This window comes from Nematostella vectensis, chromosome 13, assembly GCF_932526225.1.
Source record: "Nematostella vectensis chromosome 13, jaNemVect1.1, whole genome shotgun sequence".
Classification (NCBI taxonomy): Eukaryota; Metazoa; Cnidaria; class Anthozoa; order Actiniaria; family Edwardsiidae; genus Nematostella; species Nematostella vectensis.
The window spans coordinates 1,218-71,706 of NC_064046.1; the positions used below are offsets into that span (position 1 = coordinate 1,218).

The window sequence follows — 70,489 nt, forward strand, 5'->3', positions numbered from 1 at the left end:
ACGAAGTGTCAAATCAGGTTTCTTGGTCTAACTTGTCTCGGTTTGGGGGCAGTTATTTGGTATGCACAATCCAGGAGTCCAGGATACGTATAAAGCCATAATTTATCTATGCAATGCAAACCTGTATACACCCTGAATACATCTTTTTATGGTTTCCGCTTTATATAATATTATAAAGTGCTTATGTTCCAAATATAAACAAAACGTTTTAATGCTATAAGCGCTCATTCTCCATCATCAAAATCCTCGCTCATATCTGATTTGCTGTCTTCCCAGCTCTCTTTCGTTTCTCGAGCTGCGCTTTTCTTGCAAGAAAGAGATCGAAAAGCCTTTTTGCTTTTTTTACGTGATCTAAGCATCAACCATTATCAGGTTGCAACCTGGAGTTAGTCGCATCTTTGAGAAATTGAAAGTCTTCACTTTTTTCTGAATTAATGTTTTTTAGCCAATTTATTCCCATTCACTTTCTGTCCAGCTTGCAGCAGCATTACTAAAAAGCGGAACTGGCGGGCGGAACCAACATATTTTGAATGCGAAGGGGGTAGGGGTAGGGATGTTATACAATGACTACGATTTATTTTTTAAATAATTTATAGAAAAATGCTTTTGTTTGTTTCTCAGTTCTAGCTTTTCAGAAGATAAAGGCGAATATTGACAACTCATTCCGTTGTGACTTGCTGAAACAACATCACAAAGCGCAAATGTTATTTCACGCACATTTGACACTCTGTCATATGCAATTTGTAAAAAAAAATTCCGTTGAAAGTTCCAAATAAGTAACAAAAAACATACTGTAAAACAAGCGCTCGCATTTTTTGCTCGCTCAGACGCCGCATTTACGGTGAGGATAAATTGTTAAGAACAGGACTTTTTCAAGTTTAAACAATTAGCGTAGTAGTCATTTGCTCTTGGGTTGACTTATTCGATATTTCGTTATTGAATAAAAAAAAACATCGCTATCCCTTTATCTCCCTTCCGCTTTTTAGTAATGCCAAGCTTGCAGCTAATCTCTTGTTGCGTTCCTTTGACATTGTCATTGCCATCCCTTCCTTTGCTCCTTCTTTCTTCGATAGTCGGGAGGAAAGGGGGGCATAAATATGGGGGAAGCGTAAGGGGGGGGGGGGGGGCATGAAAATTTTGTTCCTCCTGAAGGGGGGGTCAACTAATTTTAGCCCTTACTTTTATCAAAATCCTCACGCCCCCCTCCCCCCACCCCCCTCGGGATAATAAATGAACTTCCCCTTATGGGTGATATGTTGTTGTCGAGCTTAAAGCAAGAGATATACGCATCAACAACGAATTACGATGTGAATAATAAGATAGCCTAAACTGGAGTGATTAATTGATCAACAACTCGGTTCTAAACACGCCTTTATGCCGCCAGCGGAAAGAGTGCTCTCTTTGACTGGAACACTCGGAAGTGAGAAAAGCAATTCGTAGAGCTTGGTGTGGCTCGTTTTGCCCTTACGTAAAGAGTGCGGAGAAGCTTCACCTGCTCACAAATGTCTCAAATATTGTTGTAGTTACAAGAAAAAAATATACATATTATATTACATCAGTTCTATGTTTGAGTGTCGAACTCAGTTGTTGTTTTTTCCCGGTTATTGAGAAAGCGTACAGGGACAGATATACTTTTATTGTTGAAAAAAGGGGCGTGCAAAACCCACAGGGCAGCGTTATCGATAGTTTGAAAAGACATCTCTTCACAGAAACACACTAGGGGCCTAGTTTGACAATTCCCTTCATGCAAACACGATAGACGAGCCTTGGGAAGTAAGTGGAGACGAAGCAGGCAGCGGAAACGTCAAATGCTTAGTGTGAAAATTAGTGTCGAAATTGGTGCGAAGGGGACACAAGAGGAGAAAGATCGGTTTCTTTGCTTGTCCTTCTCCTCTTACGCCTTCTTCGTGCTGACCTCGACACGCGCGCTCACCTCGTCGTGCAAAAGCAGACGTGTCCCTGATGAGGCCCCACCATAAAAACGAATATTTAAATCATAACTCCAGGCTAGAAGCTTTGTTTTCTCATATTATCTTCTGGTATTTATACTCTGTCTGGGAGTTCTTAATTTTGGATTATAAAAAGGCACTAAATATTACAAAAGAAAAAAGAAAAAAAAATGGATGGATGTTATTCGCTTGACAGGATAATTGAAATGTTAAAATTGTTCCTACGAGTTTGTAATCACCACATTGCAATTCACCATAAACGTTTTTAAACGCCAATTAGTCCCGTGACTAAAAAGAGTTCATCAATTAATGTATTTTTTATGAACAGAAATGAAAAGTACTAAGACATTATCAGTAATAACCGAACAAGAACTCAATATTCTACAGTCATTTTATTCCTTTATAATAACAGTTTTACTCATCAGGGAAAAAATTACACTACATGACTTCAACACAACAGGATGAACACCTAGCTCGATTTCCAGCTCGTTTCTGTGAGCCTGCAGTACAATTGAGCCAAGATGAACAACATGTACAATATATTGAGGAATGATACCTCCTGTCTAGAACATGGCAGAAATGTACAAATAATCTCTAGAACATTTCGGAAATGTACAAAAATATCTAGAACATGCCAGAAATGTAAAATAATCTCTAGAACATGGCAGAAATGTACAATAATCTCTAGAACATGGCAGAAACAACACGGCAGAAATGTACAATAATCTCTAGAACATGCCGGATATGTCCTGTCTAGAACATGCCAGATATGTCTTGCCTAGAACTTACCAGAAATGTCTAGAACATACCAGAAATATATACAGTAGTCTGCTAGAAAATGGCAGATACTGCATGTCTTGTCTAGAACATGTCAGGCACATTTTGCATCTCATCAATGACAGCCTTCTCAACAAGACTCATGTATGAGGTATCCATTTGAAGATTGTAACTAACAAATATTTGTTTCTTTGTCCTTTTAGCTAAAAAAACAAAATGACACTTTTAAACGATAAGAATTTTATTTCAAGTAAAATACCTTTTGTGAATTTTATCTTTGAAAGTAGAAAAGGTAGATTATTTCAAAACATATTAGATGAAAAATAAGCTCTGGACACTTTACCTAGTTTTTGAGCGAGGGTGCTTGAGGTTACATCCGCAATAGTCCCAAGTAAACAAGATGTTGCTGGCATATCCTCCTGTATGTAGGGAAGAGGTTTAGAATTATACAGTTAAATAATTTAATTAATAAATAAAGATTATAGTAGAACTTGAGCAAGTGGGAATCATAAGGGATATTTGCAAACACGAGACTTTGTCTTCAACTCTCATATACAGTAGAATGACCTCACATATTGAAAACTTTTTTAAACAGGATTATAGGCTATAACAAGCTACTGGTGTAAGGTCTCGGTATCAAATAACCTCATACAAGACTGATCGACTTGCCATGGACCTTGTCTACTGTCCATGGATCAAAACAGATAAAGTAAAATGCACTAATTGACTGAAACTTGCCAATGGAGTAAGAATTCCATCACCTTTCAATGGAAACATTGCATCGTTATTCATCCATGTCTAATCAATAGTTCGGGGGTATAAACTCCTTAAGCCCTCTTGGGCTGCCAGGGGAAAGTTTTATCAGGGAGGACAGACAAATTTTAAACCATATCAAAATGAAGCCAAATTTATACCAATCTTACAGAAGACAAAATAATTGGTGGTTTAACTTTGAGAATCAACCACGATTTGATAAAATTATCACTTTTTTAAAAATATCAGAGTGATTTAAATTTTTTAGACAGAGGGCTTTCATAAAACAATGAGGAAAGTTTTTGCAAATGGCACAACGCAGAATTTGAGGTGAATTAATACAACAAAGCGTGTGTCAAAACACATGCCATAATACAACCTGCAAAAATTACAACAAAAACCAGCACTTTTCTTTTATCTTCCAAAATTCATCCAGAAATATTCTTTGATAATCGAAGTTTAATTTGAGAAAGAGAACTAAGCATTAAATTTTCATTTGCCATGGATTATTCAACATCAAAGTTTCATCTCAATAAAAAGTTGCCTTTCCAGGATTGGGGGGCTTAGTTCTCTAGCTCAAATGGAAGCTCATTTACACCTCTGCTGATTTGTCACTATGGCAATCAAATTAGAAGTGATGCCCTAAGCACTTTCTGGGGGGGTACTCCAGAGAAATTTTGGTGCTGCTGCCATCTTGAATGTGAATATGAGTGTGCGACACAAACTTAGGCAATAAAAAAAGCCAAAAAATATTTTTTTATCGCTTCATCATATGAGAACAACAATATCATTTCTATAATTGTTTCTTATTACATCCCATCAAATTAATTATTTGCTGTATTTTAATCGACTCACCAACTTTGGATTCAAGCATATTTTTTATTCAGCCAATTGACCCCCCATTTCCATGTGTCCTGAGTTTGCCTCGCTAGTTTTATGTGCAAAAATGCATACTGTTATCTTGGGTGGACACCCCTATTTACTGAGAATGGAGGAGGGAAGCCCAGGGAGGGCATAAAAAAGTATTTTATTCATGTATACACTCTAAGTAGAGCAAATTTTATCAATGAAATAGCCTTCTCAGATAGCATTATGTGTCTGTGCGAGTCACAAAGCCAAACGTATCAGAAAAAAATGGTTTAAATAGACAGACTACAGATAAGCTGTAGAATAACTAGGTGGTATAACTAGTCAAAATATAGACAAACTTTAGAATAACTAGATGGTATGACTAGAAAGACTACAGATAAGATGTAGAAAAACTAGGTAGTTTTATATAGGTAGAAAGACTACAGACCAGATGTAGAAAAACTAGGTAGTTTTATATAGGTAGAAAGACTACAGACAAGATGTAGAAAAACTAGGTAGTTTTATATAGGTAGAAAGACTACAAACAAGATGTAGAAAAACTAGGTAGTTTTATATAGGTAGAAAGACTACAGACAAGATGTAGAAAAACTAGGTGGTCTGTGTAGGCATGATGTAGACAAGCTATAAATCAACACAAGTTTGAAATGGTATGTTTTACATCTCTGTGAAATGGAGAAAGTGCGCTGACGCTTTGAGTGTTAGCCCTCCCGGCGTAATTAATCGATGAAAATCGATCCTCGTTTGCTAATCGATAAATCGATATTAATCGATGAAATCAGCCAATTAATATCGATTGATATTGGTAATCGATGATTAAGCTATAGTCACACGAAGATATTCCTTAATTTCATCGGTGCGAGCCTTCCGTTGTAAGTCGTTAGCAAATAACGTACATGTAACCATCGGCAAAAGAGCAGGAATCTTTGATTTCCAAAGTCGGTAAAACGCATAGACATCTACTAAGCTTCCAGTGGGGTTTTTTTAACCACCATAGAAAAAATAATGTATATTATTTGATACGTCACATTTTATTTCTTTTGGAAACACTTGGCTGTCATATAGAAAGTTTTACCTATTTGTACTGTGTCCGCACTCTGGAGTTTCTTTTAGTAGAGTGTATTACAAAACTGATTTTGGAAGCAGCGTTTTTAGTAAGTATGTTGCTTTACCCGATAAGTCTAATAGTGGCCACTTACACCATAGCAAACACAAGTCGAGTATTTTTAGAACAACTTAACCAGCATCTGTTGTTAAGTTACTAGCTAGCATTGAATTTTGGGGTGTGGTGAGACAAAGAAAATATGTTTTTGTGTGCGCCATATAACGTTTTGAGGTATGAGCTATTTTGAAAAGGATTATAACTCTGTTGCTGCCCGTTTCAAAGAGGTATCATTAAGGGCCTTTAACAATGAACGTATACTAAATAAATGATACATTTGTACTCTTTTATGTTCTTTGCGATCATTCAGAGCATAATAAATGAAAATAGTATAAAATCAATATTAATCGATCATGGTACCATCATCGATTACTAACCGATGAAAGGTCACAAAATTGCAGATCGTCGATTTCCAATATTAATCGATTGATTAGCATCGATTGATTTCGATTGATATCGATTTTCATCGATTAATTACGCCGGGTCGCCCTTCGTCGGAGCAAAAGATGGAAAAAAGTTTATACTGTCTCCCAATTGTCATTGAGTCAACCCTCCCTTCGGCAAAAAGCTAGATCGGCCACTGATTGGATAACAAAATAACTGATTGATTAAAGAGCATGTTCCATTCATTGACCGAGAAAGTTGTAAGTACATACGTATTTAGTTTGCATGGCAACACACAGGTTCGACAAGCTCGCAGAGGTGCCAATCCAGAAGTACAAACTGCCAGACATCTTCAATACCTGAAAGTGCACGACTTTATCCACTAGCTCTCGGGAAAAGCTATGAATGGAAAGCTTTGTTTCAACAGGAGTGCATTTTAACGGTGATTTGTCTTCACGCGCGGTATTCGCAGTTTTGTCCGCCATATTGAATAATTCCCAGAATACATTGCGAGCCTATTAGTACCAGGCTTCTTTCTAGCGGTTTCGGTACAGGGTGACCAATAAAAACACTTTTTAGTAACAGCAAACTGAAAGATTAGAAATTGTGTATATTCCCAGCGTTGTCACACTTAACGAGTTTGCTTTGTAGTTCTCTTGCAATGTTTAAATTTCCAGTTTGCTTGGCAACAAATATTTTTTTTTAAATTGAAATTTACTGTTTAGATAGAGCCCAAAATTGGGTGCGAGTACTCATTTTACGAGAGCGTGCTTAGGCGCAATTTTTCAAAAAATATCTTGGCGGCCAGGTGGGATGGTAGCTTTCATGTAGAAAATCGGGTTTGGAGTGACCATGCTTAATGTTGGCACCCGCCGCCATTTGCAGAATGCTTTCCACACAGCCCGTTTAAGAAAAGTGAATAATAACACCTAATTTTTGAAATTCCGATAATAATTCCACATCATACTCTTATAGACTTTTCGAAGTTTTACAAAATGTTCTGGTTGAGTCTGTTTTTATGGTCGGTGGCGTGTTTACTTCAGTGCGTGGCTAATTAATGTCAATTTCTGTATCTAGCTCTTTTCTATTACAAACTGTCAATTAGAGAGCAATAGCAGGCCTCGAAATATGGAGGGGGACGTAGTGGCGGATTCAGAATTAAAAGGGGGCTGATTCTTTACAGTTTCAGTCGCGATGTGTTAAATGTCTAAAGAATTATGTATAATTGATGTTAATAGGGAAACGCGGCATCGCGATACACCGAATTCGGCTGTAACAATTTGCGTTACGCTTTATTTTATTGCTGTCAAAATGCTGTTTTGGGCCCGAAAAGGACATGTCACCCCTCTTTCCACCCTGGACCCGCCTCTGCAAGGAGGCAATAAGATTATTAGGGAAGGGGGGAAAAGGGGCAGTGAAGCAAGGATCGCCAAACTGTTATAATGCGATCGCGCGCATCACATAACCAGCTTCTGCACACTGCGACGCAAAAAGTACAGACCCAATGGAGCCGGTTTATAACGTGGCATATTTTTGAGCCGCGGGGTTATCGAGTTTAAAATTGTGAGAAGGGATACTTTGGACGAGGTTGCGAGAATGGGTGTTTCGCAATCGCAATTCAAGAACTTCCTGCGAGTATAGTGTTTTTTTTATTAAATTGTGTATTTGTTTACCTCGTGAACATTAAAGTAAACAAATCAGTAAGCAACTTTCTGAACTCGAGTGAAACCCAACTTAGTTTGTTAAGCTGCTCCATAACAGTGGAAACGACCAACATTTATGACCAGCGGTCCAGCCGCCTGAAAAGAAAGACCTTCAGTCAACAAGTACAAACCTTCGCACTTGACACCTTCGCACTTGACACCTTCGCACTTGACACCTTCGCACTTGACACCTTCGCACTTGACACCTTCGCACTTGACACCTTCGCACTTGACACCTTCGCACTTGACACATTCGCACTTGACACATTCGCACTTGACACCTTTGTGACGATTCTGTAGTAAGGTCAGTGTATGTATGGGGAGGTTACAATCGGGAAAAGAAAAGGTTACACCCGGGAAAAAGAGGTATATCCATCTATCTATCGCGCACTATGCTCTGCGTTATAATCTAAGAAATCAAGTTATCAAAGAAATCTAGTTATTTTCTTGTGTGCATAAAATAAAAACAGGATACCTAACAAAGCATGAACACATCAAAGATGCTGAGAGTACATAAAAATATCCTTATACCTTTTTTTTTCATTTCAATATCATGACACACCAAGAACAGTATAATTAATTATGAAAATTATAAAAAAAATTAAAGAAAAAAAAATTGTGCTTTCAGTGGGAACCCGAGTCGCTGCGGTCGGAGTCAAGTGTCCGCACAGCTAAGCTAACGTGGCATTGCTGAGGCGACTTGTAACTAAAATGACTTTAAAAACTATTGGTATCGGAAACTATCCCAAGCAAAGTCACCATCTGCCTTTTTGCGTACTATGCCAACTCGTCGAATCTACAATAAAATATCGAAGATGCAATTTGTAAGTTACATTCGGGAAAAAAAAATCAGGGTTACATTCGGGAAAAAAAATCAGGGTTACATTCGGGAAAAAAAATCAGGGTTACATTCGGGAAAAAAAAATCAGGGTTACATTCGGGAAAAAAAAATCAAGGTTACATTCGGGAAAAAAAATCAGGGTTACATTCGGGAAATTTTTCCCGAGAGTAACCTCCAAAATTTGTTGTTTGGTTTGGTTTTAGTTTGAATATTAGAATCTAAAGTCATCACATTTTTATACATCTTTATCCATTTCTATTTTATTTATTTCTATATTTCCACCACCTATAAACAATAACAGGAAAAGGAGATGAAAAAAATACAATTATCACGAGAAAAAATTCAAAAGCCTACACACAATGGTGTCAGGCAGGAACAATACCAGTGATAATACAACTCAGATACAAGGAAAGTAAAGCGGTGCCTCTGCAATGACCTTTGGGACTGTGCTGAGCAGCATTTTAGAAGGAAAAAAAGTACTCTAGACTACCTCTGAATTTGTTTTTGTCCCCTTTGATATCTATCATAGACTTAGTTTAAAACAATCATTTAATTTTATGGCCACTAAAACAACAAACACTCTAGTAATATGGTGACTGCCTTACATGGGTGGTTTAATAACAACTAAAACTGATTATCCAGATCTTATATCGAGAGCTATTTGCCAAAGACACAACAGCATTAGAGACCGTGTCAGGGAAGCGTGGTTACATAGCTTGCGCGGGCAGGCAGGCAGGCAGGTAGGCAGGCGAGGCAGAACCACAGGGCTCCCGCGCGATGACCAAAAACACTCAGTCGCATAGTTATATACAATTTTTCTATACCTATGGGGCTCCCCGCGCGGCCTACGGCCGCGCTGGCTCCGCTATAACGACGTCACACTTAAATGCAATGACGTCGCACTTGACAATAATTACGTCGCACTTTTTTCTCATGGACGTCGCTTTTTACTATGACGTCACACTTGACCAAAAATTACACTTGACTATAATGACGTCACACTTCTTTATAGTGACGTAGCTCTTGACTATGACGTCACATGTATATTGTGCTTATTTTGCAGACGCGTTTGCCTACAAGGTGCAGAAGGTTCTAAACGTTTTCCATCCCGACACTGACGTCAGAATTTGATGAGCGCCCGTGTTGGTTTCACTATCTAAGAACAGTTTAGCTATCAAAACATGAAAGGTTGATGTCCATTTATTCCATTAGCGCGGGAAAAATGCCCAAACGAAATATAAACTCTACGCAATCATAAATGCACCGTGTTTTATTCACTATTCTCGCTCTCACGCCTTTCTCATTTTTAAAGCGAGCGTCGCCAAATGAATAAAAACAGGTCTGGGAACGTTGTGGCCCCGGAGGTCAAAGGAAATCATGCCACAAAATAAAGCAAGACGATATATCTGGAAAATCATTTTGAAAAAAGCAAACCCTGACTAAAATAATAAACATCTCCGTGAAAGAAATGGGAGCGACCAAAAAGACCGCAAAGATATGTCGTGCAGAAAGATCTCCCTTATTTGAAAAAGTCAGTGCCTTTCAACTTTTCTACAGCAACCTAGAATGGGTACATGTTTTACTGTAGGGGAGCCACACCCATACCCACACAGGGGGAGGGGGCACCAACTGAAGGCCACACTTATACCTACAATAGGGGGAAGGAGCCATGAGTGAGAGTCACACCCATACAGGGGAAGAGGGGCACTGACCGAGAGCTTCACCAATACCTAACAAGTGGGGAGGAGCCATGAGTGAGAGCCATACTCACACAAGGGAAGGGGGGCACCGATTAAGAGTCCCACCCATACCTACACAAGGGGGGAGGAGCCATGAGTCACACCCATACCTCACACGGGAAGAGGAGCCCTGAAAGCAAGCCACAACCATATCACAAAACAAAATAACAAGAGCAAACATTTGGACTTTTCATGCAATGATCATCTTTACTTCTATATGAAATCATCTATACGCACGATATACTTATCACTGCTTCGTACGCTGACAAGTGAGAGGTCTTATTTTTACTACGATTCTTTATCATACAGATTTTCAATCAATTTACATTTATAATGCTATAAATTACAATAATCTTCATGCAGTGCTGAAAATAAATATCAAGTAGCAAATCAATTTACGTTTACTTTAATTATATCTAACAAATTCCGATGTGCAAACATAATTGCGTATTATTAAATGACCAGGCAATTGTCCGCCATGTATGTAATCTTTTACCAACAAGCTACAGTTGCATGTCCATTTGGAATGAATAAAATTAATTAGTGAATAACAACAGCATTTGCTTGAAATTCAACTTAAAATCTTAACGCTTTTTTTTTAAAGCATTAAAAATGCTATTATGTATTGTGTTCTCCTAGGAAAAATCCTTCCTCTATTGGTTATGGAATTTCTATCAATGGAAATGTCTCCAATCGTTCATGTCCTTAAAAACCCTTGATAATATCCTACACAAAAACAAACCTGATAAAACGTTATGACAACACTATCTATGGCAGCTCTTTGTGTTGTGTTTCACTTATCAGCAGTGTACACCAATCCACCATGTGCATCCACCGCTCGACGTTTTCTGATTGAAGAATTATCAAATCTTAGACTGCATAATCCTGACTATGCTCACAGCAAGCCTGGATTTTGCTGTTTGTTCTTTCTAGTTTCCAAGGTTACTGTAAGCTCTCAATCCTCATCTGCTAAAGCGATGTTGAACAACTTTTGGGATCCATAAGTGAAGGATTCTGAAGAGGAGAGCACATAGTTAATTGACAATATTAGTAATAATAATTCACACACACACACACACGCCCCGTCATGCTATTTTATTTTTAAAAGCATATATAAGTAATAGTAATAATAATAGCAATAACAGTAGCAATCGCAATAACAATAGCAATAGTAATTAGCAATAGCAAAAACAATAACAGTAGCAATTGCAATAACAATAGCATAGCAATAGCAATAACAATAACAGGAGCAATAGCAATAACAATAGCAAGAACAATAACAATAGCAATAGCAATAACAGTAGCAATAACAATCACAGTAGCAATCGCAATAGCAATAATGATGATGATGATATGATGGGGGTGAATAAAAAGCTTGGTCTGGGCAGCGGGTTCTCTTTGTACTGACAAAAACCTTCTTGAACAGAGTTTTTTATTGGACATTTGAACCATCTCGTAAAAAAGCCCCCTTCTTTTATAGCAAGTTTTAATTGGTCATCACCTTAAAATAGTTCAAGTAAATTGATTGGTATTACTCACCAAAGTACCGTCTAAACCACTTTGGGACATAGGGCGACTTGAAGAAGAAATAGAATGGCAGACCGGCAAGGATAATCAGACAGGCAATAGTTGAACCGATAGGCTTGGCCACGAATGGTGCGATACACAGATACATGGACGCAAGCAGCATGAAGATTGGGATAACGATAGGCACCTGCCAACAGAGAAAGAAAAGATTTTAAGATCCACATTATTGTACATTAGGTACAGTGTTTTGCAGGTAACACTGCTGATTTATTACTCTGTTACTTTTCCTCTGGGTTCTCACTAGGACACAAGCGCAAGAGCAAATGCAAGTGCACCACAAGCAAGAATCGGTCAAACACAAGTGCAAGAAATTCAAGCAGATGCATTTTCTTACACTTGCTGTTAAGTTCCAGTGAGAATTGGAAAATTATGGGCACTTTGCTTGTGTCCTAGTGTGAACCGGCCTTGTTGATTGTCTACTAACCCTATAAGGGCGAGGCATTTCCGGTTTCTTGTACCTCAACCACAGCAAAGCTGCAAATGAACCACCATAGAACAACCAGGCAGCAAAACTGAAGAATCCCACAAGACTCATGAAATTACTGCCAGGTGGCAATAACATGCAGATGGCAATAGTGCTCTGGAACGATAATTGATGCAAATATTATTAGGAAAGGTTCTATAACCACTACTTATAAGTCCTCAAGTATGTAACCACTAGGGTAATGACACAGCTCATCGAGCCTTAGCCTTACCGTGAGAAGCATGGAGGGAAGAGGAGTCAAGCGCTTCACTTGAATCATGGCAAGCATGGACGGTAATAGGCCATCACGGGCAGCGGTATATGTCAACCTGGGTAGCAAAATTAGAGAACAAGAGAAATCAGTGTATGGAGAATTCTGTGTCACAACTCGAACCACTTGTATTTTGCTGATGTATTTCACAGGTATGTACACATAAAGGCATTGACTTCTTTCAAAAAGCCAGGGGAGGGGGTGGCTGGTTGGGGGCACCCCACTAGACTGGGGGATTTGTTCAAATAAAGAAAAATTAGAACCACTGCAAGCTAGGACAAGATATTTAGAACAAAATGGTCTGCTAATTGGGTAAGCAAACCTCCCACTCAAAACCCTGGCAACAGGAAACACTTGGAAAGGGTGAGTTGTCCTCTTAAGACAATTGTACAGGAAAGGGGTCTTTCCCCAAATACAAGGATTAAGACATGTACAGGAAAAGGTCTTTCCCCAAATACAAGAATTAAGACATGTGTACAGGAAAAAGGTCTTTCCCCAAATACAAGGATTAAGACATGTGTACAGGAAAAAGGTCTTTCCCCAAATACAAGGATTAAGACATGTGTACAGGAAAAAGGTCTTTCCCCAAATACAAGGATTAAGACATGTGTACAGGAAAAAGGTCTTTCCCCAAATACAAGGATTAAGACATGTGTACAGGAAAAAGGTCTTTCCCCAAATACAAGGATTAAGACAATTGTACAGGAAAGGGGTCTTTCCCCAAATACAAGGATTAAGACATGTACAGGAAAAGGTCTTTCCCCAAATACAAGAATTAAGACATGTGTACAGGAAAAAGGTATTTCCCCAAATACAAGGATTAAGACATGTGTACAGGAAAAAGGTCTTTCCCCAAATACAAGGATTAAGACATGTGTACAGGAAAAAGGTCTTTCCCCAAATACAAGGATTAAGACATGTGTACAGGAAAAAGGTCTTTCCCCAAATACAAGGATTAAGACATGTGTACAGGAAAAAGGTCTTTCCCCAAATACAAGGATTAAGACAATTGTACAGGAAAGGGGTCTTTCCCCAAATACAAGGATTAAGACAATTGTACAGGAAAGGGGTCTTTCCCCAAATACAAGGATTAAGACAATTGTACAGGAAAGGGGTCTTTCCCCAAATACAAGGATTAAGACAATTGTACAGGAAAGGGGTCTTTCCCCAAATACAAGGATTAAGACAATTGTACAGGAAAGGGGTCTTTCCCCAAATACAAGGATTAAGACATGTACAGGAAAAAGGTCTTTCCCCAAATACAAGGATTAAGACATGTGTACAGGAAAAAGGTCTTTCCCCAAATACAAGGATTAAGACATGTGTACAGGAAAAAGGTCTTTCCCCAAATACAAGGATTAAGACAATTGTACAGGAAAGGGGTCTTTCCCCAAATACAAGGATTAAGACAATTGTACAGGAAAGGGGTCTTTCCCCAAATACAAGGATTAAGACAATTGTACAGGAAAGGGGTCTTTCCCCAAATACAAGGATTAAGACATGTACAGGAAAAAGGTCTTTCCCCAAATACAAGGATTAAGACATGTGTACAGGAAAAAGGTCTTTCCCCAAATACAAGGATTAAGACATGTGTACAGGAAAAAGGTCTTTCCCCAAATACAAGGATTAAGACAATTGTACAGGAAAGGGGTCTTTCCCCAAATACAAGGATTAAGACATGTGTACAGGAAAAAGGTCTTTCCCCAAATACAAGGATTAAGACATGTGTACAGGAAAAAGGTCTTTCCCCAAATACAAGGATTAAGACAATTGTACAGGAAAGAGGTCTTCCCCCAAATACAAGGATTAAGACATGTACAGGAAAAGGTCTTTCCCCAAATACAAGAATTAAGACATGTGTACAGGAAAAAGGTCTTTCCCCAAATACAAGGATTAAGACATGTGTACAGAAAAGGGGTCTTTCCCCAAACACAAGGATTAAGACATGTGTACAGGAAAAAGGTCTTTCCCCAAATACAAGGATTAAGACATGTGTACAGGAAAAAGGTATTTCCCCAAATACAAGGATTAGACATGTGTACAAGAAAAAGGTCTTTCCCCAAGCAAGGATGGCTAAGTAATATAATGACTTTTTTTTATTAAAACAATAATTTGTAGGTACAGCTTTGACAACTTACCTTCCACTAGTAAAGGCTACACCATTGACGGTGCCAAATGTAGAAGCAGCTACAAACACGGGGATGATCCATTTCATTGGGCCAAGATAGACATCACCAATGCTCTAAATAAAAAGAAAAACAATTTAAAAAGGGCATTCAAACTCTTACTTGAACTCAAATTGAGACAACAGATTGCAGTCAGAGTACTTACGACAGCCACTGCCTCTGACGCGAGAATACCAGCTCCGCCCAGGACGGTTATGTAGGCAATATTCACCATGAGATAACACCCAGTGATGATTGAAATGCCGATGATAATTGCTTTAGGCATATCTCTACCAGGAGAGAGTGAAATAAAAGTTCTAAGGAGCTTCATTTGCATTTTTATTAATTACCGTGACAACAGATTGACAGTGTGGGCATTGTAAATTTATGTTTTAGCACTCTGGGTGCTGCTTTAATCTTCCGAGTAGCAAGGGATGTGGGGCGCTCATCTGAAGTGGTGTAATTTCAAATTCAGACTTCAGCTCTATATAAATAACTGTTATATCTTTTTTTCATGTATCAAATTTACAAAAAAAAAATCAAGCCATATCATTGAACAGTAAGAATTAAATAATAACAATTCTAACAAATAGTTGGTTTCACTAGTAGATAATAAAATGAGGTTAATTTGTTGGTGTTAAAAGCCTTGAATTTCTTCATTCTTACATTTCTTGGGAGTCAGGGGGGGGGGGGGCTTATTTGAAGGGGGCATTTAATTATTATTTGGAACCTTAGGGGGGAAGCTTATTAACACTTATTGGAAGCTGGGCATGAAAACAAGCATTTACGGTATAATTAATATAATGCACAACTCACCTGGCAGGGTCCTTCATCTCTTCTGTACAATAATTAAGTGAATTCCTGGAAAAAGAAACAATTAGTTTGACATTCAAATAATAGCTGGAAAATAGATAATGACATAAAGGATAAAAATAATATTGTTTAATATGAATAAACTGAAAAGCAGAATAAAAAAGGCAGAGCACATGCCATGTAGATGCAAACCTCTTGAAAGAACCCCCACTTACCATCCATCATAGGCCCACAGTCCAATGTAGAATGCAAAGCCTATTTTGGCTGGATCAGTCTCAGAACCCTCAAATGCATTTTGTAGATTTTCTGTTTTTCCTGTGAAAGTAAAAAAAAAATATATATGATACAGGATTCAGGCCTTTCACTTGTAGCAAACTCTGATGTTTGAGATGTCCTTATTGGAGTTACATCAAAGAGGAGATGCAATAATCCTCACTTAGCAAGCCCGTACCTAGGATTTTTCTATGGAGCGTATGAAACCTGAAAAGGTGGACCTAATTTTTCCAGTGGAGAGGGGGTGGGGAGGGTGTGCGTTTTCTGTATAAAATCTGACCACCCCTGAAAGAACAAAAGGGCTTTTTTTCTGGTGTCGCAGTATCTCCAAGGGAGGTTCATTATCGCATTTGGCTACAAACAAGTTTGACTTGTAGATTTATAACCCACTAGAGTGATCTAGAATACCTGTTTTATCTAGTTCTCTGATGCTTTATAGTTTTGTCTACAAATAGCACATCTATTGCGAACCAAAAGTGGACTTTTAGCCGTTATGTGGGAGGTGCATTCGCACCCCCTGCACCCTCTCTGGTACGGGCCTGCTTAGGGACTCTTCCCAGCATTCATTTGCCCTCCTGGCATTACCCAGCACGCCAACGTGAATGGCAATAAAAACAGTGCACACAATGACAAATTTCTCAAAAATGGTATATATGTCTGTGACGATTGTTTCAGAATATCCATGATTGCATGCACTGTTTTTAAGATATATAACTATGCCTCTTCCAAACACAGCAACAGACCAGACCTTACCTTTGCATAGTTCAACCACCCCTATGATAACCAGCATAGCAATGCACAGCAGTTTAGCATAGGTGAAGATTCTTTGTACTCGTGTGGCCCAACGCACACTCCAACAGTTAATTCCAGTCACAGTTACTGAGGAAAAGAAATTACTAAAATAAATACATTACTTATACTACTGAAGCTGGGGGGAGGTCAAAAATTTTCAGCTAGAGGACCCGGGAAAGCATGGATTTCAGTAAAAAGTTAGATCCAATGTCTGATCAAGTGTTTCAGTCATTTTTAATTATAATTTAAAAGCAGGATTTCCGAGAATATAGGGCCTTCACCACCACTGGAATATGCCGATTGAACAATATTTTATTATTTATTTCTCTGAACATAACCAAAAAAGACTAGGTATGAAGCAAAATGGGTGCTTAATAAAAGTGGAGGTGTAAGATTTACATTTCCTGAGAGTAAAATAAATAAAAAGCAGAGATCGCTGACAACAATTTCCGGTTGTTGAAATGAATGAGATGGGCAATCATCAAAGAGGATTCGTGGGTATAATTTCTAAAAGGCAAGTGTACAAGTGAAACGGAATTAGTGGAACTTATTGTAAGCAATTAAATAATGAATTATAGATGGTACGATTTTTACAAAAGGCATGAGCATTTTAATGAGATAATTGGAACGTAGAATAAAAATGTGTCATCAAAGACAAATGGTGAATGGGTTATTTTCCCATTTTCTACTGAATTCATGCTAACTATTCGTGTATCATAGACAATAATAAAATGTTGTGATCGAAATGCACTCTTTATTAATTACTTAGTTTCGATTCAATAGGGGGGGACAAAAAGCTGACTCGATATTCAAAACATATTAACCTAATCATCTTAATCGGGTTTATTTTGCCGGTACTAGCGCACGAATTATTGTAGCTTTTTCAACTACGACTTCTCCTTTACAAGAGTTCAATAATCGGAGTGAGATAACACTTTTATAGGTTTCGAATCAAGGTTTTCCGTAGATAAATCAATTACTATATCGCAACACGCTATAGCTAAAGGCCACGTGTTCTTTCTAAAAACCACACACTAATGTTTTCCCTTCTCAAAACAAAATAACTTTGATGTCAGGGGGCTTTCGATTCCCATAGAAATACCATAAAATGAGCAAAGGTTAAATATATAATAACTTTCCGGGAGTCATTGGATATATAATAACGGCGATCATAAAATAAACTCACCAATACAAGCCAGTCCAAGAAGTTTCACAACCGCTGGCGGAGGGGCACATTCTGGGAAGAAAGGCTTAGCAACGTACTCGGCGAAAATCAACGACACGATTGCAGTGATGGCAGGTCTATTGATGATTATCCCTGTCCAGGCGAACAGAAAGGCCGGGATTGGACCAAAAGCTTCCATAAGATAGGCATATTCGGCCCCGGATTTCTGTACAGCCGTCCCTAACTCAGTATAGCAAAGGCAGGCAAGCAAAGCGAGGAATCCACATCCAAACCAAACCATCAATGAAAGTCCGATAGATTGAGTTGTGCCGAGGATTCCGGTGGGTGAAATGAATATTCCTGACCCTATTACGGTCCCCACGATGAATGATATACCACTGAGCAGAGTAACTCGCTTTTCAAGGCCGACTTTCGACTGGATTTGGACTTTCGGTGCTTCGGGGTCGGCTTCCTCCGAAGGTTTGAGCGGGGTGTTCGAAGTGTTGTGAACATCGTTATCCGGGCTTTCGCTCATCTTCGTGGCTTTCCCAGTTGCTCTTGGCTAACCTAGGGCGAATTTCAAGAGCTTAACAAGGCTATATTAGCCGGGGAAATGCCTTAACCGGCACACAAAAGTCGATGTAGTACAGATAAAGGCCAATATTACTACAACGTGAGCACCGAAAGTTGTTATTGGACTATTCATTTGCGCCAGCCAATCAGAGCGCTGGAAATAACGGATTCTCGGGTCAGAAATTCACGCCAAGCACGTGCTAAGGTCGTGGCGGGAAAGAAATCTATCCTTCTGCACAAAGTCTCAAACATTTGATACTTTAGAATGGAAGTCCGGAAACCTCCTCGCTGAGAAGGGTATAATCCGTGTTGAGAAATGTATTTTACAGATGTTTCAGGCTTTTTCTAGCTCTCTCTTTGCATGTCACGCAATTTGTCTGATGCAATCTGGAAGGCGATTTGAATCACACTTTTTGTCACGAAGGAGATGGCAGGTAGAAATACGAGTAGGAGAGGTGAAGTGAAAGGAGGGAAGACTAACATAGAGATGTAAAACATTTTACCAATACAAACATTAAAAGACACGTTGGCATGAAATGTAATATCAGTGTACGGTAATCTTCTACTCTTTAACATAAAATGAAAATAAAATCTTTGACTCGCTTTCTCGTCTCGCAGTTTATTGTCACTACGTTCTTGTGTTAGTGGTAAAATGTCTAATGTCGACCGGAGGACTCTTTGCCAAGATGACTTCGACCCTGACATTCGTAACATAAAACCTGAACACGTACTTATGACAAAAGCCGATGAATGAACAATAAATAATATACCGTATGACTTTGCGCTTTCTCACATTCTACCGTAAACATTCTCTCTCGGCTAAATCGCAAGTCTCCTGCGCAGCCATCCTTAGTCGAGATCCACTCTTTGTGGGAGGGATTTCAGACGGACACTAATAACGGCTGTGCAAGAGACCAGGATCACCTGAAACTCCGAAAAGACCTCCCAAGGCCCTCCCTCCCGGGGGCTAAGAGCAAGGGTCTACTCCAAAATTCGACATCAATTTTTTTTTTTTTTTTTGGGGGGGGGGGGGGGGGTGCGCACTTGTAATTTGTTTGTAATAATTTAAAATAGAACAAAACTTTATTCAAAACAAGCGAACGCAAACCACCCCTCTCCCTCAACAACAGGGCCGTAGCAGGGGGTGGGGCACTGGGGGCACGTGCTACCCGTCCCCAATATTTTCAAAAATATAAGAAAATGACCAGTAGGGGCGTGGCTGTGCCCTACATTGTTTTCTTAATGCTTCTGTATCGTGCCCCCCCCCCCCCCCCCCAATAATTCGAGTTGTGTTATGGCTATGCTCAACAACACGTTGTCCATCGCCTTTCTAGCCTGTGCAGCAAGCGTTTCAGTGGACGAGTTAATAGAGACCGAGTGACGGAGGTAAAAATCGAGCGAAGAGTATGTCCGCGTTTCTCCCCACTTTTCGTCCCCAGCTGATACCAAATAGAAACGGGAGGCTAAATCTCCTTTTTGAATTTAATATGAGCCTGTGGTGCTGGAAGTCAGCGTAATAGTACATTTCGTTGAATGAATGGGATCTCCTAACCGCTATTTATGGGAGAAATCCCTGTATTTGGGATTTTTGGGATTACAGTTGGTTGCCACCCCCTTCCCCCTAAGAAAATTCGAGTTTCGAATTAAACTTCGGATATATTTCTTTTGACCGCGTTTTTCCAAATTCAACTTTTTTTACCTTCGCCAACTGTCTTTTTTATCTCTTTTCTTTTTCTCTTTTTTTACTACTATTTTAGATCTATTTGAGATAACTCTCGACACTTATGTACTATAAATTTTTTTCTCTTTAAAAAATGAAAGGAAAACATAAAAGTAATAATTTGGAGATTCACAAACGGTAAAGATGGATATACAGAAAAAAATGTTTTCCCCGACTGCAGTGAATGGTATAAAACGACTTACCTTTAAAAGTCTTTTAAAACCAAAAAGACGACCAATGTGTGTTGCGAGGGATCCGCTTGTTTGTGTATCTCACAGGGACGCAACTGCGTTTGTTTCGCTGGGAAATGATTTTGTGTGAATGCTAAACAAAAATGCAAAGTACTGATCTCTTTTCAAAGGCCTATTATTTTTGTAACTACAACAGATGGTACCGCTTTTTAATACCATTTAGGTGTCATTTCATCTATTGGGAAATTCTGTTGACCAATAAAAGGAGAGTAGATTTTCCTGAAAGCGTCCCGCGGGTAAATTGGTTCAATAAAGATTTATTCACGTAGAGGTGATTTTCAAAGCGCACTTATTTACATTTGTTAAACTGACGAGAGTTGTGTATTTGTAAGCCAAATGTAGACTTGAAATGCTGATACTATTCGTTATAAGGGATGCTATTTTATTTTCTTAGAGAGTCGGTCCTATATTAAAGTCATGCCCAATATGATATTTTTTATTACTCGATCGCCTGTTGTCGCCTTGAAGGATGTATTTTTCTCTTGTTCACCAGATTTCAACGAAGCCTGTTATTTTGCACATTGAGCAATTAATGCGGCGGCGAATCCATGGTTTTTCAAAGATTGGTGCGATTTTTGGAAACCATCTAGTCCACAGCTTCTAAATGTCATTTTGATGAAACTTCCCTGCTAGCAGAAGCCTCTTTTCTCTGTATTTTGCTGGGCTGGAGTTCGCGAGGAAAATATATCTTTTCCTCGCGAACTCCAGCCGAGCGAAATACAGAGAAAAGAGGCCTCTGCTAGCAGGGAAGATGAAACAGAATACTCTCCCCAAATCTCTTGTCTCCAGGCTAACCACAGGAAACCCGAAAATTTGACTAAGCTAGGATTGTCTTATTGTTATTGAACGAACAATCGTGTAAGCACCATTACTACAATGATTTTAAAAGAGGTTAATGTAAAAACGCTTATTCCGACATAGTTCCAGTCACGCTCGTATGAGCCAGTTCGTATTGACTTGGTCGTAGGGCCAGAGGGCCGTAACACGGGCCTTAAAATACTTGAGAAAGGGAGGGGGGGGGGGGCAGGGGAAAAAACATTAGGAAAACCCTAGGAGGAACAGCCACGCCCGTAACTTGTAATTTCTTTATAATTTTAGACCATATCAAGAAAGTTGAGCCCAAAATTGTCGTTTTTGCCAAACGCGGTCACTTTCATATAAGGAAACTAATATATTCCTTATTTGGAAAATCTGCATGATTATTGTAATTTTTGAGGTGAGCGTACCCCAGGGGCTTCGTAAACTTCATGACTTGTAACCAGAAGAAAACAGCTACTGTGACCATCTTTAGTTAGTTGAGAAGGTCCCTGAAAAGAAGTTTCCTCGGTACCAGACCTCTAAAAACGACAACGTTTTCTTCAAATGAAAAACTTGGGGGCACGGGCCCTATCCTCCAGTACTTGTCGAGATCATTTATAACTATTCAAGTTAGAAGGCTTTTTATAAGGCATATGGCTGGGCAATATGTAACTGCAACTCTGAACTCTAAAGATATACATTAGCCAAGTTGTCCCCCTCCCTCCACCCCATAGATCAGTTCATTGTGTAGAGTGGCGCGTGTGAAAAGTTGGCCCAATGCGCTTCCAACAGATTTGTTTTGATCCCAGTGTATTACTTATAGCCGGCCGGTACACTTTTTTGTCTGATTGTTTTTTAAAGAGCTCAGGAGTGAATGGGTTAAAAGAAAAAAAAAAGAATTGAAAAAAAGGTCATTGTGATAGGATCGAACTTGGCCTGAAGAAAAATAGGAAATCATAAACTTGGATTTCCCAATCCGTATGGCAGCTAACTGCTTTACGGAAGGCTGTAAACAGGTAAAGAACTGAAAGGCCCCAAGCACCTATATTTCCTGCGATTGCTATACAAGGCTTGCAAGGTTTAACCAATAACCAGAATCCCAGTCCAGTCTAACGGTTACGCCACGCACAGCTCGCTGAGATGTAGGATGAAAAAATAGAGGTCTATTTGGGCGCCTTGGGTCCCTTGGGGGCTCGCTATGTCGAAGGGATAAGGGGACATCATTGAAAACCGTAAGAAAATCACACAATTCTCAATACACGACTTTTAATGTATACGCCCCTGAATAATTCGTATACAGGTATATACGACAAACCAATAAATAAGACGAAGTTTCACAGTGTACATCTACCCCAAACTTTACTAAACAAGTCCTTGCATCTCCCCCGCCGTAAGTGTACGAGCCGGGCGCGTGGTAAGCCTGTGTTATCTACCGCTGACAGGAGCCCCGCATTTCTCGCCGTAAGTGTACGAGCCGGGCGCGTGGTAAGCCTGTGTTATCTACCGCTGACAGGTGCCCCGCATTTCTCGCCGTAAGTGTACGAGCCGGGCGCGTGGTAAGCCTGTGTTATCTACCGCTGACAGGAGCCCCGCATTTCTCGCCGTAAGTGTACGAGCCGGGCGCGTGGTAAGCCTGTGTTATCTACCGCTGACAGGAGCCCCGCATTTCTCGCCGTAAGTGTACGAGCCGGGCGCGTGGTAAGCCTGTGTTATCTACCGCTGACAGGAGCCCCGCATTTCTCGCCGTAAGTGTACGAGCCGGGCGCGTGGTAAGCCTGTGTTATCTACCGCTGACAGGTGCCCCGCATTTCTCGCCGTAAGTGTACGAGCCGGGCGCGTGGTAAGCCTGTGTTATCTACCGCTGACAGGAGCCCCGCATTTCTCGCCGTAAGTGTACGAGCCGGGCGCGTGGTAAGCCTGTGTTATCTACCGCTGACAGGAGCCCCGCATTTCTCGCCGTAAGTGTACGAGCCGGGCGCGTGGTAAGCCTGTGTTATCTACCGCTGACAGGAGCCCCGCATTTCTCGCCGTAAGTGTACGAGCCGGGCGCGTGGTAAGCCTGTGTTATCTACCGCTGACAGGAGCCCCGCATTTCTCGCCGTAAGTGTACGAGCCGGGCGCGTGGTAAGCCTGTGTTATCTACCGCTGACAGGAGCCCCGCATTTCTCGCCGTAAGTGTACGAGCCGGGCGCGTGGTAGGTGCGACCAAGGGCAGTAGTTCCGAAAGAGCTGCTGGATAAGATGAGATAATGGCACTCCGAGAGTAAGAAATGATCCAAAAGTACCCCGTACATCCCCTCTACCGAAGGCTGCCTCTGCCGCTGGAATATTCCGATGTGTTCGGGGACCATATCTAGAGTCACGACTTTCCCGGGGAATTCCCGACGCGCGTAACCCTTTACGGCGGAAGAATCTGTCGCGAGAAACCAGCGAATATCGGAAGCATTTATGAGTGGGTACTCAGCACAGATTCTTCTCTGGACTGAATGTGCGCACGAGAAGAAGCTCTTAAAGTCTTGGGTATTGTATTTGTTTCTCCGACCGAACGCCGAGTCGCCCATACGAACATGTAGTCCAATCACGGGGGAATTACCTCGCCGATCGATGAGCTCTCGGGCGTAGTTCAGCCGGTTTTCAAACTCGGGCGTTGTTCGGAATAGCAGATCGTAGACACAACCGACCATTGAGTATCTCGGGTTTGGTAGAACTAGACCGACTTCTGCGGCTTTTTCTTCCAAAAAAGGGTTTGCCCAAATAGCGTGCGCGAAATTCCATACAGCGGTTATCCGTTCGACAGGAAATTCAAAATATTTTTCTAGGTCAATTTTCTTGAACCAATAATAAAACTCCGGGTAGAGATTTCCTGGTCGCTCTACCGAAGTGTTGTGAAGATTCTTAGGGAACCCTTTTCCCCAGTAATGTGTCCGCGAGCTAAGACCATCTAGGTTTGCTATTGAATAGTCCCACTTTATCTTAGCGGGACGGAAAAAGTTCCTCAATGCCAGGGGTTGGGAGTAATCCCAATCGATTAGAAACGCTCTTTTCGTGAGAACAGCAAGAAGAAATAACGTAGTGATTCCTCCCAGACGGTTTCCATACCCCGCACACCCGTATCCTTCGCCTTTGCACGAATAAACAAGAAATTTCCTTGGCGCTTTGCCGCTAAGGATCCTCTTGTGTAAATTCACATACTCTTTCTGCCAGCGCTTCCCGCACAAACCTGTCCCAGTGGCCTTTGCGCGCTCGGATTCCGAGAATACTTCGTTCAAGCTCGGGAACTCGATTGGCTCCCTTGTATCACGTGACCCTTCGCTGTTCTGGAGCGTTCTTTTCGGAAGCACGATTTTCTTGTTATCACGAGGCATAGTAGTGCTATGAACTTTAGATGATTTAAGTTGCGATTTCCGTCGCTTTTTCCTCCGTGTCGAGTGCGAATAAAGCCTTTTATGTGCGGCCTTTTTGCTCATTTCCCCATAATCTTTAGCGAGCTCGATCAAATTTCCATGAACTTGTATGACGTTGCCGTACGCGTCCTTGAAAACGTGTTTCTTGGAAACCTCTGCCACTGAAAAATAGCAAATAAAAACGTCAAATAACTATAGTCGTTTCCGTATAGCAAAAGTCTTGCGATACACTGAAATACCCGTTTTTCTCCTAAATAGAGCACGCTCTCGCGCGTTGAGATAAAATACGTACAATAAGCCCGAGTAGTAAGCGCAATGGGCAGATAGAATAAAATAACTGCTCGCAGAGGCTGATGGGAATAGAGCCCTTCTTCCTTGCTGCGCGCTCTGTCTTTTGTCCCTTCGCTCTCTTCTACCAATAATCGAATGCAGCGCATCTCCACCACCAGGCGTGTCTAGGGGATGCACAGGGTGCGCTTTTAGAACACGATATCTATTCAATGGCGTGTGTTACGCCGCAAAATGTAATCTTAACGCGAAATGCAATAACCTTCATCGCAAAATGAAATTTAGTTTTAATAACTTTATCGAGTGACTTATATTTGTATGTGGAAAAGATGAAATGTCAACACGTAGAGACAAAGCGAATGAAAGGCAGTGCGACTTAAAAATGCATTGTTCTTGCCTTGGCTTTCAGGGTTTTTTGTTGGTATGGTGTGATTTCCACCGATTTCCATCTCAGGAAATCCATTATTCCCGTCCTAGGTTGCTGACAGAACCACTGCCAAGTGTTTATAGAGACCGAGACCAACCGTCGATTCGAGATGGACTACTACAACGGTTGGTCACTACATGCTAGCGTCTATTTTCTTAGTACAGCTTTTAGCTAATAGTTTATAGGTTTATAGTCATTATTTGATGTTATTACATTTTGCGTTATTGCATTTTGCATTAAATCTTTTATTACATTTTGCGCTGAAGGTTATTACATTTCGCGTTAAGATTACATTTTGCGTTGAAAGTTATTACATTACGCCTTAAGATTATATTTTGCGTTGAAAGTTATTACATTTCGCGTTAAGATTACATTTTGCGTTGAAAGTTATTACATTACGCCTTAAGATTATATTTTGCGTTGAAAGTTATTACATTTCGCGTTAAGATTACATTTTGCGTTGAAAGTTATAACATTTCGCGTTATGATTACATTTTGCGTTAGTTATTACATTTCGCGTTAAGATGACATTTTGCGTTAGTTATTACATTTTGCGTTGAAAGTTATTACATTTTGCGTTAAGATTACATTTTGCGCTGAAAGTTATTACATTTCGCGTTAAGATTACATTTTGCGTTAGTTATTACATTTCGCGTTAAGATGACATTTTGCGTTAGTTATTACATTTTGTGTTAAGATTACATTTTGCGTTGAAAGTTATTACATTTCGCGTTAAGATTACATTTTGCGCTGAAAGTTATTACATTTCGCGTTAAGATTACATTTTGCGTTAGTTATTACATTTCGCGTTAAGATGACATTTTGCGTTAGTTATTACATTTCGCGGCGTAACACGGTGTTTAAACGAGTATAAGTTACACATTCCTCTAATTTCGCGCTAATAATTAAAATACAATATCGTTTTATGACGTCACTCACATGTGGTGTGATTTTTGGTCCAAATCTGAAGGAGCACGCCTGACGTCATAAGGGCAATGATTGACAGAGGGGCGGTACATAGTACGAATCGTCGCCATGACAACATCCTACGTAACCATCGGCTCGACAGTAGCCTCATGGAGCACTAGTCCCCAGGGGGAGGGGGACAAGGTCAGACCTGTAGGGAAAGCGTGTTATTATATAGCAACGACTTTCAACCAAACAGTGGGCCCATATGGAGGGGGGGAGGGGCGTAAGGGGGGTGCGAAAACCGCAAAACCGCAAAAAAAAAACGCACGGAAAAACGCCAAAACCGTGAAAATAAGTCAATAACCGTAAACCGCGCAGTCTAGAAAAACCGCAATACCGCTGAATATAATACAGAAAACCGCGCCAGATTTAAGGCGAAACCGCATCACCGCAAACCCTTAAGCCCTCTCGATATGGAGCATTTTTGAAGACTTACCAAGTTACCAAAAACTCAAGGCATTTCATTGATACGAGACCAAAGTCTTGAAAAATGAGTTATTGAAAACGTAAGATATAAGTTAAATGTATAGTTATTCTAGTAGGTTAAAGCACACATTATAATAACTGTTTTAGCTGTAAAGGGACCAAAGCAGAATATATTATCGCCGTATCATATCAACGCAATTAGTAAAACACGTATCCATTACCTGAAAAACTCTAATTGGGCAAGTCAGTCCTACTCACACGGCTATTGCCTGGTTCTTCCCCCACATAGTTGCCTTTATAACCTCGAGATGTCTCAAGCACTCAACCAGTTGCGGCAAATACTAAAGTAGCGAGCCCTAGGTAGAGCGTCCAGTAAGACAAAATAAAGGCGACACTATTTACACGAGATACAACCTGCTTATTTACACCACAGGGAAACCTCGATAAATGAGGCTTAAAACAACACCAAGCTTACACTTAGGCAAGTGCTTGAGGCTAGAGTCCCAGAACGATAGCGAAAGAAATAGATCTAAAACATTTTGTGTATGAAACAATAAAAAAATAATGCAAGAATAAAAAATGAATAATACTGACCTAAAATGAATGACTCTCTGATAAAAAAAAATGATATAAACTAAAAACGATTACAATATTGTGTTGATTTGAATGCTTGAGAATATGTACCTTCCAGGAGACAGTTGCTATTTCGAAGTACTTTTCTGTATTGTGTGATTTGCGTCTATTCAAATATGGGACGTTTATTGAAAATAAGAAAATATAATTAGCTATGCAAACAGTCGGTGCCTTTTAAACCTAACTGTGAGATAGGACTTGTGAGACAGTTTTGTATTAAATTCAATGACAGCGGAGAAAAGTGATTTTACAATGAGGAAAAGGTGCAGTTTTGTGTGAAACTTTCAGAACCTGAGAACTGCCAAGCAGAGATAAAACAAATCTAAATGAATAAAATATTTGAGTTTTTAAACAGCATAGATTTTCAAATCGTATGTTTCTAGTAATCTATGTTCTTCTACTGAAGAAAAAAAAACATTTATTCAATAAATGTGAATTCAGTGAATAAAAAAGGTGTAGTTAATGATAAGAGAGTTAAATTGGCTTTTTTCCAAGAAAATTGTAGACTTCTGTTCTTCTTACATCTTCGAGACATTAAATTTCCATATGATAAAATGGATTCTTAATGATATTAAAATTGAAAACCATTTTACTCTCACCATTACTCAATTTACTATAAAATGAAAGGTATTTTTATGGGTAAAAAAATAATAATGATTTTCCAACTTGAGAAAAGAACTTTCGGGATTTTATGGCTTGTCTTGCACAAACCTCTCGTTTGAGATTTTCGCGAAAACAAAAAACAAAAACAGAAATAAGATCTATAGTAATATTATTTTTCCAGGGAAAACACTCAAACACTACAAAACGAGTGAACCCCACAGGTGATATCGCACTAGACGATAGACTACGCGATAAGTTCCGGTTTAGAGATCAAACATATTTACCACCCTGCGACAACAACCTTTGTTTTACGTCTAGAATTTGTTACTTGTGTTAAAAAGAGGGATGTAAATTGAAGAAAAATAATCAAATAATCAAAACCGTCAGGATTTGAAAGTACTAAGAAAGCATGAATTCTTGTGTTCCATCACCCAAAAGTGGATAACCAATGTGAATCATGTGTTTTTATAGTGGCCAATAGCTTAGCGTTTCTGAGTCATATTACAGACAGTAAGCTTTTACAGAGGAACACAGGAGATAAAGCTCTTAGTAGCTAAGAATGTCGGATCCATTAGCGCGCAAAAAGAGCGAGCGGTATCGAACAGGATCATGCCCTAAATAAGGAATTCCTCGGTTTGTTTTGACAACACATTCCGGTCCATTCACAGCCTTAACGCTACTTGAGCCATTAAGCACCCGAGAAACGCAAATATACAGAACTTCGGTAGTTTTGATATCGCCTTTGGGTTGTGCTATTTCGTCAGGTGTCTAGAGAGTAAAAAAGGCAGAAAAAAAATCATAATTGAATGCTTTACTGTAATAAAAATAAGGCAAGTAACAAATATTATCATACTGTGATTAATGGATTAATGAAAATATGAAAGAATAAACTAAAAAGACACTGATTTGTGATTCCATAAAAACCGCTTATAATGTCGGTATAATAATAAGTTATTTAATACATTTTATTTCTAGCGTCTTTTTTGACGGCAACCTAGCATCATTAAAGCCTTTTTTATTTTTTATTCACCCCTCCAATTACCATCTACATGTGCGATGTAACATCTTAAAACGTTTCATATTTTTGCTCTCTAATCCCATCTTCAAGAGAGAACAACCTATCTACCGTGACCATATAACAGGTGCATCTTGTTTATGAAAAAAAAAACGCGCATAGCTTAATGAAGAGTTCGTGCTTTTGTCTCGCCCCTAAAGTCCCTCAAGAAAGCTGTACACGAGTGTTTTTTTGTCTGGGTGCATATTTGTAGCGTTTCGTGTTCTTTTAAGAAAACCCCAGGTAAGGGGCCGATGAGACATCTTTTCAACACTCAACACTCTGGGTGTTTTTTTTTTTTACAGAAGGCAAGCTATAAGGTATCCAGCGGAAAAATAAAAACTTCGATGTAGAAATAACGATCTTTGGTGTATATATTTTGATCCATGTTGTATAATCTTCGTGTAAAAGAGAGAATAAATGTGTTGAGGCAAGATGCTCTCACAGCCCTGGCACAGGAGACACTTCATAGCCTCGAGACCACAAAAGATGTGTTTTCAGATCTGTTTTGGATTTCGCATCAGTGCAAAAGGCGAATGTTCACATTGGCGAAAAGCAAGCATTTTGACAGATATCTAGAAGGTCATTATTACTTCCTAACCGAGCAAGTAGATTGCTCATTTGAATCGTGCATAGATGCAGAAATATTGGTTAAGAAGCCGACAATCTAATGCCAAGTGACGAGTGAAAAAACCTTCACGTCGTTAAGGTTAAATTTCCCGAAATAGAAACAATACAAAGCAGTAAAAGTATATAGTCTTTTTGGAAACATCGTCTCTCGTTCACTTTATACAACATTAATAGCCTGTTACCTAATGTAGAAGGTAGTGTGAATGAAAATGCGAGAAAAAATACGAAATTCATATCTACCTTAGAAGTAGAGATTAAACTTATGTATTTTTGCAGCACTTCTATATTTGTGGTGTACATTCGAGGTGGTCATCTGTGCAATTTTAACATGAACAAGCTGCATCATGTAGCCCCTCGTCAGCCTTGAAGACGCGCGCCTAGAATACAAAATGGTCTGGCACGCACCAAGGAAGGCTTTATAGCAAACATACCCGCCGAGTCCGTGCACTGCAATGGTCTACGGTTTGACTCTGCAAATTCCTGGTTAGTGAGGGGTCTTTCGTTTGGCGTATGGCAAGCCGTATCCCTCTCCTTGCGCAGTGGGTTCTTGTTAAGCTCGTGGAGTCGACGGGGACATAGGAATTGCTGTTGTTCCGGATTTGCGCGAGATAAAGAGGTAAAGGTCGTGGCTAAGTGAGGCTTCACGCTGAACTATTTGTACCATTAGTGGATGTCAGGATAGAGCTCGCGACTCACGTACGTTTAGCAATACGACTGTGTAAAGAAATGAGCGAGTATTGCTCGCTTTACCGCGATCTCGTAATAGAGATGGAAGAATTAGACGTCTTCGTGATTATTAACCCCGGTGATGACCCCGTGAATATGGGCTATGTACTCAGAATAAGGACCAGATGGAGACAAATGAAATCCAGCTAATAGAGTTTGATGGATTTTTGCGGCGTGATCCAAAACAAAAGACCAACAGTAATGTGGCACTGACATATAACACACTTTTGATAACAATAAACAAATCTCGATTCAGAGTTTAATAGGATAGGGGAAGCGAATAGATCGCATTGTATTATTTCGCGCGAATTTGTGCGCGCAATCCAATTATCGGAAGATTACAAAAGATTCGCTTATCTCGTTCCCTATCAGTCGCACGCTTGCGCGCGGTTAAAACTCTATAATAAAATATCCTTTCTTTGAATCCCAAAGACCTTATCTTTGCGAAAAGGGCGCATCTTTAATTGGCCAATTATTTTCAATCAATTTGTTGGCGGTTGAATAAGATTAATCTCGTAGGATCCTAGATTTTATCCCAAATTCAGGTTGGATCTCGCGTCGTACTAATAAGGGTTATTTATTTTATTTCCCTGTCTTTATATATGAGGGTTTTGTATATGCTCTATCTATTTAGCATGGCTCATATTTGAACCTTGATATGGTCAGATCAGTGAAGATGGAGGAACGGAAACTCTTTGGGCGATTCTTATTTTATTTATGTTGCGCTATTTTGCTCTTCCTAATTCTACTTTTTAAAATTAAAATTCAGCCCTCAAAAAATAACTATACATATAAGTAAGGGGTTACGGAGAACATATCAGATTAAAAAGAAAAGAATAAATGTAATGAGAATTGGATTCACAGGTCTCCCCCCGAAACTGAAATACAGACTCTGTAACTATAACAAAGCTACTATATAACGAAGCTATAATTAGTGCTAGCATATCCTACACGCCAATAAGGAGGGAGTTTTCCCACTTATGTTTAATGTGTGTAAAGTTATTAAAATTTATATGCTTAAAACGTGCCATGTGAAATAAATCAACTACTTCTTACACGGAAATAATTATTAAAATTACCATTGATATAGAATGAAAGGATAATAAATGTCAAAAGTAAAATTGTTTCGAGCTATTTCGCTTTATGGAACAACGGATTCTGATGTGCCTTATCAACTTCCATTGCCTAAACCACAACAAAAGATCTCCAAATATTGACAATCTTCTTCAATACTTGCACATGTGAATTAGCTCGAGACAAATGCAAGGGGGATGAATACCTTCATTTAGACGAGATTTGTCGTTCTTTTTTTCTTCATCACTCGGCTGTGGTTTACCGTGCCGACAAAAACATATATAAAATTAATGCGCTATATTATGATTATATGTCACTTTTTGGTCTTTCCGCAGGCATCGGGAAAGCGTTTACCCAGAAGGCTTTTCGATTTATCTTTTAGCCGGAAAGTGACACTCTAGGCCCAGGCAATACTCGTGCTTTCGATGAACGCCTGGGGAATAGACGAATCAGGTTGACTCGAAGCAAAAAGTCCCATCTGTCAAGGTTTTATTCCATTTATACCCAGGATATAAACTTTTTAAACTCAAGATTAGACATGGTAAGTGTATTCAGCTTAATTAGTAAATAAGTACTTTTTGGAATGCTAAAACATTCGCACGTTTTTATGAATCGAACATACTAGGATGGCTTCACACTTACATTCGAGTATTCAGAATATCATTCATAGATTTTTCCGGAACCAAAGCCGTGTATTACAAATAAAGACATAAAGAGGTCCATAGCCAGCACGGGGCAATGGGCGGCTGCCTGCTTAGACGGGCAGGAATTTTACAAAAGACATATAAAATATATTATTTATTCTTCATAGGCCTCGATTCACTCTAAGTCCGTCTGTATCCCATATTTACTTGTGCTATTGTAGGCTGTGATTCACTCTGTGTTCGTATGTTTCCCATATTATACTTTTGCTATTATAGGCTGTGATTAACTCCGAGTTCGTATGTTTCCAATATTATACTTGTGCTATTGTAGGCTGTGATTTACTCTGAGTTCATAGGTTTCCCATATTAAACTTGTGCAATTATATGTGACCCGGCAAGGGGAAACGTACACTAGAGTAAAAGCGTTCGGCTATGAACGAAAAACATCATTCGACGGATTATGCAGAACGCTTTAACGATATTCAGAACGATATCAGGCTTCTACGAGAAACGATCTCCGATTTTCAAGATCGTTTGTCGGAAGGCAATATCGTTCTTCCGAAGACAAGATCGTTCTCCCTGTTTTTAAAATCGTTCATCACCGAGGTTAACACTCGAAGGCGAGAACGTTTTTCCGATTTTCAAGATCGTTCATCCGAAGAAAAGATCGGCTTCACGAAGACAAGAACTTCTTTCATGGATTTGAAAAAAGTTTATCAGTGCGAGAAACCCCGAAGGCAAAAACGTTTTTCCGATTTTGATAATCGTTACCACAAAGACAACATCACTCTTTCAAGAAATGCTTGGTTTGCTAATTTGTAATTGATTTTTAATTTTAATTTTTAATTATATTTTAATTTTAGTCTATGTGACATTAAAGTTGCGGTTTAACAAGTTGTTGTTTTGCAAAGACAAGTAAATTAGCTGACTTGCTTTCTTAGTTTGCTTACGGCTCATAATCATTTTCAACACTTCACCTATCGCGAAGATCGTAATGGCAAATTAAAGCTCAGATATAGGAGATTTCTTTTTAGGGGCGGTTGTATTGATGCGCGAGTTCATTAGCAAGCACAAAGCCGTCACAGTAAAGTTGTTGTCGCCATTAACATTTCGTTGTTTTGAAAAGACAAGAAAACATCAACAGCCGACTCGCTTTCTTAATTTGCATACGGCTCAAACAAATCGATGGTCGAACTTTGCGGATCGCGACTATCCTAATGGCAAAGGAAAACTGAGATATAGAGGATTCTTTTGGGAGAGGTCTGTTTGATGCGCGAGCGAGAACCATCATATAGTTGTCGTGAACGTTAACATGTCGTTGTATTGCAAAGACAAATAGAGTCGACTCACTTTCTTAGTTTGCATACGGCAAATATCAAGGACATTCTGCAAACTTAAGAGCGTTCTTCTGAATTTCTAGGGACGATCTTCTGAATTTTCTGAATTTTAGAGAACGATCTTCTGAACTTTAGAGCATTTTTTTGAGGGGAACAAACTTCCGAATTTAAAAAACGTTCTTCCGATTGTGCCCCGGGAACAAGATTGTTTATGAACAATATAACGAAGCAACATCGTTCCCTCATTATAGAAAAAGTGTTCATTGATCTTCCAGATTTGCCCAAAAACGTTTTTCGCTAGTGTACGTTTTCCCTTGCCGGGTCACATATGCTGTGATTTACTCCGATTTCGTATGTTTCCAATATTATACTTGTGCAATTATAGGCTGTGATTTATGCTGAGTTTGTCTGGATCCCATATTATACAGTACTTGTGCTTTTGTAGGCCCTGTTTGGAATCCAGTTTGTCCTGAGCATCATAGTTGCAACTTTCCTTCAAAAGCTCTCGCCATATTTCTCTCCTGCGAGATGGATACTCTGCAACGGATGGTATGGTTTACTTTGTGTTGCTTCCACTAGAAATTATGGATATGTGAAGTTTGAAAACATTTTCACACATTTGTGTGAATACTTGAATCATCCCCAAGCCAATTTTTTTCAGCTTTATTAAAGGGCACAAAAACAAATTAATAGAATAAACTTAATATGTAATAGCCTGCTACATAATTTGGTTCTATTGTATTTAATGCTTTATACTTTAGAAATTAAGGTATGAAGTTTTTTTGTAGAACAATTATGCTTTAACTTTAAATAACTTTATTGCCTCTAGCGAGCTAATCCGGCAATGGACAGTCAGCGGAGGCGGAGATTCACAGGCATCAATAAAAAGCAATAAAATATGTAAATAAATACATGAAGTTTATAAAAAGCCATAGCATTGTCATTTGTTCCTCTAAATTTTCACATGGATGTTAAAGACCAGGATTTAGCCATTTATTTTCTTCAAAGGATTGTGGGGAACAACACATTGGTTTCAAGTAAAACCTTATTTAAAACACATGTTTTCTGTTTGAATATTGCTACTTTGTAACTCTTTGTGTTCAGGTTGGTTAGATACTTGCACCCGACAGATGAACAGCTGAAAGCCATGATTGGGAAGCCTGTCAACGGCACAAAAGGCAAAGGGAGAAAATCAGTGAATACAGAATCAAGGTACAGTGTAGTGCCTTGATCAAATAGAGATGAGAGTCAAGAAGACTCTTGTGACGGTGCACTTTCCCAAAAGAAGAATTAATGAGGGCTGTCAAGTTTGATAGTGTGAGTAAGAGTTGATGATGATATATTGGGTCAGCAAGTTTCAAAAATTACTGTACTGTGAAATTTAATGTGCAATTCTAGATTGGGATGAGTCCTGATATAAAATTGACTCTCACCAACTCTCAAAGACTTCTTTATCAGGACCATGCGAGAGCTAGAAAGAGTGAAACTCACATCAAATCTCATCTCCATTTGGTTAAGGCTTGATAAGTGTAAAAATTTTTTATCAGTTACATATTTTAGTGCTGTGCATCACATCAACGTGAAACCACGCTATAAAAGGGACGCCCCTTTTCACATCTTTGGAATTTGAATTCAAAATAAAAATGGCTGTTAGTAACAGACCTTAAACCGGGGAAAGAATTTTCTCTGTATTGCTTCTATTTCTCTGGTTTCTGCGGTATAAATAAAGCATATTTAGACAGTTTCAATAGTCCAATACAAGGATATAAAGCAAAAAACATTGGAGAATCTGTTTTGGGTGAAAATTTGGTCAAGATTACCTGGGATTTAAATCATGAGCCGATTTCTTCGGGCCATACACCAATCATCGTTATCTCTGCCATACAATGTTGGACTGGTTGGCTGGTTGATAACGGATGGTATGATTGATCGTATTAGTTGTACAATTGTGCACTGTATTTTTTCTAGATTGCTAGTCTCTATTTCGAACATGTGTAATAATAAATGAGCGGCGCGTGTTACAGCGCGAGTAAAACTCAAGCCGAAAGATTACTTGGAAGAATTTTTTTACTTTGCGTACATCTATACTCTTGTCAGCTCGGACACTAAAGTGATAACTAAAGGTATCGCTGTCCTGGGCACGTTCCTTTTATAGTGCGGTTTTGTGTTTAATCTAAAACAAGATAGGATCTGCAGCGAATTTTAGTATTTCTGCACTATATAAAATCATATGCCAATGAAACACATTTTTCAGCATGAATTTTCTTTTATCAGGAAAGGCTTATCCAATGATAATAGGACTGGTACAGACAAGAACACCTTCACTATCCCATGCTCTCTCGAGATCCATCTTGACAAAGCCAAGGTCAGTAGTAAACAAAGCCAAGGTCAGTAGTAAACAAAGCCAAGGTCAGTAGTAAACAAAGCCAAGGTCAGTAGTAAACAAAGCCAAGGTCAGTTGTACACAAAACCAAGGTCAGTCGTAAACAAAGCCAAGGTTGGTAGTAAACAAAGCCAAGGTCAGTAGTAAACAAAGCCAAGGTCTTTAGTAAACAAAGCTAAAGTCAGTAGTAAACAAAGCCATTGTCAATAGTAAACAAAGCCAAGGTCAGTAGTAAACAAAGCCATGGTCAGTAAACAAAGCCAAGGTCAGTAGTAAACAAAGACAAGGTCAGAAGTGAACAAAGACAAGGTTAGTAGTTAGTAAACAAAGCCAAGGTCAGTAAACAAAGCCAAGGTCAGAAGTAAACAAAGACAAGGTTAGCAATTTAAATTAATAATATACAGTACTGTACTGTAAAAAAGTTGAGGCTAGTAATTATCATCCTTATCATTATTGTTGTTGTTGTCATCATCATTATTAACATAGTGGTATAGAAAAGGAGTTTGTATTATTTACTAAGGTATAGTAAGTATATAATATACTGAGTGTGTTGCTGTTTATATCACAGGTTGAGGAGATTGATGTCTTACCACAGTTTCTTTATACTGAGTACAAGTGGTTGATAGACTTTGCTGTCAGTGCAGCATTCTTGAACCTGCTCATTGAAGTGGTGGCATTCTTTCTTCCTGCCGTTCACAAGCAGGAGTTTAATCTAGGACTTTTCTGGAATCTCATGGTGGTATTGTTTGCTCTGTATCCTTGAGACGTGTTTTAACAATGTTTCATAATTTAATCATTTGAAAAGAATAACTTTATCCAGAATTTTAAAAAGCTATATACATACTGTAAACATAAAATGGATAACTACAATGAAATAATGATAATGATTATTTATAAATCTTATCTGATTTACTTGTGCCTTGTTTTTTTTCTCTTGTCTTATCAAATTTGTCGCACAATTCTTCCCACCCGGTTGTTGTCCTTTACTTGCTCAAGGAAGACTATGTACTCATTAACGGCTGCCTATTGGCGAGGTGATGACGGTGGAGAGAGATCCATGTGTATCACATTTGGCCTGTTCTTTTTTGTGGTTGCCATGGCAGTGTTGGTGATTGATGAGTCACTTATAGATTTCGGGCTGGACGCCGGTGAGCTATTTTCTTACCTTTAATGAGTCCACACTTTTATTATTGTCATTTGGAAATCCATTGTGTCAAGAAATAATATCGAAATAACCACCTAAAAACAATATTCTATTCTTCCATATAGAAATCCAATCAGGAAACCCCAATAACTCCACAAAATCATTGTTTGTTATGTCTTGATTATCAACCTTAACCAACAACTAAGATAATTACTTGATTTGATTTTTAAGGTTATGAGAAATTTTCGACAAAAGCTGCAGAATTTCTGAAGAAACAAGGATTCTCCACAAGGTACACTTCTCCCTTGTTAAACTTTACCCAAAAGCTGTGTTTAGTTTATTTTGATATAAAGCTTACTCGGTGTGCTACACAAAAGGCAGAATAACAGTTGTGGTTTGTGTGAAGAAGAAGCTACACTAAAGCTTTATAGTAATTATTATTTGTTTTTTTTTCTGTGTCCAGAGAGACTTCTCCTGTCTGGGTATTCAAGCTCATGATCGCTGTTATGTCAGCTGTTCTTGGCATGTTTATGGGTTTTCCTGGAATGCGTCTTGCTAATATGTACCTTGACTCACTCTACTATCACAAGGAGACCCCTTACATGGTGTAAGTACCAACTACTTCATGCTTGAAGCAGACAGTCTTGAAGCAGACAATAGGCTGTTTACAGTACCGCTCTCGAACATGTGGACATATGTTCGCGAAATTGTTTGCGAACAGCTGATGTTCGCGAACACAGTGTTCGCGAACAGACCGGGACAAACCGTTTGACAAACGGGAACTCGTACCTCGTAACCGAAGACTTACAGTACTGATACTCACTTAAAATACATACAGGAGTTCTGCAAGCGATTCAAATAAATTGTTCGTGTAAAAGTCAGCTGAGAGCTATGGTTATCGTTAAAATCAGAAACAACAAATTCAGTTATAGTCTGATATGCCTTCAGTTCAATTATTTGTAGACGATCAAGACAAGACACTTTCAAGTTTGAGAAATAAAGACGATAAAGATGGCGGATGAAAGCCAAAGCATGCGAAGGATTCGATCGTGGATTTACGAGGGCAGACACAGGCAAAAAAGTTAGTTTATTCTCAAAAGCTTGCCTCGAAGAGGGAAGGAATGCCGATCGCTTGATATGCTTCGAAGATTGTCGAATGTGACAACTGCTAGCGAATACTTTTGAACAGCGGGAAGCCATTTATTTAACAAATACTTGTATTACACACGGGATAATTAATTCGGGGAAGGAATGCCGATCGCTTGATATTCTTCGATGATTTTCGAATGTGTGAAAACTGCTAGCGGAGAATTTTGCATCTGTTCGCGAACAGCGTGTTCGCGAACAGTCTATATGTTCGCGAATTTCGCGAACGTTGTTCGCGAAAGTTTCGCGAACAGTGTCCCTATGTTCGTGAGCGGTACTGTATATGGGAAAGAAAGGGATAAAAAGTAAGTTACTGTATGTCTTTTTTTTCAGACTCTTGTTGCACCTTAATTTCGTCATGCCTGTTTTGATATTTGCGACATGGATAATACCTATTGTCAAAGAGCCCCTCGTAACAGGATCTTGGCATGGCAAGGAGGGGCCAGCCACACCCTTGTAAGTTTCGTTATGTATTTAAACAGCCTCTATCAGCCGCCATTTTGTTATCCTAGCAATAGTGAGAATGCATCCATTTCCATCGGCTAATTTGTGAGAGCTGTTGGGATATTCTTGATGGTAATTGGTAAATGAACCTCCTTATTTCATTTTTAGGTGGTTATTTTTGATAAGTTTCGTTATGTTGGTATAAAAATACCGTTTTCACGAGGTTGCGCGTGCATCCTTAAGGCCACAGACTGGCGGGCCACATCCAAAATGCCACAGACTGGCGGGCCACAGCTGATCCAAAATGCGAGCGAAGGGGTATTTGACTCTAACACTAATTTGACTAATAGCACTCTGACAGCATTTTCTATAGCTTTGTCTGTAAACTCCACTTTGTACGAAATTTTAGACCAGCTATGGCCTGCCAGTCTGTGGCATTTTGGATGCGCGCGCATCATCGTGAAAACGGTCTATTATAACAAAGGCGTGGCTGACAAGGGCTCTTTTTAACATTCGAAAATGTTAGAATCATGAGATATTAAAAACATAATGTATATTGTATGCCGTATCATGAGTTCCCCGTATTCTCATTTGTTAAAGATTGACAGAGATGGCATTTAAGAACCTGCGCAGCACGCTTGTTTTGACTTTCTGCGCATTACGTTTGGTGTTGACTTGGCGACATCTGCAGTCCTACCTACACATGGCTCAGGACAGGATGGAGAAGTTGAGGAGAGAGACTGGGAGAATTACAAACATTGAATTACAGAGAAAGGTAAGTTCCTCGAACCTCCAAACTTAGGGAAATAAATCAGCAAAAGTCAGCAAGAGTAGTTTGCTGACGCTTCGAGCATAAGCCCTCTGTGAAGCACAGCAAAACTACTCTGTTTTCTCTGAGATGTGAAACACCATAGCAACCTTGGGTTGATGTATTTCCCTGATTCCACCACGCAACGCGGACCATCTAGTTTTTCTACAGCTTTAGTTTTTCTTGTCGTACCTTTTTCCGTATGTCTTGGATAATTTGAGCTTAGAGTACTACTGCATCTTAACTTTGCTTGGTTATAATCAACGTAACTTTTTGTGCCTCGTCTTACCTATGTTATTTCTCAGGTGGCGGGCGTGTTCTATTATCTGTCGGCCGCAAGTCTACAGTATCTGGCGCCTACTGTGCTGTTACTGTTTATCAGTCTCATACTACGGACATTAGGTATGGTACCAAAGATTCTTACTGTTTATCACCCTCGTCATCGTCATCGTCATCATCAGCAGCATCATCAGCATCATCATAATTATTCTTATCATCGTCATCGTCATTATCATCATCATTATTAAAATTGTCAGCATAACCATCAACAGCACCATCACCACCAACATACTTATCGTCATTATCATCATCAACATCGTCATCATCATCATTACCATCTCGTCACCATCACCATTATCATTAACATCCTCATTATTATCATGATCAAAATTTAGAGTAATTTAGATTTTTTCAATCAAATATCGTTAATAATGTATCAGACTTTAATCGTGCATGGTAAGTTGTATTACCATGGACCATTGTATTTTCAATTGTTAGCAATAAAAAACAGTGAATTGAATGAAAATTGAATGACATTTCTTGAGGTCTTTCTTTTTTCACCTTATAGAATTGACAGACTGGGATTCAGTAGCGGACCTGGGGCCCTCAAGGATAGAGTACTCGCACCTCATTTCCAACACCACGCGAGAAGCGGCCCTAGACCTTAGAGCGGTCCTTACGCCCGAGCTGTTCCAGGGTGTGTTCTCTTACATCACGTGGTGGCTATGTACCACGTGGTTTGTGACGTCAGTGTTTGGTGTAGTCTATTTAAAGATGATTAATACATAACAACGTGCCTGGATCGTTGTATTTATTTTCTGATTAATATTCCGTGCTCATCGACATCAGTAGGCGAGTTGCACTTAGAAATCACGTGACTTTATCAATGGCAAAGTCGCGCCAAAATTAACACAGAGATCGCCGCGGCCCTCACGTCAGAGAGCGACGAAAAAATATAACTTTTACGAAATCTTAAAAAAAAACCTTTCTGGCATAGACACTGACTCTCTGATACGTTAGCGCAAAATTTTGTTGTTGTTGTTATTTCGAAACTTACTCGCTGATTCATTAGCGATGAATAGTTTACTTTTACTTGTTGTTATTTTGCCGCCAAAAGCCGGAGTGTGCTCGAGTTTCGCACCCAGAAAGTCACGTGATTTCATAGTTCAAGTTGCCTATTGACTACCCATTGAAAAGTTGTGATTTTACGCGCCCATTTCGAAGTTTGCGGCCAACCAAGAATTCGTGTCTTGTTGAAACCTTTTTTACATTACATTTTCACAAGTCTGTGAACAGCCTTTAGTGCCAATATTTGGTGACCTCGTCAAATGCACACACCCCGACACTCCATACGCCCCTCACACTCCATACACCCCCGACACTCCATACACCCCCGACACTCCATACACCCCCGACACTCCAGACACTCCATACGCCCCAGACACTCCTTACGCCCCCGACACTCCATACGCCCCCAACACTCCATACGCCCCCGACACTCCATACGCCCCCGACACTCCATACGCCCCAGACACTCCATATGCCCCCGACACTCCATACGCCCCCGACACTCCATACCCCCCGACACTCCATACGCCCCTGACACTCCATACACCCCTCACACTCCATACACCCCCGACACTCCATACACCCCCGACATTCCATACACCCCGACACTCCATACACCCCGACACTCCATACGCCCCAGACACTCCATACACCCCTGGCACTCCATACGCCCCCCACACTCCATACACCCCCGACACTCCATACACCCCCGACATTCCATACACCCCGACACTCCATAGACCCCGACACTCCATACACCCCCGACACTCCATACGCCCCTGACACTCCATACACCCCTGACACTCCATACACCCCGGCACTCCATACACCCCCGGCACTCCATACGCCCCCGACACTCCATACACCCCCGACACTCCATACACCCCCGACATTCCATACACCCCGACACTCCATACACCCCGACACTCCATACACCCCCGACACTCCATACACCCCCGACACTCCATACACCCCTGACACTCCATACACCCCTGACACTCCAAACACCCCCGACACTCCATACACCCCCGACACTCCATAAACCCCCGACACTCCATACACCCCCGACACTCCATACACCCCCGACACCCCATACACCCCCGACACTCCATACACCCCCGACACTCCATACACCCCCGACACTCCATACACCCCCGACACTCCATACACCCCCGACACTCCATACACCCCCGACACTCCATACACCCCTGACACTCCATACTTTTACCCATGCATAGACACCTTTTGCTTTCTCTGCATTACAAATATTGACCAATACATTCATACTTATACTTTATCTACGTGCCAGTGTTTATTATATTCCACTGCAAACCCTTATCACTACAATTTATGTCTTTAATGTATTACTACAGACATGCTGTAGATTAACTTGGTGGTCTACATAGGGAAATACAAATCAACACAAGGAGGATACAATGCTCTGTTTTCTCAGAGTATGTAAAACACAATTTCAACTTGGTGTTGATTTTTTTCAGTGAAGACACAGAAAGCGGGCCATGCTGAACAATTTTGACCAATTATATTCGGCTTGAACATCGTAAAAAAAGTTCAGCCAATGAGAAAGGCTGGACATTGGTAATTTGATCTTGTAGATGTAGACGAGTGTGGGAAAGTCTCGGTTATTAGTAAAGTACGAGTGATAAACAACTTTCAGCATTTCTCATCGGCTGAACTTTTTTTTCAAAATATTTAGGGTGTTCAAGCTGAATCTGATTGATCAAATTTGGGTAGCATGACCTGCTTTCTGTGTCCTTACTACAAATAGATTTTTTTAATGTCTTGGAGTACATACTACCAGTAAATGTTACAAGCACATGTTAACAGCACATGTTACCATTAGATGCTACCAGTACATGCCACCAATACATGCTACCAGCACATGCCACCAATACATGCTACCAGCACATGCTACCAGTACATGCTACCAGCACATGCTACCAGTACATGCTACCAGTACATGCTACCAGCACATGCTACCAGTACATGCCACCAGTACATGCTACCAGCACATGCTACCAGTACATGCTACCAGCACATGCTACCAGTACATGCTACCAGCACATGCTACCAGTACATGCTACCAGCACATGCTACCAGTACATGCTACCAGTACATGCTACCATTAGATGCTACCAGTACATGCTACTAATACATGCTACCAGCACATGCTACCAGTACATGCTACCATTAGATGCTACCAATACATGTTACCAGTACATGCTACCAGCACTTGCTACCAGTACATGCTACCAGTACATGCTACCATTAGATGCTACCAATACATGCTACCAGTACATGCTACCAGTACATGCTACCAGTACATGCTACCAGTACATGCTACCAGCACTTGCTACCAGTACATGCTACCAGTACATGCTACCAGCACTTGCTACCAGTACATGCTACCAGCACTTGCTACCAGCACATGCTACCAGTACATGCTACCAGTAAATGCTACAAGTAAATGCTCCCATTAGATGCTACCAGTACATGCTACCAGCACATGCTACCAGTGCATGCTACCAGCACATGCTACCAGCACATGCTACCAGTACATGCTACCAGTACATGCTACCATTACATGCTACCAGTACATGCTACCAGCACATGCTACCAGTACATGCTACCAGCACATGCTACCAGTACATGCTACCAGCACATGCTACCAGTACATGCTACCAGTACATGCTACCAGCACATGCTACCAGTACATGCTACCAGCACATGCTACCAGTACATGCCACCAGCACTTGCTACCAGCACTTGCTTTCAGCACTTGCTACCAGCACTTGCTACCAGTACATGCTACCAGTACAAGCTACCAGCACATGCTACCAGTACATGCTACCAGCACATGCTACCATTACATGCTACCAGTACATGCTACCATTAGATGCTACCAATACATGTTACCAGTACATGCTACCAGCACTTGCTACCAGTACATGCTACATGTACATGCTACCAGTACATGCTACCATTAGATGCTACCAGTACATGCTACCAGTACATGCTACCATTAGATGCTACCAGTACATGCTACTAATACATGCTACCAGCACATGCTACCAGTACATGCTACCATTAGATGCTACCAATACATGTTACCAGTACATGCTACCAGCACTTGCTACCAGTACATGCTACATGTACATGCTACCAGTACATGCTACCATTAGATGCTACCAATACATGCTACCAGTACATGCTACCAGTACATGCTACCAGTACATGCTACCAGCACTTGCTACCAGTACATGCTACCAGTACATGCTACCAGCACTTGCTACCAGTACATGTTACCAGCACATGCTACCAGTACATGCTACCAGTAAATGCTACAAGTAAATGCTACCATTAGATGCTACCAGTACATGCTACCAGCACATGCTACCAGTGCATGCTACCAGCACATGCTACCAGCACATGCTACCAGTACATGCTACCAGTACATGCTACCATTACATGCTACCAGTACATGCTACCAGCACATGCTACCAGTACATGCTACCAGCACATGCTACCAGTACATGCTACCAGCACATGCTACCAGTACATGCTACCAGCACATGCTACCAGTACATGCTACCAGCACATGCTACCAGTACATGCCACCAGCACTTGCTACCAGCACTTGCTTTCAGCACTTGCTACCAGTACATGCTACCAGCACATGCTACCAGTACATGCTACCAGCACATGCTACCAGTACATGCCACCAGCACTTGCTACCAGCACTTGCTTTCAGCACTTGCTACCAGCACTTGCTACCAGTACATGCTACCAGTACAAGCTACCAGCACATGCTACCAGTACATGCTACCAGCACATGCTACCATTACATGCTACCAGTACATGCTACCATTAGATGCTACCAATACATGTTACCAGTACATGCTACCAGCACTTGCTACCAGTACATGCTACATGTACATGCTACCAGTACATGCTACCATTAGATGCTACCAGTACATGCTACCAATACATGCTACCAGTACATGCTACCAGTACATGCTACCAGTACATGCTACCAGCACTTGCTACCAGTACATGCTACCAGTACATGCTACCAGCACTTGCTACCAGTACATGTTACCAGCACATGCTACCAGTACATGCTACCAGTAAATGCTACAAGTAAATGCTACCATTAGATGCTACCAGTACATGCTACCAGCACATGCTACCAGTGCATGCTACCAGCACATGCTACCAGCACATGCTACCAGTACATGCTACCAGTACATGCTACCATTACATGCTACCAGTACATGCTACCAGCACATGCTACCAGTACATGCTACCAGCACATGCTACCAGTACATGCTACCAGCACATGCTACCAGTACATGCTACCAGCACATGCTACCAGTACATGCTACCAGCACATGCTACCAGTACATGCCACCAGCACTTGCTACCAGCACTTGCTTTCAGCACTTGCTACCAGCACTTGCTACCAGTACATGCTACCAGTACAAGCTACCAGCACATGCTACCAGTACATGCTACCAGCACATGCTACCAGCACATGCTACCAGCACTTGCTACCAGTACAAGCTACCAGCACATGCTACCAGTACATGCTACCAGTACATGCTGCCAGTACATGCTACCAGTACATGCTACCAGTACATGCTACCAGCACATGCTACCAGTACATTCTACCATTACATGCTACCAGTACATGCTACCAGTACATGCTACCAGCACATGCTACCAGCACATGCTACCAGCACATGCTACCAGTACATGCTACCAGCACATGCTACCAGTACATGCTACCATTACATGCTACCAGTACATGCTACCAGTACATGCTACCAGTACAAGCTACCAGCACATGCTACCAGTACATGCTACCAGTACATGCTACCAGCACATGCTACCAGTACATGCTACCAGCACATGCTACCAGTACATGCTACCATTACATGCTACCAGTACATGCTACCAGTACATGCTACCAGTACATGCTACCAGTACATGCTACCAGTACATGCTACCAGCACATGCTACCAGTACATGCTACCAGCACATGCTACTAGTGCATGCTACCAGCACATGCTACCAGCACATGCTACCAGCACATGCTACCAGCACATGCTACCAGTACATGCTACCAGTACATGCTACCAATACATGCTACCAGCACATGCTACCATTACATGCTACCATTACATGCTACCAGCACATGCTACCAGCACATGCTACCAGTACATGCTACCAGTACATGCTACCAGTACATGCTACCAGTACATGCTACCAGTACATGCTACCAGTACATGCTACCAGCACATGCTACCAGTACATGCTACCATTACATGCTACCAGTACATGCTACCAGCACATGCTACCAGCACATGCTACCATTACATGCTACCAGCACATGCTACCAGTACATGCTGCCTGTTAATGCTACCAGCACATGCTACCAGCACATGCTACCATTACATGCTACCAGTACATGCTACCAGTACATGCTACCAGTACATGCTACCATTACATGCTACCATCACATGCTACCAGTACATGCTACCATTACATGCTACCATCACATGCTACCAGTACATGCTACCAGCACATGCTACCAGCACATGCTACCAGTACATGCTACCAGTACATGCTACCAGCACATGCTACCAGTACATGCTACCAGCACATGCTACCAGTACATGCTGCCAGTTAATGCTACCAGCACATGCTACCAGCACATGCTACCAGTACATGCTACCATTACATGCTACCATTACATGCTACCATTACATGCTACCAGCACATGCTACCATTACATGCTACCAGTACATGCTGCCAGTACATGCTACCAGCACATGCTACCAGCACATGCTACCAGTACATGCTACGAGTACATGCTACCAGTACATGCTGCCAGTACATGCTACCAGCACATGCTACCAGCACATGCTACCAGCACATGCTACCATTACATGCTACCAGTACATGCTGCCAGTACATGCTACCAGCACATGCTACCAGCACATGCTACCATTACATGCTACCAGTACATGCTGCCAGTACATGCTACCAGCACATGCTACCAGTACATGCTACCAGTACATGCTCATGCTTTCTTCACGGACAGCCTCCCGCTCATTCATTATTATAATGCAGAGCTGTACCAAGCCACGTAAGATTGGGGGAGGGGAGGGAGGTGGGGCACATACCCCCAGTGCGCCACCCCCTGGCCCTGTAATGATGATCTTCATCATCGTCATCATCATTTATAATATTATTATAATTATTACCAGTACATACTCGTGCTCTTAGTAATCACATTATTGCCCTCTCCAAAACTCCCATCGCTCTCAAATTCCCAGCTCGTTACTCGCTTAGATCTACCCCTGTATCTGTAGATAATAACCACTATCGTACAGAGAAGGCTTATCATGATAAGCACCCCCTCTATGAGCCACAAGCCTCCAAGGTCGCTCGCTTTCATCACGTTAAAACCCTTTTTCTTCTTACAAATAATGCGGCCCATCCAGTTATCATAGAGCTGTTCTATCAGGGACTGTTCTTGGAGAGTCAGCACTTCTTTCGAGACCTTGTCTTTCCAGTGGGACCCCCTGGGGAATGCGAAAGCCCAGCTGGTGATACCGAGTTCTTGTGAACCAGCGAGAGCCAACTGGCATTCTGGATCTATGTAGACGGCGTATTCAAGCGAAGGTCGCTCTCCTATGTAGCCTGTCAGTTCGCTGAGATGGAAAATAATAGGCTCTGTTAACCAACTATGTAGCCTGCTTTATAGCCTGACTACTGGAGTAAAATAGCTCGAAGCACACTACAATACAGAAATAAAAGGGTTCTATAAGCCAGCTAGGGAGTCTACTATGCACTTGCGATGAACAGGTCAAACAGCTCAATTAAAAAATTCAACTCTGTAGGAAACTATAAATGTAAAATGGTATATATATGGTATGACCAAAGTAAAATTGTGTCAAATTTGTGTAAAATTCGTACCCTTTCTTGACCATATCGACACCATGAACGGAGCCTTTCACTTGATGTTTCTTGATCTCTTTGTACATTTCAGCTATTCTGGGATCCCTGTGGTCCCTGAAGTAGATCTCATTCCGAGAATTTTTTGTTGTAGAGTAAGTCAAGCCGGTATTTGGTGCAGTCAGCTGAAAACATCACATACTTTAGTATCTTTTAAAGATGGACAATCACGGTGTAATGTGATTCCCTTACCCTTGTATCCAAGTTGCCCGATATGGGGATAGTGGTGTAATGTGATTCCCTTACCTTGGGGTCCAAAATGCCCGATATGGGGAGGGTGGTGTAATGTGATTCCCTTACCTTGGGGTCCAAAATGCCCAATATAGGGAGAGTGGTGTAATGTGATTCCCTTACCTTGGGGTCCAATATGCCCGATATAGGGAGGGTGGTGTTATGTGATTCCCTTACCTTGGGGTCCAATATGCCCGATATAGGGAGGGCGGTGTAATGTGATTCCCTTACCTTGGGGTCCAAAATGCCCGATATAGGGAGGGCGGTGTAATGTGATTCCCCTACCCTTGTATCCAAGTTGCCCGATATGGGGAGGGTGGTGTAATGTGATTCCCTTACCTTGGGGTCCAAAATGCCCGATATGGGGAGAGTGGTGTAATGTGATTCCCTTACCTTGGGGTCCAAAATGCCCGATATAGGGAGGGCGGTGTAATGTGATTCCCTTACCTTGGGGTCCAAGATGCCCGATATAGGGAGGTTGGTCTTGTCCACGATGTAATACGCGGCAAGGTTGGCCGAGTATGCTGCGACCACCACAAGCGAGATAAAACTAAACACCGTACTCAGCCACCGTCCCGTCATGCTCTGCGGCCTCATGTCATTCCCAGTATCACGGCCGAGTGCGATGCTAATTAAGTACATGGCGATCTCGAAGAAGGGGACATTACGGTGAAGAGCCTTCTCTGTGCCCCAGATGAGGACAATAAACAAGTGCACTATCCCAAGGACGCACAGCCAGGCGTTGAGGTCGAAAGGCAGGAGGAATTTGAAGACGTCATTCGGCTCCTGGTGCTCAGCGTTATTTATCTTGACAATTATAGCGAGACCGATCTTCGAGTTGGGTTCGGCGAAGTCTATGACTTTTGCTCTCTCGTGGGTAATAGCCAAGCCTACTCCCATGTCTGCCTCGTTGTGCATCAAATCCTCGACAATCCCATTCCAGTGTCCAGTCCTCTTGTTAAAGATCCCGAAATTTCCATCCTCGATATAATAATACTCAAACCTCACACCCAGCCGGCTTTCTATAATGATCATAAGATCAACTGCGATGCCATAAATGCAGTATTTCTCTGTTCTATTAAGGGCCTTGTATTTCCTCTCACAAACTCGTGACAAACCCAAACAGTCTGAGACGTTTTTGCTTAGCATCACCCAAGGCACGTACTCGACGATAGCAACTCGTAAAGTAGGCAGGACAGAGACATCCTCTGGGATGTACGGCCTGATTTTGCGGAAAGCGCTTTCATTGAACACTAGCTCACCGCCTCGCCACTCACCAAGATTGTACAGTGACGTTCTAGCCTCGACATCATGTCTTGCTATCATAAGATCGAGGTTGCTGACGTAGAGTTGGTTTCCATAGCGATTGTTCAGCATGACTTTGGTGTTTCTTGGAGACGGAATAGCAAAAACACGATTAAAGTACAACATCACATTAATTATGCAGTAACAGCTTTTATTTAGGTGTTTGCACGTTTATTTGATGGCGGTGGAAACGCAAAATAATAAAGGAAGGGGAAGGAGAACAATATAGGTTGGAGAGCATCAATAAAAAGAAATAAGAATTGGACGAAAAAGATCGATCACGGATTTGGGAAGAAACTGACGATCAGACAAGTTAAAAAAGACAGGAAGAGAGAATGTCAGACAAGTTAAAAAGACAGGAAGAGAGAATGTCAGACAAGTTAAAAAGACAGGAAGAGAGAATGTCAGACAAGTTAAAAAAGATAGGAAGAGAGAATGTCAGACAAGTTAAAAAAGACAGGAAGTGAGAATGTCAGACAAGTTAAAAAAGACAGGAAGAGAGAATGTCAGACAAGTTAAAAAGACAGGAAGTGAGAATGTCAGACAAGTTAAAAAAGACAGGAAGTGAGATATGTCAGACAAGTTAAAAAAAGACAGGAAGAGAGAATGTCAGACAAGTTAAAAAGACAGGAAGAGAGAATGTCAGACAAGTTAAAAAGACAGGAAGAGAGAATGTCAGACAAGTTAAAAAAGACAGAAAGAGAGAATGTCAGACAAAATAGAAAAGGCTGAAAGAGACAATGTCAGACAAGTTAAAAAGACAGGAAGAGAGAATGTCAGACAAGTTAAAAAAGACAGGAAGAGAGAATGTCAGACAAGTTAAAAAAGACAGGAAGAGAGAATGTCAGACAAGTTAAAAAGACAGGAAGAGACAATGAGGAGGACTAGAAGCAATATTAGATGAGTGCAAATGTGTGGTTATTTATACAACCACAAAAGTAGGAAAGAGAAAGAGGAAATTCAAGGAGATCCTCACCCAGTCACCTCTAGGATCATATTCACTCACCTGTACGTATTAGCATTCACGTCGAGTCTGCCGTCTTCTTCTGAATACGTGACATGGCACGCATTCGATGCTGCGATTCGCTGATTGATTTTGCCAGTATGGTTCAATATATCCTTCACAAACTCCAAAAAAAAAACCATATTCTTTTTTTCTCGTTGGGCGTCTGTCGATTTGTTTTGCGATGGTTGCACTATAAATGTTAGACTGGGAAGTTTCTCCGTTACTTTAATAACTTCTAGTCGAGTTACTGTGACGATTATCCACGCAAAGCTAGCAATAGTCATTTCCAGGTTATTTGCTGAAGGTTGAATATTTTTCCAGTCAGAGATATCGTCAATAAACAGAACTATTATATTGACCCGCGCATCCAGCAAGTTTTTCAACAAGTCTCTCACTGGCTTATTGCCTAATTGCTCGGTTTTTATAATATCAAGACTGCTTTTTCCTGCTGTTTGATGAAGGAAGGAAAGAAATTCTGCGCTTTGCCAAGAGTTTGTGGTAATGACAGCAAATCGCTTCCACTGAATTTTCTGAAAGACGTGTGGAATTGCGTAAGCTAGGCGGGATGACAGCGAGGGCAGCGACAGGGCCGGAGAGTTCTACAAATTGAAGAAAGGAATATCAAAAGATGAGTCAACGGCTAAAACACACCTGACGAATACGGAGATAGTTGATAAAAATATTTTTGCAACCATATGTATTGAATGGTAAAGTGAATCACTTAAGAACAGGTGGAAAAATAAATTTGGTTGACAGTCAATTTCTGCATATCATCTGAATCCTATCCTCTAAATTCTAACACAAATTTCTTTCCATTGCTTTATTTTTGTATATTAGAAGACATTTACTTACCGTTTTCAGGTCAGGCGAAATATCAAAAACTGGCACATTCAATCCATGTAATGCGGCGCTTGAAAATATCCTCTCTCCGTTTTCTCCCCTGGAGACCACAACATGCACTTCACTTTCGATTTCTCGACAAAAGCGTTCGACATTTTCCAAAAGACTCCCATTAGTATTTATCTCAGCTATTCTAGACTCAAAGAAGACGTGGGCCGTCCCGTTACTCTTAGAATTGAGTTCTTCCACAGCGTCTTGGAAGATTGACTTTGAAAAGTTTGATCCAAATATTCCTCCAATTATAATCACTTTTGAATACAGCGGCAAAAATAGCGAGAAAAGTACAAAATTCACGCAAAAAACAAACTTTGGGGGTTCCATTCTTGAAAGCTTTAAATTGTGATTGAATGTGATAGGAATTTTTTAGCAATTCCAATCTTCAAATTACGACTCGTATATTAATGTGAAAATCCCTTCTCGTTATTTGCCCATTCGCATGTTCGCTTTAATTTCATTTCCCTCCATTCTCATTTGTATAGTATAATCTTTTGTTTGTGTTTAATAAGAATTAGATTTGGAATAAGTAATTTTGTAGTTAATTATGATTTCTCGGTTATTCATCAGTTTCTGTCAAACGGAAGCCGTAGTATTAGCGACGTCCGTTTTCAAGCCAAGACAACTGCATTAAAGATTTTATAACTTCTTACGTTTAGATTTTGAAGCAAGAAAATTTTTTAATCGCTGTTTTTTTAGCCGCGGGGGAGCGCAACGATCGAGAATCAAAGAACAAAGAGCAACTAGTTGGGCGGTAATGACCTACTCAAATAGTCATTGTAACAACGCGTTTTTGTTTTGTTTTTGTTTTTTTTCTTCAAATATTGCCAAATGCGTTGATTTTTTTGTAATATTCTATCCTTTCTAAATAGAATTGGTCTTTGAAAAGCCTGGCTCACGGTTAATGTGGGTGAATCAAACGGAGAGGGAAATGATGGGAAAGATCTGATATTATTGTGGACACTATACTTGAAAACAATAAAAACAAAGACGTGTTAACATGCAAGGTCCAATTGAAAGGATTGGTTTTATATGTAACACGCACTGTTTCTATTTCCCTCGCCTCTGCTCCTCCCTTATAAAGATATTTCTCCTCTAAAAGCACCAAGCAATCGACGGAAAATTGGCTGCTTACCCTGGAGCCAACTGTCCCATTATAAGTAGACAAGTCCCATGCCGATCTCAGTTCTCGAGTAGTTGCGTAGCAACCGAAAGGGGGGAAAGAGATAAAATGCATAAAAAATATATTTATTCTTAGATTTACAGCTTGCACGTTAATACGGACTTTGTAACCCGTCAGATGTCAAGATAAAAATTGTTATAATGTAATAAAAGCTTAGAATTTGTAAGAAATGAAAAAGAAGAGTGCCAATGAACCACTCGTTCGTGTCGTCGATTCCTGCATTGTTTGTATCTATTGTTTGTATCTACCACTGTTTAATAGAATTTTTATTTGATCAATGCAGTTGATTTTTGGGTCTTTCTCATACTTCCTCTTAGGTATAGTGGACTTTTCCCTCCCATCTAACCACTATTTGAACATGCTTAGGGATCCAGCACTTTCTTTCTTTGGATTTGACTTTAGGGAAAGACTGCTGAGTCTCCGTGCCATGAATAGAATAGGCCAAAATAGCCATACAATTATTTAAAATTAACACAAACTCATTACATGCCCCTTTGATCTCTTGTCAATGAATAGTGTATGAATAATGAGTCCAAGCCACAATTCTTATTAGCAACATGTTGGTTTAGGGGTAGGTGGATTATAGTAATCCTTGAATTTGTCTTCTTTCTTGATAGGCTTTGCATGGTTTACCAGGTATTTTGCAACAGTCTGCAGTAAATGTTCAACGCCATCTCCAGTCTTTGAAGAAGTGTCAATGGTCCCTAAAACTGCATACCCCTGCTTGTCAAACTTATTCATAATTTCATCTTTGTTTGTGCTCTGCTCATCGAGGTCACATTTACTCCTGATAAAAATTCTCTTGGCCCCTGCAGCGTGCTGGCTTGCATCGATAAGATACCACTTAAGTTCATCAGCTGAGTTCATATCATCAGAGCTGTAGACATAAAGTACCACTGCGCTCCCTACATAATGACTGCGTGTGAGCGTGTGACGCTCATCCATACCCGCAGTGTCCCAAAACTGGATCTACAAAGAAGGATTAGTGTCAGAAAAACCATGGTGTGCAGGCTTGAAGATGAAAAAAGGTACAGGTCCATAAGGGTTGGGGAGAAGGGAGGAGGCACTGATCCATGGGGGTAGGAAGGGGTGTGTGTGTGTGTGGGGGGGGGGGGGGTAGAAAGCACTGATCCATGGGGGTAGGGGGGGGGGGGGTAGAAAGCACTGATCCATGGGGGAAGGGGGGATAGAAAGCACTGATCCATAAGGGAAGGGGGGATAGAAAGCACTGATCCATAAGGGAAGGGGGGATAGAAAGCACTGATCCATGGGGGTAGGGGGGGGATAGAAAGCACTGATCCTTGGGGGAAGGGGGGGGGGATAAAAAGCACTGATCCATGGGGGTAGGGGGGATAGAAAGCACTGATCCATGGGGGTAGGGGGGATAGAAAGCACTGATCCATGGGGGTAGGGGGGATAGAAAGCACTGATCCATGGGGGTAGGGGGGGGGGATAGAAAGCACTGATCCATGGGGTTAGGGGGGATAGAAAGCACTGATCCATGGGGGTAGGGGGCATAGAAAGCACTGATCCATGGGGGAAGGGGGGGATAGAAAGCACTGATCCATGGGGGTAGGGGGATAGAAAGCACTGATCCATGGAGGTAGAGGGGATAGAAAGCACTGATCCATGGGGGTAGGGGGGGATAGAAAGCACTGATCCATGGGGGTAGGGGGGGATAGAAAGCACTGATCCATGGGGGTAGGGGGGGGATAGAAAGCACTGATCCATGGGGGTAGGGGGGGATAGAAAGCACTGATCCATGGGGGAAGGGGGGGGGGGTAGAACGCACTGATCCATGGAGGTAGGGGGGGGGATAGAAAGCACTGATACATGGGGGTTGGGGGGGGATAGAAAGCACTGATCCATGGGGGTAGGGGGGGATAGAAAGTACTGATCCATGGGGGAAGGGGGGGATAGAAAGCACTGATCCATGGTGGTAGGGGGGATAGGAAGCACTGATCCATGGGGGTAGGGGGGGATAGAAAGCACTGATCCATGGGGGTAGGGGGGGGGATAGAAAGCACTGATCCATGGGGGTAGGGGGGGGATAGAAAGCACTGATCCATGGGGGTAGGGGGGGATAGAAAGCACTGATGCATGGGGGTAGGTGGGGGGATAGATAGCACTGATACATGGGGGTAGGGGGGGATAGAAAGCACTGATCCATGGGGGAAGGGGGGGATAGAAAGCACTGATCCATGGGGGTAGGGGGGGATAGAAAGCACTGATCCATGGGGGTAGGGGGGATAGAAAGCACTGATCCATGGGGGTAGGGGGGGGGATAGAAAGCACTGATCCATGGGGGAAAAGGGGGGATAGAAAGCACTGATCCATGGGGGTAGGGGGGGATAGAAAGCACTGATCCATGGTGGTAGGGAGGATAGAAAGCACTGATCCATGGGGGTAGGGGGGGGATAGAAAGCACTGATCCATGGGGGTAGGGGGGAGGGAAAACGGCACTGACCCATGAAAGTGAGGGGGAGGTCACTGAACCATCGGGGTAGGGGGGGGAGAGAAAGCACTGATCCATGGGGGTAGGGGGGGAGAGAACGGCACTGACCCATGAAAGTGAGGGGGAGGTCACTGAACCATCGGGGTAGGGGGGGGGGTAGAAAGCACTAATCCATGGGGGTAGGGGGGGAGAGAGAATGGCACTGACCCATGAAAGTGAGGGGGAGGTCACTGAACCATTGGGGTAGGGGGGTAGAAAGCACTAATCCATGGGGGTAGGGGGGAGAGAGAATGGCAGTGACCCATGGGAGTGGGGGGGGGGGGGGCACTGACCCATTGGGGTAAGGGGAAGGAACTGATCCATGGGAGTAGATAGGAGGGAGGGGGCACTGGCCTGTGGGGGAGGAAAAACTAATCCATGGATGTTGGGGGGGGGGGGAGGGAGGAGGGCACTGACCCATGGGGGGAGGGGTAAGCACTAACCCGATTCATGTTTTCATTCTGGCTTAACATCATAATTCTGACCAAACTATTTTCTTTGTTGGCCTGGATCGGGTTCCTAGAAAGCAGGTTAACGCTAACCCAGGGATAAACACCCTTTTTATGCAATCAAAAGTCGAGATAGCTGTATTTATTCCTGAGTTAGTGCTAACCTTCTTTCTAGGAACCAACCTTTGGGGTCTGACATTGACATCTGCATGCATTTTTAGGAAGCCCAGGAAATCATCCCAATCATTTTTGAAGGCCGAACATTCAAACATTAGCCGGGGGGAGGGTGGGGAGGACCCCACCCAATGGCGCCTCTCATCTTTTGTCACTCAAATCCAAGATGGCGGCCACGAACTATGATTTCGAGATTTTGGGGGTTTTTCTCACAGAAAACAGCATCTAAAGCCTACAGGTAGGCTATTGGAAACTAAAATTCACAGCTACATTAGTAGTCGATTGGTTATTTATTTGTTAATCATTCAATTGATTGCTATTGATTATCGATTTTATTGAATGTCTGGAAAGCAGAGGGAGAGGGGAATTGATTGTCAATCAATTGAATCAGCTATAACCAGCTTCGTGTGACTCTCAACTAGTCATTGACTGACCAATAGCATTCAATATAAGCTTAAGTACTAAACAAACAGTTTCCATTGATTGATATCGATTTTTCGATTTATTTAATTCTATAATAAAAATTTGAGAAATGAATAAAAAAGAAATATAAGTGTGCTTTAAGTGTATGCAACTTAATCAAATCATTATAACGAACTAGCAGTCGTACCTTGACCATCTCTCCCGTTTCAGCAACAACAACTTCTTTAACGCAAATGTCTGGAGTCATATCTCTCGATTCTTTACCATAAAACTTCTCGTCCCGAATGCGCAGAAACAATGACGTTTTTCCAACACCTCTGAAACCTGCGAACACCACTTTATACAATGGCACTTTGGTGTGGTTCGCGGAGGATTCCAAGCTGGACTGCCTGCTATACGGTCGATTCTCCACACCAGTCGCCATATTGGTGCGTGCGAGGTTTAAGTGGGGTGCTTGGGGGACCTGTGGATTTTCAGATGATTAGATTACTAAATTCTATTTTTTGACAATAAACTGAACAAGGATTCTAGAAGAATACGAGGTCATAATTGTGCAATGTATGAATTTTGAAGCTTTTTTCTTAGTGGCAAAAGCAGTATTGAATAAAATTATATTTTATGTGGGTTTCCTGTGGTGGTCTATAAATGGAGGCTGGGACTAGTTATAAAGTCCCCGAAGTCGAATAAATATTGCAAAATTGCTCTTGATTATTGAGATTTCTGCATGGAAAGTCTTCATGTAAATTATAGGTTATAATGGTAAGTGTTGAGTGCACATACTTGTTCTATTATTTATTTATTTATTCTTAACTTGCTTACTTTTCTTACTTTTTAAAGAGAGGGGTGTTGTACGTTTTGATAGGAACCTACAGATAGCTTGAAATCAATGTGCAACTATACTAATAAGGGTGCGTTTGTTTTACTCGTGATTCTGGAATTAGAATGATTAGAATAGAAAAAGCGTGCGTTCGTTTATCCCGCGTTCCCATTCCGGAATGGAATAAAGGAAATCCCATCCATTCTTCTACCTGTAGCAGAATGACTCGAATGCCATTCTGAACATTCTCTACCAACCATTCCCATTCCAGAATGATAGGGAAAAAAAGCGCCCTAAGTAATGAGTCTTAGTATGCAATCAATTTACGCATGCGACTGTTTACAAAAATAATAGTTTTTCTAAAACTATTAAGCCTATAAAGTGATTCTAAAACAGGTAATCGATCAGAGTGTTAAAACTAATCAATAGAAATTGACTCTATCTGTCATCTATTGAAATAAATGACCATTCAAAAGCCACAATTTTGACTTTTTTTGAATTGGTATTACTCCCAAATTTAAAGTAAAATGATGTGATTTTCTCAGGACCTTTGTGGCTCGGCAACCCTATTATTTCTATTCAGGCATAATTGTTATTGTTCGTCAATTGATTAAAGAGCCCTTCTCAGCCACACCTTTGTTGTTGTTTTAGTTTAATATTGCCATACAAGCAATGTGATAAATTCTCAAAATAGCTATGTAAAAATGTTTTGTACTTCATTTACCAAAATCCAATTAAATAATTTAAATTGCTTTCCAAATCAGGAAAAGGCTCTTTAAAAATACCAAATATAATATTTTATTATATCGCTACAATAGTATGGGCGCTCTGATTGACTGAATAAGCAGGCAATATTTTCCCATCTCCCGGACTGGCAGGCTGTTTTTTCTGTATCTGGACTTTTTTTCTTATTGTTTCCATAAACATCACCTTGTATTTGGCCAAAGGTGCAAATAGCCCAAAAAGTCATTGACTTAAATCATGGTGCTTGTAACAATGTTGAAAACAACACTGGATGGTCTGACATTTCTCCTAACAGACCTCAAGCTCGGCTAATAAGAAGTTAGTATATTCCATTTTAAGGGTTTTTTTCCTCCATTTTTAAAGATGGCAGGCCCAGAAGATGAGGTCTACAAGATTGCTTTATGTGGCAAGATGGGTGTTGGGAAGACATCCATCTATACCAGACTATCCACAGATGAGTTTCCTGAAGAAGAACAGTCTCTTCATCACATTGATCAGTGCTTCATACCTTTAGTGTGCATTTGCAATAAAAAGTTAAAGGTACCATCTTATCCCCTCTTTGGCTGCTCGGAGTTCCCCCCTGTTGCACCAACACCCTGCTATACTTTGGACATTGAATAATGGCCACAAACTAATATACAAACCAGAATTATATTCAACACCTATAATGAGTGGTAGAAGCTAAAATAAAAACAATAAGAAACTATGCAAGAAGTAAGCAAAGCAAACTTGGTAGATTCGGGCCATGAGGCAACAATATAAAGTTAACAAAAGCATTTGTCTTGGGAGTCACTGGTAGCTGGGTCCCACAACAAACAAGTTCTAAAACATGACAACCCTTCTTTAAAAGATTCCATTTAAAAATACAAAATTTGCAATGCCTACGCACCCCTGCCTCCCCCCCCTGCCTCCCAGACTGCAGGCCCAATCTGTAATCTGTTTTGCCGCTTTCAGCCCACCATCCCTTGCCTACATGCGGAATTCGTAATCTGTTTTATTGCTTGCAGATACATTTATGGGATACCCTTGGAATGGAGGAATACGAGTCTCTAACTCGTAACCATTACAGCAACAGCAAAGTGGTCTTGGTTGTGTATAGTCTTGATCTTCCAGACTCTTTGGCACAGGTCAAAGAGTGCACTCAGTCAGCACAAGTCAATGCACCTGCTGCAAAGATTGTTCTTGTTGCAAACAAAATGGACCTTCCAAATTATAGAAGACTTGAAACAGATCTTCGTGTCAAGGAAATGTTTCCTAAGACTGAGTATGAACATCAATTTAGGATATCAGCAAAGACTGGAGAAGGTTTGAATGAACTAAAATGTTTTATTTGCAAATGTTTACACAAACTGTCCCGGCATGACAGTAGTAGAAGTAATCATAATGTTAATAGTGATATGCAGAATATCTCACTATCTGGGACCTGTGTACAGCGCCATCATAGACAGTGTTGTGTTAGACACTAAGAGATAGGTGATGTGCAGAATATCTACTTGGATCTGTGTACAGCACCATCATAGACAGTGTTGTATTAGACATCGAAAAATACAGCTGACACAAACATCCTCCCTCCTATCTTTTAGTAGTAGCGACACAAGCATCCTCCCTCCTATCTTTTAGTAGTAGCGACACAAGCATCCTCCCTCCTATCTTTTAGTAGTAGCGACACAAGCATCCTCCCTCCTATCTTTTAGTAGTAGCGACACAAGCATCCTCCCTCCTGTCTTTTAGTAGTAGCGACACAAGCATCCTCCCTCCTATCTTTTAGTAGTAGCGACACAAGCATCCTCCCTCCTATCTTTTAGTAGTAGCGACACAAGCATCCTCCCTCCTATCTTTTAGTAGTAGCGACACAAGCATCCTCCCTCCTATCTTTTAGTAGTAGCGACACAAGCATCCTCCCTCCTATCTTTTAGTAGTAGCGACACAAGCATCCTCCCTCCTATCTTTTAGTAGTAGCGACACAAGCATCCTCCCTCCTGTCTTCTAGTAGTAGCGACACAAGCATCCTCCCTCCTGTCTTCTAGTAGTAGCGACACAAGCATCCTCCCTCCTGTCTTCTAGTAGTAGCGACACAAGCATCCTCCCTCCTGTCTTCTAGTAGTAGCGACACAAGCATCCTCCCTCCTATCTTTTAGTAGTAGCGACACAAGCATCCTCCCTCCTGTCTTCTAGTAGTAGCGACACAAGCATCCTCCCTCCTGTCTTCTAGTAGTAGCGACACAAGCACCCTCCCTCCTGTCTTCTAGTAGTAGCGACACAAGCATCCTCCCTCCTATCTTTTAGTAGTAGCGACACAAGCATCCTCCCTCCTGTCTTCTAGTAGTAGCGACACAAGCATCCTCCCTCCTATCTTTTAGTAGTAGCGACACAAGCATCCTCCCTCCTATCTTCTAGTAGTAGCGACACAAGCATCCTCCCTCCTATCTTCTAGTAGTAGCGACACAAGCATCCTCCCTCCTATCTTCTAGTAGTAGCGACACAAGCATCCTCCCTCCTATCTTTTAGTAGTAGCGACACAAGCATCCTCCCTCCTATCTTTTAGTAGTAGCGACACAAGCATCCTCCCTCCTATCTTCTAGTAGTAGCGACACAAGCATCCTCCCTCCTATCTTCTAGTAGTAGCGACACAAGCATCCTCCCTCCTATCTTCTAGTAGTAGCGACACAAGCATCCTCCCTCCTATCTTTTAGTAGTAGCGACACAAGCATCCTCCCTCCTATCTTTTAGTAGTAGCGACACCAGACTGTGCAGACAGTGCATTTTTTTAAGTATTATTAGAAGGATATAAGAAGCTTTGAAGATATGATAAAATCAATTTGTATAAAGTACCATGTATCATAGTTCTATAAAATATATGTGAATCAATGAAAGCAGTAATACACCTTTCTAGCCTTGGTAGTTGAAAAATCCTAAGTTTTTTTATCTAAACATTTTTTTCTAAAGTTAAAACTCTAAGTTAGTTTTCCCAGCCTGACTTGGTTGGCTATAGTCTTAACAAGCTACAGAATACGCTTGAACAAATCTTTTGTATAAAATATACATAATTATTCGTGAAATTTAGCCCCTACCAAATAGTATTTGATAGTAGATAAAATAAGATCTGAATTTAGATGTTAAGTTTTACTTAATTTTCTAAACTATCGAATGCTTTACTTCTGTCAACTTATAGCAAATAATCCCGGTCTAGTATTACAGTATTTCTGAATCGCGATATTTATTCACTGTCCCGTGAGAAAATGTCAGGCAAGAAGAAAATAAAAATAAAATCATATGATTATTCCTTAGATTCTAATTCGATTCTAATGATGACTGTATAATGCTAACAAAATGTTTATATCATTTTGTATTTTCCTAGGGGGGTCTCTTAGTTGATGGAACATTAGATATTCATATTTTTTTATCATTCAGAACCACCAGCATCTTGTTTTTATACAGACATGCATCTACCGCGTCGATGAGGGCGTTTATTCTGCTTGAGGCGTTATTATGTAATAAGTTATACCCTGGGATGCAAACAGAAGCACCCTTTTCACCCCCACCCCCACCCCCAGCAAAAAAAATATACTTAATTGTTTTTTTACATTCAATTATTTTATATTTGCCACCTTTTCCTCTTTGATTAACGGGCGTTGCCCCAAATACATTATGAGACGTATGTTTGTAAGCTGATAAAGGACTACGAGAAGCAGACGGGGGTGATCGTCGGCAAAATAGATAACAAATTGGGTGTGGTCAGAGGAATTTTCAATCCTAAGAGATAGGAGAATCGGAAAAACCGTTCAACATCAACTAAGGGATAGGATTTGGTCGAACTTTATACCCTAAGAGATAGCAGAATCAGAAAAAATCTTTAATACCCCCTAAGGGTAGCAGTTGGCCAAAATTTAATGCTCTAGAATATAGGACGACAGCCCCCTTCAACCCGGGGCAAATAGAGCATCATTTTCTGTAGGTTCATATAGTTTTTAGTTGATTTAAAGAGTTTACAGCTTTTATTAGGGTCGATGATTGCATGGAAAAATTATGAGTTAGATTTGGTGAATCGACTAGACTTCTCGATGAAAAACTACGGGTAGATAAGTGGATCAAATGAACGCCGCTACGCTGTAACATGGCAAGAATCTACTAACGGTGGTATTGACTGCAGTGATCCCAAAATAGAACTTAATTTTCTGCTCTAACATGCGGAGATACTTTTTCCTCAAAATGAAACTTTTCGCATAATTGTGTAACAACCACTCACTATTCCATGCAAATGCCTTTTTGTATTTCTAATGTGACCTAAACAACCCCTCACTATTTGATACAAATGCCTTTTTGTATTTCTAATGTGACCTAAACAACCCCTCACTATTTGATACAAATGCCTTTTTGTATTTCTAAAGTGACCTAAACAACCCCTCACTATTTGATACAAATGCCTTTTTGTATTTCTAATGTGACCTAAACAACCCCTCACTATTTGATACAAATGCCTTTTTGTATTTCTAAAGTGACCTAAACAACCCCTCACTATTTGATACAAATGCCTTTTTGTATTTCTAAAGTGACCTAAACAACCCCTCACTATTTGATACAAATGCCTTTTTGTATTTCTAAAGTGACCTAAACAACCCCTCACAATTTGATACAAATGCCTTTTTGTATTTCTAAAGTGACCTAAACAACCCCTCACTATTTGATACAAATGCCTTTTTGTATTTCTAAAGTGACCTAACAGGTACCTTGTTGTTCTGCTAGACGGGTATTTTTATATCTTTGTGTAGAAATCCACGTAACAGTACCACCAGCAATCAAATCCTTTGAACCATGAAATGAAAGTGTTGTTTGACGTCCCCCCGAAATACGTTTAATTATTGGACCTCTACCGCTGTTAGGACGTGATTTTAGATAAAGAATCATTTCTTGAAGGATTACGCTTTTTGTGTAGGGTTCATAAAACACCTTTTTTTGATGTTTAATCAGAGCGTTTTCGTTTTACTTCTGATGTTAGCTCTAGCGGCGTGCAAACATGACAAAACCAAGACTTTAAATCACGCGGGAGATGACATGGATCATGTGCGGAGGTCATTCCTCTTGAAGGGAAAGGTATGAGGTCCATTCCGGATAGCAGATTTTCTCTGTGTCTCTGAGAATTGGTCAAATAATTAAGAGTTAAGACGACGACGACGGCTATGACAACGAGATAAAAAAAAAATCCGTTCGTGATTTACGCTTAATTCACAACTATTAGCAATAGAATTGTTGATCACATTTAAAAAAATTATACACTAAGGAACTTTATGAAACTCTAAGTTTTAGCATCGTTGGGTTGAAAACGCCGGGTTAAGATGTATCGACAGACAGAACCCATTTTCAAGTGCTGTCTATTGAATTTGCTCAACCCAATTCTATCGCTTTATGCCGTTGCCGTTTGTCGTTGCCGTTATCGTTGTTGTTGTCGTGTCCCACTTATAAACCTTGTTCTCTAGCCATAACTGCACAAATACGCATCAATCCAATTTTTTAACTTTTAATCCCATCCTCTTTTTCGCAGTTGTCCTGCCGATACAAAATTTTAAAATTGCCTCAAGTAAACCATAATTTTCTTTATAACAAAGTCGTAAAGATCAAAAAGTAATAGAATATATAAAATAGATAATGTTTAGAAAAAGCAAACTGTTGTGGACTGTGAATACTTAGATTTACTAATCCCTTGCATCATTATTGCAAAATCTGCGTCCTCTTTAGATTAACGCTTTTTAAAGATGATTTTTCTTGAATTCGCAGCCCATAGCGTATTGTCTTGGGGCACCAGGTCCCCCAGGCCCGCCAGGCCCCCCGGGAAACCAGGGCATACCAGGACGGGACGGGAGAGATGGTCGAGATTGTCCACCATGTAACTGCGCAAGCCCCGCCCATGTCCCTGCACCAAGTACCCCTGCCACACCCATCACAGAGGAAAAAGAACCCATCGAGATTACCGTGCCGCATCATGCATGCCACCATGGGCACCCCTCCCCACCACCTCCCCTCTCGGGGTAAGTGACAAGGACAAGAACTCAACCCTAGCTGTAACCTTTTTTACCTCCTCCCCTCAGGGTAATTGAACATGAACTAAGCCCTAGTTCTAACCGCTTTTACCCCCTCCCCTCTCATGGTAAGTGAACATGGACGAGACCCTAGTTCTTATCTTTTTTACCCCCTCCCCTCCCAGGGTAAGTGAACATGTACTAGACCCTAGCTCTATCCTTTTTTGCTCCCTCCCCTCTCAGGGTAATTGAACATGAACTAAATCCTAGCTCTAACCTTTTTTACCTCCTCCCCTCAGGGTAATTAAACATGAACTAAGCCCTAGCTCTAACCGCTTTTACCCCCTCCCCTCTCATGGTAAGTGAACATGGACGAGACCCTAGTTTTTATCTTTTTTACCCCCTCCCATCCCAGGGTAAGTGAACATGTTCTAGACCCTAGCTCTAACCTTTTTGGCTCCCTCCCCTCTCAGGGTAATTGAACATGAACTAAGCCCTAGTTCTAATAGGTTTTTCCCCCTCCCCTGACCCTAGCTCTAACCTTTTTTACTCTCTCCCCTCTCGGGATTAATGAGTAAGGACTAACCCTAGCTTTAAGCCTATTCACCCCCTCCCCTCTCGGTTTAAGTGAACAAGGATTAACCCTACTTCTAGCCCTCTCACCCCCTCCCCTCTCGGTGTAAGTGAACAAGGATTAACCCTACCTCTAGCCCTCTCACCCCCTCCCCTCTCGGTGTAAGTGAACAAGGATTAACCCTAGCTTTAACCCTATTCACCCCTCCCCTCTCGGTGTAAGTGAACAAGGATTTACCCTAGCTTTAACCCTCTTCACCCCCTCCCCTCTCGGTGTAAGTGAACAAGGATTAACCCTAGCTTTAACCCTCTTCACCCCCTCCCCTCTCGGTGTAAGTCGGTGTAGGTGAACAAGGATTAACCCTAGCTCTAGCCCTCCTCACCCCCTCCCCTCTTGGGTTACCTCGCCAGTGTACTCTGCAATAAACAAAACTGAGATTGACATAAATAATTATTTCTATGCGTCTATTTCGTGAATGGTCTTCAGACTTGCAGAACGCCTTAGTTTCGTCAAGAACTTTATTTGAGTTTACTTGGTTGTCATAGAAACATGATCGCGTAACAATGCCTCAACCAGCGACACCACCTCTCCCCATTGATTTTAATTCAACGTCTTTTTTTTTCAGACCATAGAATGAACAATAAACAAGTAATACACAAGAAACTAAAACGCAATTTTGATGAAAACTTTTGTAAATACTATCGATCACCAATTTCAACGTATGTCTGTATGATAAAAACATAATAAATACAAAAAATTAATATATTAAATTATATTACGATATTAGTCCATGTAATAAACGCTCGATATTCAATTCTTTGATACTAAAAACCAACATATTAATGCCGACCTGTCTGGTCTATTTAAAATTGTACCAATAGAATCAAAAAGCCCAAACTGTCGCGATCTCGTACCAGAACAATGAATAAAATACACCAAAATCTGGCAGAGTCGATTTCCAGATTTTGGTGTATTTTAAAATTGTACCAATATGTAGCAAGTATATCAAAAGCATCGGGCCTGTTCCCTTACCCTGGGTCTTGGTAGCATGGAAACTCACCCACCACCACCCAACCCCCCCCCCCCCCCCTTGTTTCTGGTAGCATAGAAACTCACCCACCACCACCCAACCCCCCCCCTTGTTTCTGGTAGCATAGAAACTCACCCACCACCACCCAACCCCCCCCTCCCTTGTTTCTGGTAGCATGAAAACTCCCTTCATCCACCAGACCCCCAGCTCATGGCATCGGGTCAGCGGCTAGGCCTGGGCAATCATGCGCAGACATCCTGTACCAAAATCCTGAAGCAACCTCAGGTACCTACTGGCTGACGAACAGTTACGGAAAACCATATATGGTAAGCTTAATCATGATAATACGTGTGCGCGATCCTCAAAATCAGATTGCAACGAAAGAAAGCATTTTAATTGTTGTATAAATAAAAAATATATTATTTTTGTAAGCTTCTGTCCTCAAATTGATGCACAGAAGACTTCACAGCGACTGCGTCTTGTTACGTACTTTTTATTAGTTCGTGTCACTCTGTGACGTCATCTGTAATTCTATTAGAGGACATACGCTCGCAAAAGTGAGATCTATTTCTTAAAACATAACATTCTCTTTCCACAATAGGCTCGTTGCGAGATGCTGCAGTCTACCTGTGGTGGCACAGACGCGGGGGGATGGACACTAGTAGCACGTGTTGCAGGTCTATCAAAAGACTTCGCGCCCAACAGTCACAATTGGTTCAACCATCACGTGATCAACCTGGGGACATCCGCTGACCTGAACAACCCGTCGTCCATGAAAAACCCCGGATGGTTCTCCATCACTAGTAACGTACTACGCGTGTGTTATAGCGGGCCTCACAGTCACTGTGCGAACTTCACTCATAACCAAGCAACGACACTGGCGCACCTTTTCGGGTCCAAGTTTGCCGTTCAGACGACCGAGATGTACACATTTGAGCAGTTGATGAATCTATTTGGAAAACACTTGGATGTCACGAATCTCAAGACGGTAAGAATAAAGAATAATGGTTCTCCTTAAACGGAACTTTTGGAAATAAATCAAAACAAGTGGTATGTTAAAAGCCTTTTTAAAAACAGAGTAGTCGGTGACGCGGTCAGGCCCGTAGCCAGGATTTTTCTTGGGGGGGGGAAGGGGTGTGAAATTCGAAAAAGTGGATAATTTTTTTTCGGGGGAGGGGGGGTCGGAGGGAGTCATCTGATAAAAATCTGACCATCCGCGAAAAAAAAATATTTTTTATGCCTTTGCAGTATCTCCACGGGACGTTTATTTTCGGATTTGACTACATACCTGAGTGACCAAGCTTATGCTTTATAGTTTTGTCTACAAATAGTACGTCTATTGAGAACCAAAAGTGGACATTCGGCCGCTGTGGGGGGGGGGGGAGTTTGTACCCCCCTGGGTGCGGGCCTGGTGGACGTGCTCTTTGTCAAAGGAAGGGAAAATCTTTCAAGGGAAAACTTGGGGGAAGTAAGAATGGATGGAGATAAATAATTACACCCATGTGTAAAGGGGAACTTTTGTTGTTGTTGGGGTATTATGATGGAGATGTGATTATTTGGCATTTAGGGGCAAAGATTTGGCTGATGACTCGGGAAGAGGGGTAAGGGGTGTGTGTGTGTGTGGGGGGGGGGTAATTTATTTATTTAGTTTTCCCGCGAAATAGCTTCCTTGGCATGCATACATCTAGTTTGTCAACAATTCAAACTTTTAAGGCGTTCTCAAATATTTTGGCGCGTTCTCATTTAGCATTTTCTACATAAAAGAGTGCCTCTTTTCAGAGAACTAGAAAGAAACTACAAAATTGTATTACTTTTGACGGACTAATGTTTGAAGTCACCATATTTAGCTATTTCCAACTTCACTATAAAGATAGTTCATGTTTTTAAGGAGTTTTCAGATATTTCAACTGCATATTTTGGCTTTCCGCTATTTTTGTAACAAAGTGTCCTTCCTGTCTAATGCAGAAATTCTGGAGCAACTTCAGAATACCCGTCCACTGTGGAGCCACGCTACTGCCGTGGTCCGCAGTGAAGCTGTCTTTCTGATTAAGTCACTGCTACCGTGGTCCGCAGTCCGCGGTCCGCTGTGAAGCCGTCTGTACATATTTATTGAACGAAGTATCAAATAATAACTCTAAGTAATCTAAGTCACTGCTACCGTGGTCCGCGGTCCGCAGTCCGCTGTGGAACCGTCTGTGCATATTTATTGAACGAAGTATCAAATAATAACTCTAAGTAATCTAAGTCACTGCTACCGCGGTCCGTAGTCCGCTGTGAAGCCGTCTTTACATATTTATAAAACGAAGTATTAAATTATAAATCTAACTGATAATTCATTGCTACCGTGGTCCGCGGTCCGCGGTCCGCTGTGGAACCGTCTGTGCATATTTATAGAACGAAGTATTAAATTATAAATCTAACTGATAATTCATCGCTACCGTGGTCCGCGATCCGCAGTGAAGCCGTCTTTGCATATGGATGAATTAGTAGTCTTTGACTGCGGACCGCGGACTGCGGACCGCGAACCAACATAACATATCCGGTTATAATTTAATTGTGCAATGATGGATACTTTATATTGAGTAGTTCTGGACTGCGGACCGCGGACCGATGAAATTTAGAGGCCTTAAAATGTGGACGGGTATTCTGAAGTTTAGCCGAAATTTTATATCCCTCAAGAGTGCAGAAATTCTGCATCCCACATCAGTGCAGAAATTCTGCAAAGAAGAAATTCTTTATCTGGTAATTCCCGATCATTGGCATCACTGGACAGAAGAAATCGCTTTATTTACTAGCATTCATCTAGATAATAATATTGCAATTCGTCAATTGGTAAGCTAAAGTAGAAAGTGTTGTTTTAGAATTTCTGAATTAATTGTTTGTTTTAGAATTTCTGAATTAATTACATGATTAAGATTTACAGCTTTACTAGAAAGAAACATATATTTTTGGGCTTGGTGAATTGGCTGTTTAATGGAGGGTAATGTATCTTTAGCGCCCGGGGCGCTTATGACTTTGGAGAGCTAATTCTACGAAGAAATTCTGCACCATATACATGCAGAAATTCTGCATCCAGAGACATGGGGAAATTCTGCATCCAGAGACATGGTGAAATTCTGCATCGCTTGATATGCAGAAATTCTGCATTCACGTCCTAAACTTGTTTTCTTACAACAAATCACGGAGACAGTATTTAAGCCTGATTTTTTTTTGGAATTTCCTCTGCACCAGTCATGTAAAAGGGTCATGAAGTCAAAAACATACTTTTTTTTAAATGTCATGCAGGTAAAAAGACATTATTATTTCGTATGGTTTGGATTTTTTGTTTAATTATAACTGAATGATTTGATTACAGGAGAAAACAACGTTAATGCGGTAACTTTAATTAGGTTCATCAGTCAAAAATTGTAAAATTAACGTCGTAAGATATGAGAGAATAATAAATGCAGTTAAAATCGACTGGAGCTTGATATGAATCTTTTCTTTTCCCTGATTTTTCCTAAATTTCTCTGTATATTTCGACAATTTTCCCACTTTTTAGAGATTCTTACGGACCTTGGTGAACATGCTTCCAAGAATAACGCGGTTTTTAACTGCAAATTGCAGCTGTGCAGTCATTTTCATCTAAAAACTACCCAAAAACGCTAAATGAGAACGCGCCAAAATATTTGAGAACGCCTTTTTATTCAAACCTTTTTATTCAGGTGCGTGCTACTGCTATTGCTGGTCAAAGGGCGCACCCTCCATGCTTGGCTATGTACCAATCAAAAATCACCTGTACACACAGCTAAGGCCTAGGGCGTAAGGCACGCCCCTTTTTTAACAAACCCGGCGAAACCCAACACGAAGGAAATTCGAGTTACCAAAGAAATCCGACGAATATCTAGATTTCACAAGGGCGCCGTGAAAAAAGTGTGGGGAAGAAAAAGGGGGGAGGGGGAGGAGAGGAGAAAGACGCCTGAAGTGATGTTGCTTACATATCGCTTCTTTACTTTTTGTTAATTTCTAGCAATGGTGCGGACTCAATCTCGGGAACCTGTGCGACCTTCTCGCAAACCCGAATACTCATCCGGGAACTCATATTGTACGCATCGGCTGCATCGGAGACACGAGCATTCCCCGAACTGTCTCCGGCTGTAATCCGGACGACTACGCCATCGGTATTGGGGTCACAAGCTGCAATAATCCGAACGGATGTCACGGCACGCAAGAGATCACGAAGAGCTTACACTTTAGCTCTTATCCTAGACATTTTGGGGACTATGCTCAGACGGCTTACATCTATGTCAAATAGAAAGAACGCTACACAAGAATGGATACTCGGCAAATGGCTTTATCTAAACGGCGTACATCTATGTCAAATAGAAAGAACGTTACACAAGAATGGATACTCGGCAAATGACTTTATTTAAACGGCTTACATCCATGTCAAATAGAAAGAACGTTACACAAGAATGGATACTCGGCAAATGGCTTTATCTAATGCACTAGTCATTTGAAACCCCCACCCCCATGGTCCCGGGGAAGGGTGGGGTTAACGTGGGGATTTTGAGCACTTTTGAACGAGAATCTGTCCCGAGGGGGTGGGGACAAGCGAATAGTGTCACAAATATCATGTTAGTTTCTGGCTTGAGACTCTTCTGTAGCAAGCAATTCCATGTATCAACATGTGGCATGCTGCACGGTGACATGTGAAAAAACGAATATTAAAAAAATGCCAGATGAAGATGATTTATTTTTCCATCTTTTTTTGGTGACTGTTATCTTCATAGTAATTGGTACAAATGTAATCGCTGAAGTGTACTGGTTTTAAAAATAATAAAAAGCTTATTTCTGATGACTTGTTGTCGGGTAGTTGCCTATAGTTTGCATCCAAGAGGTAGGAGGATTTAACTGCTTTTTTGTCCCGAGGGGGTGGGGGCTTTTCTCGGTTCTGTACAGGGTCAAAGTCTAGCCCCCCCACCCTTCCCCGGGACCATGGGGGTGGGGGTTTCAATTGACTAGTGCATTTATGTCAAATAGAAAGAATGCTACACAAGAATGGATACTCGGCAAATGGCTTTATCTAAACGGCTTAAAAATCTAAAACTTTAGAAGCACACTAGCATACACACATTGGCAACAGTCGGGCCAAGACGGGACGCTAGCACAGTCTATTACCCATGCAGTTCGGCAACCATGGACAGCTGTTTCGTCCTTATTAGGACTCGTCAGCATGGCATAGCCATGTGTATGCTAGTGTGCTTTTAAAGTCTAGGTCAAATAAAAAGACTCTACACAAGAATGGATACTCAGCAATAGGCATTATCTAAACGGCTTACATCTATGTCAAATAGAAAGAACGCTTCACAAGAATGGAAACTCGGCCAAAGGGGTTGATTCAGGCGCGTATTTGTTTTTGGTTTAAAGCGGGTATTTGTACCATGGCACCTGGGGAGAAGGGGGGCATAAAAGGGAAATAATGGTTGTGATACGGGTAAAGGTTGGTGGCAGGGGTGAGGGCGGGAGTATTGTGGGGATAATGCTACGTTGAGTGGAGTTGGACTATAAGGAGTGTACGGGATAGTGATGCAATTG

The 70,489-nt window shown here is 41.0% G+C and overlaps 7 protein-coding genes across 13 annotated transcripts; 3 read left to right on the forward strand and 4 right to left on the reverse strand.

Moving 5' to 3' along the window:
* Nucleotides 1–2,322: 2,322 nt before the first annotated feature.
* LOC5508543 (proteasome assembly chaperone 4) lies at nucleotides 2,323–6,410 on the reverse strand. Its single transcript, XM_001629086.3, has 3 exons — nucleotides 6,165–6,410; nucleotides 3,070–3,145; nucleotides 2,323–2,929 (listed from the first exon to the last, which is right to left on the reverse strand). The coding sequence occupies exons 1-3, from the start codon at nucleotides 6,375–6,377 to the stop codon at nucleotides 2,811–2,813; spliced, it is 408 nt and encodes a 135-aa protein (XP_001629136.2). The 5' UTR covers nucleotides 6,378–6,410; the 3' UTR covers nucleotides 2,323–2,810.
* A 3,945-nt stretch (nucleotides 6,411–10,355) lies between these two features.
* LOC5508559 (b(0,+)-type amino acid transporter 1) lies at nucleotides 10,356–18,875 on the reverse strand. Its single transcript, XM_001629087.2, has 10 exons — nucleotides 17,726–18,875; nucleotides 16,501–16,626; nucleotides 15,690–15,789; nucleotides 15,478–15,522; nucleotides 14,828–14,951; nucleotides 14,635–14,738; nucleotides 12,458–12,554; nucleotides 12,187–12,342; nucleotides 11,715–11,889; nucleotides 10,356–11,189 (listed from the first exon to the last, which is right to left on the reverse strand). The coding sequence occupies exons 1-10, from the start codon at nucleotides 18,237–18,239 to the stop codon at nucleotides 11,131–11,133; spliced, it is 1,500 nt and encodes a 499-aa protein (XP_001629137.1). The 5' UTR covers nucleotides 18,240–18,875; the 3' UTR covers nucleotides 10,356–11,130.
* A 3,420-nt stretch (nucleotides 18,876–22,295) lies between these two features.
* LOC116615582 lies at nucleotides 22,296–31,637 on the reverse strand. 6 transcript variants are annotated; one of them, XM_032377305.2, is made up of 3 exons: nucleotides 31,486–31,637; nucleotides 26,105–26,282; nucleotides 22,296–24,611 (listed from the first exon to the last, which is right to left on the reverse strand). In XM_032377305.2, exons 2-3 carry the CDS (start codon nucleotides 26,241–26,243, stop codon nucleotides 23,182–23,184), a joined length of 1,569 nt encoding a protein of 522 aa, XP_032233196.2. In that variant the 5' UTR covers nucleotides 26,244–26,282; nucleotides 31,486–31,637; the 3' UTR covers nucleotides 22,296–23,181. The 6 variants fall into 6 exon arrangements, with proteins under 6 accessions (XP_032233196.2, XP_032233195.2, XP_032233197.2 ...); XM_032377304.2 differs by lacking the exon at nucleotides 31,486–31,637 and adding an exon at nucleotides 29,912–30,050; XM_032377306.2 differs by lacking the exon at nucleotides 31,486–31,637 and adding an exon at nucleotides 29,721–29,857.
* On the forward strand, nucleotides 29,981–40,267 carry LOC5508560 (transmembrane protein 161B). Of its 2 annotated transcripts, XM_032377308.2 has the most exons (13): nucleotides 29,981–30,096; nucleotides 31,616–31,821; nucleotides 33,707–33,810; nucleotides 34,366–34,473; nucleotides 35,536–35,626; nucleotides 36,213–36,397; nucleotides 36,641–36,792; nucleotides 37,020–37,080; nucleotides 37,252–37,395; nucleotides 38,268–38,390; nucleotides 38,979–39,153; nucleotides 39,492–39,588; nucleotides 40,034–40,267. In XM_032377308.2, the coding sequence occupies exons 2-13, from the start codon at nucleotides 31,819–31,821 to the stop codon at nucleotides 40,252–40,254; spliced, it is 1,464 nt and encodes a 487-aa protein (XP_032233199.1). In that variant the 5' UTR covers nucleotides 29,981–30,096; nucleotides 31,616–31,818; the 3' UTR covers nucleotides 40,255–40,267. The 2 variants fall into 2 exon arrangements, with proteins under 2 accessions (XP_032233199.1, XP_048576953.1); XM_048720996.1 differs by lacking the exons at nucleotides 29,981–30,096; nucleotides 31,616–31,821 and adding an exon at nucleotides 32,995–33,184.
* A 6,515-nt stretch (nucleotides 40,268–46,782) lies between these two features.
* LOC5508544 (glutamate receptor ionotropic, NMDA 3B) lies at nucleotides 46,783–56,266 on the reverse strand. Its single transcript, XM_048721066.1, has 6 exons — nucleotides 55,921–56,266; nucleotides 50,969–53,162; nucleotides 50,117–50,715; nucleotides 48,253–49,195; nucleotides 47,536–47,699; nucleotides 46,783–47,270 (listed from the first exon to the last, which is right to left on the reverse strand). Exons 2-6 carry the CDS (start codon nucleotides 51,335–51,337, stop codon nucleotides 46,817–46,819), a joined length of 2,529 nt encoding a protein of 842 aa, XP_048577023.1. The 5' UTR covers nucleotides 51,338–53,162; nucleotides 55,921–56,266; the 3' UTR covers nucleotides 46,783–46,816.
* A 109-nt stretch (nucleotides 56,267–56,375) lies between these two features.
* Nucleotides 56,376–60,589, forward strand: LOC5508546 (rho-related GTP-binding protein RhoA-A). Its single transcript, XM_001629062.3, has 3 exons — nucleotides 56,376–56,492; nucleotides 57,658–57,834; nucleotides 58,302–60,589. Exons 1-3 carry the CDS (start codon nucleotides 56,490–56,492, stop codon nucleotides 58,758–58,760), a joined length of 639 nt encoding a protein of 212 aa, XP_001629112.2. The 5' UTR covers nucleotides 56,376–56,489; the 3' UTR covers nucleotides 58,761–60,589.
* Nucleotides 60,590–62,073: 1,484 nt separating this feature from the next.
* On the forward strand, nucleotides 62,074–69,274 carry LOC116615576. The gene is made up of 5 exons (XM_032377292.2): nucleotides 62,074–62,385; nucleotides 63,067–63,317; nucleotides 65,112–65,238; nucleotides 65,514–65,900; nucleotides 68,922–69,274. The coding sequence occupies exons 1-5, from the start codon at nucleotides 62,251–62,253 to the stop codon at nucleotides 69,204–69,206; spliced, it is 1,185 nt and encodes a 394-aa protein (XP_032233183.2). The 5' UTR covers nucleotides 62,074–62,250; the 3' UTR covers nucleotides 69,207–69,274.
* The last annotated feature ends 1,215 nt before the right edge of the window (nucleotides 69,275–70,489 follow it).

Coding starts and splice junctions, on each gene's coding strand:
- LOC5508543 (XM_001629086.3), bottom strand. CDS start 6,377: ATGGCGGACAAAACTGCGAATACCGCGCGTGAAGACAAATCACCGTTA. Junction 3,146..6,164: donor TTGCCATGCAAACTAAATAC/GTATGTACTTAC, acceptor CCCTACATACAG/GAGGATATGCCAGCAACATC. Junction 2,930..3,069: donor CACCCTCGCTCAAAAACTAG/GTAAAGTGTCCA, acceptor TTGTTTTTTTAG/CTAAAAGGACAAAGAAACAA.
- LOC5508559 (XM_001629087.2), bottom strand. CDS start 18,239: ATGAGCGAAAGCCCGGATAACGATGTTCACAACACTTCGAACACCCCG. Junction 14,739..14,827: donor CGTCAGAGGCAGTGGCTGTC/GTAAGTACTCTG, acceptor CTTTTTATTTAG/AGCATTGGTGATGTCTATCT. Junction 12,555..14,634: donor GTAGCCTTTACTAGTGGAAG/GTAAGTTGTCAA, acceptor TTTGCTACCCAG/GTTGACATATACCGCTGCCC.
- LOC116615582 (XM_032377305.2), bottom strand. CDS start 26,243: ATGAGGCTACTGTCGAGCCGATGGTTACGTAGGATGTTGTCATGGCGA. Junction 24,612..26,104: donor GACCAAAAATCACACCACAT/GTGAGTGACGTC, acceptor GCTATTTTTCAG/TGGCAGAGGTTTCCAAGAAA.
- LOC5508560 (XM_032377308.2), top strand. Junction 33,811..34,365: donor TGGATACTCTGCAACGGATG/GTATGGTTTACT, acceptor CTTTGTGTTCAG/GTTGGTTAGATACTTGCACC. Junction 36,793..37,019: donor AGATTTCGGGCTGGACGCCG/GTGAGCTATTTT, acceptor TTGATTTTTAAG/GTTATGAGAAATTTTCGACA.
- LOC5508544 (XM_048721066.1), bottom strand. CDS start 51,337: ATGGAACCCCCAAAGTTTGTTTTTTGCGTGAATTTTGTACTTTTCTCG. Junction 50,716..50,968: donor TTTCGCCTGACCTGAAAACG/GTAAGTAAATGT, acceptor TTCAATTTGTAG/AACTCTCCGGCCCTGTCGCT. Junction 49,196..50,116: donor GTGAATGCTAATACGTACAG/GTGAGTGAATAT, acceptor TCCGTCTCCAAG/AAACACCAAAGTCATGCTGA.
- LOC5508546 (XM_001629062.3), top strand. Junction 57,835..58,301: donor TTTGCAATAAAAAGTTAAAG/GTACCATCTTAT, acceptor TATTGCTTGCAG/ATACATTTATGGGATACCCT.
- LOC116615576 (XM_032377292.2), top strand. CDS start 62,251: ATGTTTAATCAGAGCGTTTTCGTTTTACTTCTGATGTTAGCTCTAGCG. Junction 65,239..65,513: donor GTTACGGAAAACCATATATG/GTAAGCTTAATC, acceptor TTTCCACAATAG/GCTCGTTGCGAGATGCTGCA. Junction 65,901..68,921: donor ATGTCACGAATCTCAAGACG/GTAAGAATAAAG, acceptor GTTAATTTCTAG/CAATGGTGCGGACTCAATCT.